This window comes from Zingiber officinale, chromosome 10A (genome assembly GCF_018446385.1).
Source record: "Zingiber officinale cultivar Zhangliang chromosome 10A, Zo_v1.1, whole genome shotgun sequence".
Lineage (NCBI taxonomy): Eukaryota > Viridiplantae > Streptophyta > Magnoliopsida > Zingiberales > Zingiberaceae > Zingiber > Zingiber officinale.
The window spans coordinates 80800768-80872856 of NC_056004.1; the positions used below are offsets into that span (position 1 = coordinate 80800768).

Genomic DNA, 72089 nt, shown 5'->3' on the forward strand with positions numbered 1-72089 from the left:
AGGAGATCAATATAAGTACATAGGAACTTGTTTCGTGTTATTCCAAGCTCTCTAGGGGCATCTGTCGTATTTAGAATGCATTTAATTTGATTTTTCTTAAAAAAAATTAGACTTTTGTTCATCCCAATTTAGCAATGAATTTCCATGTTCATTGCCAATTTGGGATGAACTTTCAAATTCGCGCCAAAATTTTAATTTTTAAAAATCAAAATAAATGTGTTCAAAAAATGGATGAAGATCCTAGAGAGTTTGGAATGATATAAAACAACTTTTTATGTGTTTGTATTGATCTCCTAATCACATTAATGACCTCAAATATCTTATATAATTTTTTTATAATTAAATAAATTAGATCAAATTTATAAATCCTATGACTTAGTGAAAAATAATTAGGGTTTGAAAATTTTAAAATTATTTTAATATCCAAAAATTGTTGAATTAAATGTATTTGGTGAAATTTATATTTGAGACCATCAATGTGATCAGGAGATCGATAAAATGACATAGAACTTGCTTTATATCATTTCGAATTCTTTGGGGACATCTATAGTATTTAGAACTTATTTAATTTGATTGTTTTAAAAATCATAATTTTGGGATGAATTTGGAAATTCATCCCAAATTGGTGACAAATTTCCAAGTTTATCGCCAATTTGGGACGAAATCCCAAATTCACCCCAAAATTATATTTTTAAAATTAAAATAAATACTTCCTAAAAATGGAAGATGACCCTAGAGAGCTCGGAATGACATGAAATAAATTTCTATGTGTTCGTATCGATCTCCTGATCACATTTATTACCTCAAATATCTTATATAATTTTTTTCATAGTTAAATTAATTAGATCAAATTTATAAATCCTATGACTTTATGAAAAAGAGTTCAGGTTTGACAATATTAAAGTCATTTTGATATCTAAAAATTAATGAATTAAATTTATTAGGTGAAATTTATATTTGAGGCCATCAATGTGATTCGGAGATCGAAACGAGCACATTTTAAGCTCTCTAAGGTCATCTTTCATTTTTAAAACATATTTGTTTTATTTTTTTTTTAAAAAAAAATGTGTTTCTATGTATTATTTGATGCACATTCACATGCATTTCCTATGTATGACTTACATTATTTCACCTCTTTCTATCATTTATCGATATAATTACTCTTGTTTGTTTGGAGATCTGCTCTTTCTTGGATTTTTACTTTCAGGGCACGACTAGGAGCTTAAACAGATAGAAAAATCCATTGAAGCGGCTTTGGATAAGAAGAAAGACAAGAATTCTGGTGCCCATTGTTTTGAGGCATGGCCTGTGTGTACCAAACACGATCGTGCCATGTATTCTACACTGAGAGAACACACGACCACTATTTTGAGGCATGACCCATGTGTAATAGACACGACCATTGTAAAATACCGGAAAAATAGGAAATATTAATAAGGGATTTTTCTGGAATTTTTGGAAATTTTTCGGGTATTTTTCGGAGCTCGTACGGACGAGTTAACGGGGACAAAAACGGGGCCCGGGAAAAGCCTGTTTAGGTTACCCCGTTTAAGCGAGGAAATATTTATATTTACATTTCCTTATTCTTTTATATTTCTTAATTTTCTTTTCTCTACCCCGCCGAAACCTCTCGAGCGGCGATTCCTTCCCACGCGCACCCGAGCCCGCCGGCCCCGGCGGTTTCTTCCTCGCCGGCGCTTGATCAAGAGCCAAACCCCTCTTCTCTCTGCGCCTTCTCCACCCGACAGCACCGCCGGGTGCTCTTCCTCCTCGCTGAGCCACGCGCCGCCGCCACCCCTGCCGACGCCGTGCCCTAGCCGAGCACTGCCGACGTCGTGTCCTAGCCGACCGCTTCATTGCCGGCGATCTTCCCTGAGCCGAGCATCACGCCGGCAGCCGACCTATTGCCTTTGCCCTAGCTTGGATCGCGAGCTTCTCCGCCGCTGAGATCAGGAACGCGCCGGCGACGCTTGAGCGACCACCGACGAGTCTCCTTTCTTTCTCCTTGCGCTCATGAGGTGCCGCCGGTCACTGGAAAACCAGCGCCGTCGCCGTGCCCTAGCAGTGGTCGTTGAGGTAGCTGTTCGACCCTAATATTTGCTTTGGATATCTGGTTTGTTTGTGGTGTTGACCTTTTGATTTCATTTCGATCCGATGATGGCAGTAGATAGCGCTGTTTAGGTGGATCTGGGAATTTGGGTGTGTGGGCTGCTCTTTGGTCCAGCATCCACTCCTTTTGGCAGTAGATCAGTGTTCACGACTGTGAATTGAGGTAAGTGTAGGGATTTGATACGTGTTGTAGATAATGGATTAATTTAGGTGTGATTTGATTACATGATCATATGTAGTAATTTTGCTACGTGATGTGATGAATTAGGTTTATGTATAGAATTGGATTGGTATTGAATTTAATCCATTGCTTGTTTTGTTACATGGGATCAATTCCATTTCTAAGGAAGGATAAGGTTATTAAATAGGTTTGGAGATTTTTATTTAGTTATATAGCTAAATACATTATCTGTTTGATAACACAGGACTTTGACGCGAGACGGTATCTCGACGTTGGATTGGACATTTCTTATTTGGAGGCGGGTACTTTTGACTTATGTCATTTGATATGCTTAGTAATTAAATTAACATGTTGCATTAATTGTGTTTCTTATCTGTTTTCGGTTAATCACTACCCAAATCTTACATGCTTGATTGATTGATTGGTTTTGCATCTCAGGTATATTTTACCTGTTTATATATGCTTATAGGGGTAGTGATATGCCATGCTTGACCATGTTCAGGACCTAGGTTTTTATACCTTCTGTGTACCTTGATTTGATATGATTCTTTGACCTAGGGTGCACATTTCTATATATATGGATTAGGTCAGGATGTTTATATGGTTATTGCCATGCATCATTTGCATGATTGCATGCTGTGCGATAGTCCGCTCCATTATTGCTGAGCACATCGCCAGTTACATGGATCTGCACACACCACCACTCATGGGTTAGTGGTCGATTCAGGCTGAGTGTGTTGCAGCAGGGACTCTGTTAGGCACCGTTGGTCCGCTCATGGGTAGTGTGACACAACGTGTTATCCGGCAGGGATTCCTCCCTGTCTTTGAGTACCGGGAGTTGAGAGCATTGCGCTCCCCCATCTATGATTTGGGGTAGGAGGATAGGTGTACTCCGACAGCATCCCGTCCACTCGGTCACTCATCAGGAGTAGTGACGACAGAGTGCACGGTTGTCACAGCCCTACCCACTCGGCCTCACGTTTGTATGAGATGATCGACTGGCGTCAGGGGTGACCAGGACGCATCATTGGCATCATATGCATGATGCATTTATTGTTTGTGTTTGTGGTTGCTGCATTTATATGCTGCATATTGTTTGGACACCTATGTTTGACATGCATACAGGATTCCTATACCACTCGGACTGTTTGACCTTATACTCAGGACCTGGTTAGTACAGCATTCTCCTGTTTACTTCAGATGCATTTTTATCTTTCTTATCAGGAGACTATACGCATGATTAGTGTTAGGTGTTATTTCTTTACTTTGCATATCAACTGTACCTGCTGAGTGTTGGACTCACCCCGCCTCCATTGTTGTTATTTTCAGGTTGATGTTGTCAGGAGGGAGTTCCAGTCGCTAGTCCCCACTGCACGTAGTGCTACTCCGCTGCTGGTTTTTGAGTTATTTCATTTTAGCTTTTCGCTATCAGACTTTATTTTAGTTTTGTTTTGGACTTACATATGGATGTTGTATGGAATCTTTCCGTTGGATGAACTTTTCGTATGATTTGGATTTACTCTACTACATGCCTGCCTGAACGGCAGAAGAGGTAAGAAAAAAATCGGATTTGGGCTTTACGAGTGTAGTTGAGTAGGGTTGATTTCGAGTCAGAGTATTATTACTGCGTGGTTGTGTCAGCCAGAGGCTGAATATATATATATAAACTGCGTGGTGATTGATTTTCATTACTGTTATTATTCCAGCCGCCTGTGGCTGAGTATTTAGTGCTTGTAGAAAATTTTGATTGTCCGCCGTACAGGGGAGATGCTGCCGAAATTTTCTCGGACAGGGACTCTTCTGGGGGCGTGACAACCATGCCATGTATCATGCACCGAGGGAACACATGGTTGTGTCTTGTTTAAGTAGCACGACCCGTGTTTCTTTCTAGAGATTTACATGACTGTGTCATGCCTGTATGACATGGCCCATGTGATGTACCGTGCCAGACCCTATAAAAGGGAGTCTTCTTCCCCAATTTAAGGGGGAAAGGGTCCTTCCTTTGGAAGAGACCCAAGAGGTCTAGATCTACTACTTTTCTAGCCATCCGTTAATAATCTGAAGTCGCACTCCACATCACCATCTCTCCAAAGCAAGGGATTGGATCTTAAAGACTCAAATTTCTCTCTATGGCTAAGTTTTCTTCTCCCTTCGTGTATTAGATTAGAAACTTGCCTACCTTTATGTCTCTTGGATCCATTCTCGTATTTATGGAGTAGTTCTTCTAACTCTAGGTCATAGAGAGTAATTGTGATCTGATTGTTGATGTAAAACATTATGTATTTGGTAATTTCCAATTCCATGACATGTGAGTAAGTGCCTTGTTCATGTTTGATTAAATGCTTGTGCGAACTTTAATTATATATATGTGTTGTTTGATGAATGTGTTGTATTGATTGGTCGCTACGTAGAGGGAACGTTCGAGATCGTATGACTGGAGGGCCCTTCGTGACAAAGGGTATCCCTTTAATCGGACTTCTCGAGCGTTACTTTGAAATGGAGGCCAATTCTCTACAAGGAATTTCCTATATGTTTAACGGGTTTCTCCCTATCTGTGTTATGAGGGATTTGTGTAATTTAGAGATGTATGACAATGGGACCCTCATGTGACTGGGGGTATCCCTTTAACCAGACTCTCTAAGTTACCTTTTCTACTTCGAACATTCAATACTCATGGGGAGAGGCACTCCAGAGTATTGAGCCTCTCACTTGGCTACCAGGATTCATAAACTCTAGTGCTTAACCTGGAGGTCTAGAGTTCAAATCCGGGGGAAGGCAAAAATCCACTAGCCAGGGGTGGGAAGACCTGGTGAGTAACGGCACAAGCCCGAGGGTAGTTGGTCGACGACATAAGGGGTCGCCAGTTGAGCCGCTATTGTGGCCGCCCAAGGGACCGCCAAGGGGCCGCCTAATGGGCCACCATTGGGGCCGCCCAAGGGGCCGAGGGGTCGGGTCATTACAGGATGGGGCTATAATTTCATTAGGAATAATCGATTTCCTGTCCTCTTACCTAATCTTGAGCATACCTCAGTTATAAATCTTGATAACTGAATCATCAAAGATCCCGTGATTGACCTTGCACCTACTCTAGAGGCCCATCCTGAGTCCTCCTCTCATGGACCCAAGAATTACCAAGTTCTAGACCCCCACCAAATTCCTAAGCTAGCCAAGCATTTATTAACCTATGGCAATATGCGGGGCTCTAGATTCAATTTTTCTAATTTTCATTCATCTCAAAATACTCATCATGATGAGCATGCAACCTTCCACCAAACATTAGAGGGCTATACTGCCTTGACTTAGGAGCAATTCCAGGAGATTTGTAATCATTTCTAGAATACATCAAATTTTTAGGGTCAAGTCTTGGAGCTTGTGAGTGATTGGTACTTTGAGATGGATGACCAGAGAAATTTAGGCAATCTGTGTAGATTACTAGATAGCAAATGGCTACTTTATCTGATTATCACAAGCATCTTGGCGATCTTCTAAGGGCGCCTAGATTTCATCCTCATGCACGAACTCCCAACCCTCAAGATCGGCCACCTCCCCAATTTTATCCTCTGCGTCATCCATCACCTAGATATCATCCTCCACCTCCTTACTGGTTTCATTGGGATAATGATATGTCCAAGTCTGGGGGGCATTATATAGTGTACAATCCTATTTGGCTTCTTGCAATTGCTTTCTTTTGTAGTTTTAATTTGAAGTCCTATTAGTTCTAGTTCAATTTTATTGTCTTCATGTTGAGACTAGTGTTACATCATTGGTCATGTTATTACTGACTTGTTCTTAAGTAAGAATTCTAGCACGTTGGTTCTTTATTCGTGTTATTTGACTTAAGTGCTAGTATGTTTGGTGATTGATTTTTCTCTATCATTAGTAGCATGAAATTAGCATAATTTTATTAAAAAATTTATATTATGGCCTAATTTTAGGATCTCTCTTTACTTTGCTTTGTTTGGATAGTTGATAACTTTATAAATAGTTATGATTCATTAAACTTATTAGTACTTGTGGTTGTATGGTGACTTCTTGAACTATATTTTGGTTACTGGATGAAACTCGGATCATGTCAGCTTACTAAGATAAAAAAATAATTTTACGAGTGGAATTTAGCAATTTACCCTTTTGAGACCGAGTTAGGTTACTAGAAAAATAAATGTAAAACTTCTCTTGATACTGAGTTCGCCTTTGAGACCATGGGTAGTTTAAGAGGGATGAACCAAACGTGTGGTAGGCAAGTGCCTATCATCGGAACCATAGGGAATTTAGTTGGATGATGACTTGACTAGGCATAGAGTTTGAAACTTGAGAAACTTAGGTCACTCATCGCACTGCACATGAAGAACTATTATTTAGGCCACTTTTGGATTACATTGATATCATGCTAATCAATGAAATTAATTGATAGAGTGAGATTAATTCACTAATAATTATGATGCACTTTATTGACACATGAGTTTAGATTGTAGGTTTTACTTGAGGACAAGAAAAAGTGTAAGTCTGGGGGTGTAATGCGCATAGGTTATGTGTTTCTAGATACTATTTGACGCACATTCACATGCATTTCCTGTATATGAGTTATGTTATTTCACCCCTTTCTATCATTTATCGGCATAATCACTCTTGTTTATTCAGAGATATGCTCTTTCTTGGTTTTCACTTTCAGGGCGCGACTGGGAGCTTAAACGGACAGAAAAATCCATCGAAGTGGCTTTGTACAAGAAGAAAGATAAGAATTCTATGCCCACTATTTTTAGGCACAACCTGTGTGTACCAAACACAATCATGCCATGTTTCCTGCACCGGGGGAAGACACGACCATTGTTTTGAGGCACATCCCATGTGTAACAAACATGACCATGCCATGTATCCTGCACTGAGGGAACACACGGTTGTTTCGTGCCCAAGTAGAATGACCTGTGCTTCCTTCTAGAGATTTATATGGTCGTGTTGTGCTTGTACGACACGACCTGTGTGACATATCGTGCCAGACCCTATGGTCTTCTTCCCTAATTCAAGGGGGAGAGGGTCCATCCTTTGGAAGAGACCCAAGAGGTCTAGATCTACCACTTTTCTGGCCATCCATCAATGATTCAAATCCACGCTCCACATCGCCATCTTGTCCAAAGCAAGGGATTCAATCTTAAAGACCTATATTTCTCTCTACAGCTAAGTTTTCTTCTCCCTTCTTGTATTGGATTAGAAACTTGCCTACCTTTATGTCTCTTGGATCCATTCTCATGTTTATGGAGTAGTTCTCTAAACTCTAGGTCATAGGGAGTAGATGTAAAGTGATTGTTGATATAAAACACTGTGTATTTGGTAATTTCCTATTCCATGACATGTGAGTGCATTATGCATGTTTGATTAAATATTTGTTCAAACTTTAATTATGTATATGTATTATTTGATGAACGTGTTGTATTAATTTAATGCCACGTAGAGGGAACGTTCGAGATCATATAGCCGGGGATCCCTTTGTGACAAAGGGTATCCCTTTAACTGGACATCTCGAGCATTGCTTTGAAATGGAGGGCAATTCTCTACAAGGAATTGTCTATATGCTTAATGGGCTTCTCCCAATATAGTGTTAGGAGGGATTTGTATAACCTAGATATGTATGATAGGGGGGGCCCTCATGTGATAGGAGATATCCTTTTATCCGGACTATCTATGTTACCTTCTCTACTTCAAGCATTCGATACTCATGGGGAGAAGCACTCTAGAGCAGTTACTCAAGAGGATTGTGCGGGTACAAAGTAGGAAATTCCTACAAGTCATACACATAGAGAGTAGGAGATTACCAATACCGGGGCACATCAACTAGCATTGCAATGAAACTGAAGTCCAAGAGTTGCCTTATCAAACCAACCACAATCACCTACACCTCTAGACTTCTATTTACATCTCTCTCTTTCTCTCTCTATTTTTCATTCGCTAGTACTTAAGGTTATAATAAACTTTCGTGAATCTTGATAACTTCCTTCACCTTCTTGATTAGTGCTTAACCACGGTCCCTATGGATCGATATTTTTATTACCGATGACGTAGCTATGCACTTGCAGTGATGTAACAACTCACTAGGGGCATCTTCCATTTTTAAAACATATTTATTTTGATTTTTTTAAAAATTAAATTTTGGGATGAATTTTAAAATTTGTCGCATATTGGTGGTGAATTTCATGTTTGTCGCTAATTTGGGATGAATTTCTAAATTTGTCCCAAAAATTATTTTTTAAAAAATTAAAATAGATACGTTTTAAAAATTGAAAGATGACTATAAGAGATCGGAATGACATAAAATAAGTTTCCATGTATTTATATTGATCTCCTAATCACATTAAGGACCTCAAATATCTTATATAATTTTTCATAGTTAATTAATTATATCAAAATTTTAAATTCTATGACTTAGTGAAAAAGAGTTTGGGCTTGAAACTATTAAAGTCATTTTGATATCCAAAATTACTAAATTAAATGTATTGGATGAAATTTATGTTTGAGGGCATCAATGTGATTAGGAGATCGATACGAATACATAGTGTCATGGCCCGAGGGAGTTCCTACTCGACAAATGGAAAGCATCTCCCCCCTTATGACAACATATAAAACCAGAATGCATAGCCACATGGCTGTACAAGTATAATAATCTGTAGTGTGCATGGCTAGAACAAAACAACAGCAGAAGATAATAAGATAAACAATGTAAAGTACAAAACGACTCTCTATGAGCCATCTCAACTTACACAATGACACCAAAACAATCACGAAGGGAGCCATAAGGCCAAATAACAAGTCAAAGTTGAATTATTACAAACATAAAGATTAAAGCATACAATATTAGTAAAGAAATAAGAACATGATTATATATGACATAATAAATACACATAATCATAACTCACATAATGGATGCACATACCCAATCTGGATCTAACACATAAGGTATAGTGATCAGTAAACACACTAGGGATCAACAATTGATCTGCTTGTAACACGTGAGTAATATCATCGACAACATATACATGTATGATAAATCAACATGTATTAAGCATGACAACCATATGCAATAATCATATCTCAAGCAAATGCAACAAACATAAGTAAATGCATATATATCACCAAAAGATGCATCACACATCATATGCATATGCACATGTATGTGTCACTCCTACACTCCACTCCAGCCGCCACTACATCTGAGTGATCAAGCGGGCAGGACTGTGATGACTACTCTATCTCCTGCTACCACTACATCTGAATGGACAAGATGTAGAGAAGCTACCTAGCCATATAACAAGCAGGGTCACAACTTGTACAACTCTAGCTACCACTACTCAGAATGGACAAGCAGGAATAATAGGACAAGCTGAAACCAACTCCAGCTGTCACTCACCTTGAGTGTTCAAATGGCAACTCACTCAACCATAAGGGAGACATTGGTTGTCAGTATGTAGTGCAATGATGTATATGATATAAATAATCATGATGTAGACTTAATCATCATCAATGCAACAACTCCATCATCATAGATACATTCAGTACATGATCTATCTATCACCTAAGTCTATAGGTATGAATAAATCAAACAGATGTCTACTAAATAATACATACAGTAAGTAACAACACCTATAGTACACAAAAGACACATGTGTATACTACAACATAGGTATAATCGATATGACACCTCCACTTTGTTGGTCCCATGTGGCCGACAAGAGGGGATGAATTGTCTGTAAAATACAAATAGTCCCTTTCTTGATCTTTCAACTTAGTTAGATAGCGTAATTAAAATAAAGCAAAAATAAAGAACCTAGATGGTTTAGGTTACATCTAAAGAAAGTAAGATGGTTGTTTACTTGGTTACAACCTAGATGGTTGTTAATCCAAGGCGTTGAAGAATGCCCCACTAGAAGTTACTCTTTTGCTGAAGATAGAGAAGCCTCTTACACACTTTCTAAGCTCAGAAATCACTAGGAAATTGAATACAATTGTTGTAGTTCAATTGTTGTTGAATTCCTAGGTCCAGGAGCCTTTTTATAGCTCTTAGAAAATGTTAACCATAGCTTGAAGGTGGCTTCAAGTGGGTCCAAGGAGCCTTCAATAGCCTAAGTTCTATCCGTCGAAGATAAAGTTTTATCTTCAGCTAACGACTATTGAAGGTGCCTCCAACAGGATAGAAAGTGCCTTCGACACTATCCATGGAAGGCGCCTTCAAGCCATTAAAGGCACCTTCCCTGAGACAGGTCAACTCCTTAGTTGATCTTGTTCGTGTGGGTGATGCTTCGATTAAACGGAATTAACCTCACCTGAACCCAACCCAGACATTATCCTTGAGCAGGCATCCTTCTTGGCTTCTCGTACCTCAAACGTCACACACATCCTTCTTATCTACCGGTGTACTCTTCTATAGCTCCTCGTCCCTTGGATGCACCGAGCTCTCCAGCTCCTTTCCTGTGTCTTCCTTCTCATCCTCTGCATCTTCCGCTTCACTTCTTGTACTCCTAAATTCCTGGACACTTAGATATAAGGTTTCAAATACAAACATAACCTAACTTAACTTGGTTGAGCACATCAAAACTATCATTTGGTACTTATAATCTCCCCCTTTTTAATGTGTATCAACCCGAGTTAAAGTTAAGGAAAAAAAATGTAATAGTCTAATTAAGTGAATGCAAATTGCAAATAAACATTAATTATGCAATGAACACTAAGTATCTAGCAAATACAGAAATAAATTTTTAATTATCCTAACTCCCCCTTAACTTATACCTATTTCTCCTCCTTTGATCACATAAAAAAAATTAAAAAAAATAAAATTAATAGTTAGAAAATTTTGAAATATTTTTCTAGGGGTACATAACAATAATTACAAGTAGGCTAATAATTTTCAAAGAGCAATAAATATGATAAAAAAAATTGAATTTTTTTTATTTTAACAAAAAGTATAATTTTCTATCAGTATAAAAGTTTTGAGAAGAAAAAAAATACAAATTGAAAAAATTAATCAAAATTATTTTTCTATTTAAGACAATAAATTAAAAATTAAGAAATTTTAATCTAAAAAGGATTTTGTAACCTAATATAGGGTTCATTTTACTGGATTCACTAAAAATTTTAGTGGTACATAATCCTTAGGGATTTTCCTGATCTATCCTTGGTGATTTCTAATGTACCAGTTGATTATATCATATTTTCTAAATCTTGACTTTTGAAAATTCTTTGAACATGCATGGTCATTTTCCATTTTCATAATTTTTATTTTTATATTTTCATTTTCTATTTTTTAAATTATCATACATAATTAAGGGGCATGAATTTGTTAAGTTTAATTTAGGCTTAGAATTTTCATTTTCTAATTTTAGCATATTTGTAGATAACATCTTAATAAATTCGAAGACTGCTTGGGAGATAGTGCACGCACCTCACTTACCTCGTAGTTTGTTTCTCCCCCTTCATCACTGCTTTCCTCCGAAGATCCTTTCCCTTCATCGATGCTCATCTCTGAGGAACTTTTGGTGTCTCTCTAGTGGTCTTCCATCAGGGCTAGTCTGGCGTAGGCCTCAATCATGGACTCGAAGGATGAGATTCATCTCACGCTGCCTTCAAATTCTTGTGCTTTGATCTTGTTGGTCTTTTACATTTGTCTTTCTCCTTCTTCTTTTACAAATTCTTGTGCTATAATCATCCTTGATGTGCTATTCTTCTTGATAGTTGTAGCATCGAACCTTCCCTTGCTCCAAAAATGGTTTTTCACCTACGACTTATTAAATTTATTAGATTTAATAAACTTACTAAATTTTCTTATCATTAGGGCCACTTCTTCTTCATCGATTAACGCATCAAAATCTTGTTTCTCCTTCTAGGCTTCCAGGGCAAGGTTGTCATTTGACTTCTAGATTTCTTTGGGATTTGTACATCGAGTTTCATGAAGTTTGAAAGTCAAAAACAAGTTTTCTATTGTACTTACTTTGAAGTTATTAGAGATGTAGTATGCATCTACTAAGGATGTCCATTCAAGAGTTCTCGAAAAAGTGTTGAGCGCGTGCCAAATAGAATCAAGGTTCGTTACCGATTCTCTGAGATTGTTGAGTTGAGTGATGAGTTCTTTGATCCTTACTTGGAGTTGAGCTACCTTCTCTCCCTTGTTCATCTAGAGGTTCGTTAGCTGGGTTCGGAGGATGTCCTGTTTTACTAACTTGGCTTCTAAAGTACCTTAATATAGTTTCAGGAATTTCTCCCAGAGTTCTTTGGCAGAGTCATAGCTACTAATACAATTGACATCTTGGGGTAGAAGACTGTTCAGTAGATGGAACTATGCTTTGTCATTCACCACAAAATTGTCTTGTTCTTTATTTGTCTATGAGTACTCTTATTTTTCAGCTCCTTGTTGGTTCTTAGGGGCTAAAATACCATAGTTCATGATTAAAAGAATTTTAAATTCTATTTTAAAAATACCTCAATCCAGCGCTTCCATTGCGTGAAGACTCCTTCAAACTTCGGTGGATAAATACTTGAACTGACCATTATCTTATTGTTGTAGAGGTGGTTAGTCCTTCTGAAGCTGTTTGGTTCTGATACCACTTGTTGGTCCCGTGCGACCGGTAAGAGGAGGGTGAATTACCTGTAAAATAGAAATAACTATTGGAAGCAATCTTGCCTCAATATGGTCTGGTGTGCCCATGGGTTTTGATAGTTTGGGCAAAGAGTTAAAGTTAGATTTACCCTTGTATTTGATACATGTATTTGAGTTGTGCAGGTTTGCAGGATACATATATGACTCAGCTTGATAACTTCAGCACCGGTGAAGAATTGAGCATCCAAGGGACTATGGACAAGACATCAAGGACAAGAGCTGCGGGAAGTACACTTCGAGGCATACTCAAAGAATGGCATTGGGAAAAGCCATGGGCTTCAATGCATCCAAGGGACGAGAGCCAAAAGAAGTAGGCTTGAAGGCAAAAGGTTAAGGCTGCGAGGTAGAGTCAAGTGAGTCGTGAGGGTTCGAGTGCTGAGAGATTGTACTCAAGGTAAAATCCTAAATTTAGGATTTAACAGTTGACTGGTACCTTTACCAGTTGATTGGTGCAGTCGACTACTCAGTCGACTAGGAACGAACAGAATATTTTTGTTCGCTCAACCAGTGTGGAGTAGTCGACTGGTAAAGTCACTAGTCAACTGGTATTGAGTCATTGAGTTGTAATAGCCAAATTTTCACAGAGGGCATTCGACTGTTATAGTTACCAGTCAACTTTAAGTGGAGTTTTCCAACCCATGACCTATATAATCAAGACTTTGGAGCTTGGTTAAGGTTGACGAAATAGAGGTGGTTAACCCCTATTAATTGTCTTCCAAGTGCATAACATCTCAAGTGTTCTTGTTAGAGTTGTGGTGAGGTTTCTCCACCCACAAGGAGCTACGTGATCAAACCGGAGATTTTTTGAGGAGTCATCCACCGACCAATCGAGATCGTCCACCTTACAAACAACCATGGAGTAGGAGCTTTTCTTTGAACCACATAAATCGACGTGTAGTGGTTTGCTTGTTTTCTTTCTTTTCTTTGTAGTTTAGCTTTCATATTCATATTTGTATTGTTTGTATTTCATCGTACTAACAAATATGTAGGAAAGCAATTTGGGGTAATGAGTTATTCAACCCCTCTTCTAGCCGGCCATCAATCTCCAATAAATAGTATTAGAGAGAGGACGCTCTCCGTCGGATTAACCACCGAGGAAGCTAAGGATGGATGGCTTGATTGTTCCGCCGAAGTATGAAGGGGGAAGTCTATGGGATTCACCTTTTGGGGTGTGAAGATGAATTCTTTCTTTGAGATAAATTGAAACATTATGATGGTGGTTGAAGTGCCATTTGAAGTCCTAAGAGATAAGAAAGGGAAGAGACTCTGACCACGTTATTGGACGGAAGAGCAAGCCTCACGATCAAAGGCAAATTCAAAGATAATATCAATTTTAATTGATATTTTTCCTAATGATGTGATGAGTCATGTAGGTAAATACAAAAATGCTCATTAGCTATGGAGAAAGGTAAAAATGGTTCTAGGTGAAGAACCTAAGCCTACACAAGAAGAAGAAAAATCCGAAGAAAGGGATGAAGTGGCTTAAGTGGAGGTGGAGCAATTGGAAGTTGACCCATATTCAACATCGAAGGAGGAGAAGATGAAGAAATGCCATCCACAAGCGTGGATGAGAAAACATCATCAAAGGTTGAAAAAGAATCTAAGATGGATGAAGAAGAGGTCTTGGAAGTAGTTAACCTACCAAGCACCTCCACCAAAGTGAAGTCAAAGGACCATGTTATTTGCTTTGGGTGCAATGAGAAGGGACACTACAAAAGTAGGTATCCTGTGGGTAAGAAGAAGATAACTACTAAAACCAATCAAGTTATTTTAAATGCTAACATGGGTTGTTGGAATGAAGTAGCTCAAATGAGGAGAATATGTATAGTATGCTTCACGTGTGGGGAGAAGGGCTACTACCATACCAAATGCCCTAAGAAGAGGGAGATCAAGAAGCTAAGGCATTTGAAGAAATGGGAGAAGAAGAGAAGCTCAAATTAAGGGGGAGCTTTAAGGGTAAGGGAGGTATACTCTAATTTGAATTATAATTCAAATTTTTATTTTCCCATGCCTGCTAGGAGAAATAATTTTATTAATCATAGAAAGCCTGTTGGTTTTAGATATCATGATATAAATAAGGTCAATGTAGATCATAACCCTAGGAGATCTTGTTAGCAATTTGAGCCGTAAAAACCGCTTTTTGCGTTGCGAAAACACAGAAGCTAGCCACAGATTCGTGCGAAAATATATAAAATAATCTTGTACATGTTTGTCTACACTAGATCTACATCAAAAGAGCATTACCCTTGTAGCGATGCCCTTCGCTTATCCCGCTCGTTCAAAGGTTGCCGGATCTCGTAGAGTGTCAAGTGAACACTCCTCTACACGTATCCACACGGACAAAAAGGTGGAGAGAACAACTTAGAGTGTGATAGCACCCTTTAGAAGTCTTGGCAATGGAGGATGAGAGGGAGAGAAAAACTAGAGAGGAAGAAGAAAAAGTGAAAAACCACACCATGCAATTCATTCACACACCTAAAGTGGCCGGCCACTTAATGGAGGTTTAATACCTCCATGGAACATCAAGAGTCATGGCTCTTGGTCTTCCTCATGAGGTGGCACACAATGATGTAGCCTTGATGATGTGGAACATCATCATTGGTCGGCCCCATGCCAAGTCACAATGAGGTGGCATTTGGTCAAATCAAACTTGACCCTTCATCTTCCCTCTCAAGTCAAGTCAAACTTGACCTTTTTATCTCCCATGGTTGATCAAACCTAACCTTTGATTCAAGTCAATTTAATTTAATGAATCTCTATTCATTGAATTAAATTGACTCAATGAATAGTCAAAATTAGACTTATTCAACACATGAATCAAATTGAGTTCAACTCAATTAGTCTAATTTGGATTACTCTTAACCCAATTTGGTCATCATATGAACCTAATTCTCTTGGTCCATCATATGAACCTAATCTCCATCTAATTGCCCTTTGTGTGTGACCCTATAGGTTCTTGTAATGTTAGCAATGCTCCTAACCCCATTTAGAAACTTAAGTAATCAGCGGTATCTAGTAACACATCATTATTACCCAAGTTACAAGAATGTTGAGATCCAACATCACCTTTGTGACTATTAATTGTGACTCTCACAATATGTGATAATGTCTTTCTATCTTTGACATCTAAATTGATCAATTGAGGCATAGACTGTGTCATCCTCTAATCAATTTATGTCTTGAACTCCAAGTAGACTCACTCTAATCAAATGAGTTCACTATCTCATATTGACTCATTTGGGCATGACCATGCACTTAGTGGTCTCACTCTATCAAGAATCATGATGTCACTCCCGTCATATAGGAGGGATAGATCTCATCTACATCACTCACATCCCTCCGCATAATTTATTACATACCCAGTAATCACCTTTATAGTCCACCCATTTACGGGTGACGTTTGACGAAGCCAAAGTATGCAACTCTTTATATAGGGAACCATGGTGACTTCAGGTCCAAGGACTGATAGTCATACTAATAGTCACATGAGAAAATATATGACACTCATATAACGATCCATGATAATTTCTCATAACGGGTCATTCAGTATACATTCTCCAATGCATACCCATGTGTCAACTTGATATCTAATATCCATGACTTGTAAGATCAAGTCATCCAGTTGACATACATGCCAGTCTCAACGCATTAACATTGTCCCTGAATGTTAATACTTGACTAGGAACAATTAAGTGTAGTGTTCTCTATATCATCTCATCATCAATTCAACCAATTGATTGATATAGATATAAACCTTCTACTCAAGGACGCTATTATACTTAGTTATTTGGCACCAATACAAGTAATTATATAATAACCATAAGAAATGCCTTTATAGATATATATAGGAATATGATACATCGAGTCAATACAATAATCATCATATGATTGGCTCTAGGGCTCTCGCTAACAGATCTATTCATGATAAATCTAATAATGGTAGACCTAAGGAGAACCTAGGCATTAATCCCAAGATGGATAGACATATGCCTAGAAAGATGGATAGGTCTAGGAATGTCTAATGTGCATAAGTCAATTCTAGGGTTAGGAATCTAGAAAATGAAAATCAAGATTTGAAGGTAAAGCTTGATAATTTGGAGAAAACCCTAGAGAGCTTTAATATTATGTCTAAGGGGTTTGGTATGATGTTGGGTAGCCAAAGACCCAACAATGATAGATCAGGTTTGGGATACCGATCTAGTTTCTTCAAGGCCAACGAGAAATCATATGCAAGGGTGGTAAATTATAATGTCAGGGGATAGTCATCCAAAGCCAATGAGAAGAAATATGCTAGGCTTGCATATAATTTTGGCAATGATGAAGTGTCCAAGGTGCACCATTGTTGTTTAGTCATAATGGAGAAAGCATCTAAGAAGATGGCTAAGGTTAAGAGCTCTAGAGGGAGCTCAAAGAGTCAATTTGAGATCCATGACGAATGAATCTCAAGTGGATATTACTTGGGAGTCTAGTTGGGTCATGGAATGTGCCAAAGTGGTTTGGAGATGGACTTAAGTCTCAAATCCAAAGAATTGACACAATTAAGTTATGTTTCATGCATGAAAATATGAAACTGGATTCATATTGCATGGAAATTAGTTTTAAATGTATAGATGTCATATAAACTAAATCTAGGGATGCATTGTGCTTTAGTATGGGCAGATACATCAAGAGGAAACCAAAATTAGGACTTTAGGTCAAGGCTCAATTGAACCATTTAGATAGTTTTAGGTTTTGTGTCAATCATGGGATCTGAGATATGTATATTTTTAAATGTATTTTTTCTAAGTAGACACAGGAAAAATAGACCTCTTCATAAAATTTGAGGATTTTTGGATGTCTGTAGAATTATTGGTGCATTTCTGAAGTTGGTTCAGAAATACTTTTTAGGCTAAAAACATGGTTTCAATCAATTGGTAACACTGTTTATCAAACACAGAATGGTTCTATAGGGTTGATTCAATGAGGCAATCGACTAGTGCCTATGGCAATCGACTAATATAGTCTGAAAACTATTTTTCTATATTGGATTTGACCGGGACAAATCGTATAGGGGTATGAGATCCTTGGAGGATAACTACACAAGTTTAGGGTTAGTTTGGATGATCAAGATTCAATAATTGGGATATTGTTGAAATCTTTTTGATATTAGGTAAAAGGGGAGAAGTAAGGTTTAAGTGTGGAAAACCTTAAATACCTTTGCGGAGAGAAATTCCTAGGTCAATGAAGAGCTTAGGTGTAGGGGGAGCCTTGTGATAGGTTTCAATTCATGCTGCATGTTTGATTAGCATTGTTATTTTCTATTATATTTATTCTAATTTACATGTATTACCAAATATCAAAAAGGAGGAGATTGTTGGAAGCAATCTTGCCTCAAGATGGATCGGTGTGACCCTGAGTTTTGATAGTTTGGGCAAAGGGTTTATGTTAGGTTTACTCTTGTATTTGATATATGTATTTTAGTTGTGTAGGTTTGCAGAATACACATATGACTCAACTTGATAGCTTCAGGTCTGGTGAAGGATGGAGTATTCGAGGGACTGTGGATAAGGTAGCAAGGATAAGAGCCGAGGGAAGCACACTTTGAGGCATATGCGAAGGATGACATTAGGACAAGCCGCAGGCTTGAATGCATCCGAGGGACAAGAGCCAAAGAAAGTAGGCTTGAAGGCAAGATGTCAAGGCTGTGAGATAGGGTCAAGTGAGTCATGAGGGTCCAAGTATTGAGAGATTATACTTGCGGTAATACCCTAGATTTAGGGTTTACAAGTTGATTGGTACCTTTACCAGTCGACTAGTGCAGTCGACAGGGAGTGAACGGAATTCTTCTATTCACTCAGCCAGTATGGAGCAGTTGACTGTTAAAGTCACCAATCGACTGATATCGAGCGGTTTGGTTGTAACAGTCGAATTTCCACAGAGAACAGTTGACTAGTATACTTACCAATTTACTGGTATACTTACCAGTCGACTGGTAGGCGAGGTTTTCCAACCCGTGGCCTATATAAACAAGGCTTTGGAGGTTGGTTAAGGTTGAAGAAATCGAGGTGGTTAACCCCCTATTAGTAGTCTTCCAAGTGCCTAGCATCTCAAGTGTTCTTGTGAGAGTTATGGTGAAGTTTCTCCACCTGCAAGGAGCTACGTGGCTAGCCAAATGTTTTCCAAGGAGTCATCCACAGACAGATCGGGATTGTCCACCTTATGGATAGCCGTGGAGTAGGAGCTTTATCTCTAAACTACGTAAATTGACGTGTAGTGGTTTGCTTGTTTTCTTTCTTGTCTTTGTAGCTTAGCTTTCGTATTCATATTTGTATTGTTTTTATTCTACTGTACTAACAAATACATAGGAAAGCGATTTGGGGTAACGAGCTTTTCCCCAATAATAACCCTTTTTTCAATCTTTTAATTCAGTTAGATAGCATAATTAAAATAAAGCAGAAATAAACTAAACAACTAAAGAAAGTAAGACGGTTGTTTACTTGGTTATAATCTAGGCGGTTGTTAATCCATGGCGTTGAAGAATGCTCCACTAGAAGTTATCCTTTGATGAAGATGGAAAAGCCTCTTACACACTTTCTAAGCTCAAAAATCACTAGGAAATAGTATACAATTGTTGTAGTTTAGTTGTTGTAGAATTCCTAGCTCCAGGGGACCTTTTATAGTTCTTGAAAAATGTTATCCGTAACTTGAAGACACATTCAAGTTGGTCCAAGGCGCCTTCAATAGGCTAAGTTCTATCCATCGAAAATAAAGTTTTATCTTCGGCTAATTGTTATTGAAGGCGCCCTTTAGCCTGTTAGAGGAGTCTTCGACACTGTTCATGGAAGGCACCTTTTAATCCATTGAAAGTGCCTTCCCTGAGGCAGATCAGCTCCTTAGCTGATCTTTTTCACATGGGTGATGCTCTGGTTAATCGGAGCTGAGCTCACCCGAACCCTACTCCGATATCTTTTCCTTGAGCAAGCTTCCTTCTCGGCTTCTCATCCCTTGAATGTCATACACATCTTTGTCGTCCACTAGTGTACTTTTCCACAGCTCATTATCTCTCGGATGCATTGAGCTCGTCGACTCCTTTCTGTTGCCATCCTTCTTGTCCGCTGCATCTTTCGCTCGACTTCTTATGCTTTTAAGTTCCTACACACTTAGAAACAAGGCATCAAACACAAACATGACCTAACTTAATTTGGTTGATCACATAAAAATTATTATAGAGTACTTACCCACTTAAGATTCTAGAACTCCTAACAATGAGCTATACCAAAGGAGGTAGAGAAATCCTTACTCTGAACAAAACCTCAAACTAATCACTAAGTGATCCATTGTTCTCAAAACGCATCTTCTGTATCTTCCTTCATGTGGCTCTTGGTCATGTAAAGGTTAAGAAGATAACTCTACACTTGTCCACCTCACTGTAGATCATTTATCTGAATGTATCTTTTGGGTTATACAACTAGGTACACGTGATCCATAGTCAAAATCCCCATGAAAGAATACATCGATCCTATATTGGTCGAGCCAACACTAATATATAGATAATTCAGTTCTTTCTACGTTTGTACAAGTCATGTACTCAAATATGTCTTTTAGATTATCTAACCAAGCACGAGGAATCCAGGGATCATAATCTCAATGAAATACAGTAAGTCAATCTTCTATTGATTGAACCAAGTGTAAATTGGTCCTCTACTAACCGAACCAACAAGAGTAAATTAGTCCTCTACTAACCTAACCAACAAGAGTAAATCGGTCTTCCATTGACCAAGCCACCTAGGATAAATTGATCCTCTACTACCCAAGTCAACAATGATATATAACTCTATCTTTCACTTAGTTGGTAGTAGCCGGGGTTGGTATGGTTGGTAGTATTTCCTGAGACTGCAATCCCTGATCTCTAGTAGGGCTTGATGGGCCTGACCTCCACTATTTGACTCAGCATCAATCGAATCTCTAGAAAAAATCACTTTTCTGGAAATAGACTTAGGTACCATCAACTCAACTAGTCTTTTCTGTGGTCAACTCGAACCATGACCGTAAATAGTGCCTGACTCAACACATGTCATACATGCTAGAAACAACTAGACAAGTAATAACAGAAGTGTATGATAACAGTTATACAAACTTACCTCCTATAGCTTATGTAGGTCCCGATAGGCTAGGTAGAGGAGGAGGAGGAGGGGGGGGGGGGGGTGAATAGGCCTGCAAGTAAGTTAGAAAAATCTCTTGTTTTTGCTTAACAAGGATACACAATTAGATTAAGTAATAATAAGCAAATAACATTAAAGAAAACAACTTAAAAAGAATAGGTAAAATGCTAAAGTTTACTTGGTTACAACTTAGATGATTATTAATCCAAGGAGTTGAAAAGCTCACTATAAACTCTTTTGTTGAAGGTGAAGAAGCCTTTGCCACTCGTTGATTGTTTAGAAAAGACTAGGAAAGTTAATATAGAAGTTATTCTTCAAGTTCTGTTTAATTCCTAGCTCCAGAAGATTTTTTATATCCTCCTGGGATAATGTTACCATTGGGGTTCGTCGCTCGAAGATGCCTCCAAGGAAGTTCAAGGCACCTCCAAGAAGTTAAGCTTTATCCATTGAAGATAAAGCTTTATCTTCAGTGAATAGCTATTGAAGGCACCTCCAATAGGCTTGAGAGGACTTTCCATGACGACTCAAGGGCACCTTCTATATCGTTGAAGATGCCTTCCATGATCAGGCATTGATGGAGCCTTCCATCTCCTTGACGGAGCCTCCAGCAGCTTTTGGTAGACTCTAAAGTCAATCTCAGAGTTCACTTTTCTTTGCATGGGTGATACTTCGGTCGGCCAGAGTTGAGCTCACCTGAACCTAACTCAGACCTTCTCCTCGTGCAGGCTTCCTCCCCAGTTTCTCATCCCTCGAATGTCGCACATGTCATTCTCATCCACTGGTGTTCTCTTCTACAGCACTTCATCCCTCGGATGCACCTTGTCCCCATGCTATCATTCTCACTAGCTACGTCTTCCACTCAACTTCTTGTGCTCCTAAGTTCCTGCACACTTAGACATAAGGAATGAAACACAACATGACCTAACTTGATTTGGTTGACCATATCAAAACCAACCCGGAGTACTTACAATCCCCTCCTTTTTGATGTGCATCAACTCAAGTTAAGTTAGGGTTAAACAAACAAGTAATAATTAATTTTGACAACTTAAAATTGCACAAAATAGATATGTCATTCATTTGCAAATAAAAACAAATTCGAAATAAATGCACTTACCTCTCCCTTAACTTATCTCTTCTTCTCCTTTGATCACATAAAACAAATCTGGGGTAATTATTGAAAGAATTAAAAAACATATCATAAGGTTGAATGAATCAGTAAACAAGGTAGAATATTTTCAGAGAATTATTTTTGGGATTAAAAAACCTGCTTTGACTAAAATAATTTGAAAAATTATTTTTAAGTTTTCAAAAAATACAAAAAGTTTTTTCAGGGTCAAATAGAAATTGATTGATATGTGGAAAAACTTTCACAACAAAAAAGTAAATTTTAACTAGAATAATATTTTTAAGTAGAAATATTCATTAAAATAATTAAATGCTTAAAATAGAATCTAAGTTTGAAAAATCATGATAATTTATCTAAACATATAAAATTGAATTTATCCATACAAAAAATTAAAGTTTTTAAAAATAATGTTCGATAACTTTTAATAATAAAATATTTATTTTTCGTAAAAAATTTGTAATAATTTAGATAATATTCAAAATCTATCAAAAACATTTCTAGTGATAGAGAATATCATATTTTATGAAGAGGAGGAATATAAGAGGTTGTGTCACCCATGAAGGCACCCTCTCCCCCTCTTTTATAATCCTTGGTGAATCCAAAAAAGGAGAGTTTTATAACAAAAATAAACATTCCTTTTATTTCTCCATCATGGCTAAAAAAGAAAAATTAATACTACTTTTAGACCATGACATGGCCGACCCTCTATTATGCACAAATAAGGAAAAAGATTTCAATCAAAAATTAAAATCTTCTTTTTTAAAATCCCTTTTATGGAAAGCTATAAAAGATATGTTTTATAAATTAAAATCTTTCTCTTTTAAATCCTTTTATGGATATCTATAAAAGAAAATATTTTAATAAATAAAACTTCTCTTTTAAATCATGGTTTCAAAAAAAGAAAAGTTTTATCTAAAAATTAAAATCTTTCTTTCACAATATAGATAACTACAAATAATGAAAGATTTCAAATCTTTCTTTTAATCCTTTGTAGAAAATCTATATAAGGAAAGATTTTAAATTTTAAAACTCTCTTTTAAAACCATGTGGAAGTTATAAAAGAAAAGTTTTCACAAATTGAAAACTCCTTTTATTTCCTTTTGTGACCGTCAAAAAAGGAAAGTTTTATAATTTAAAATCTCTTTTTTAAATCATTTTGTGGATGTCTATAAAAGGAAAGATTTTTTTAAAAAATAAAACTTCCTTTCATACCTTTGTGTGGTTGGCCCCATCTTGGACACCAAGATGTGCTTGAACTAGCCCTAACTTGGACTCCAAGCAACTCATGTGCCCGGCCACATCTTGGACACCAAGATGGGCTAGGCCGGCCCCTTTACTTGGGTAAGAAGCTGGGTTTAGGTGGATACTAGGCTTTATTTAAGAAGCTACAATAAGGACCTAGAGGAGGAATTGGTTTTGGTCTCCCGAAGAGCTTGAGCTTCCCGTGTTCGCCCCGAACACCCAACTCAAGTTCATCAATAATAACTCATACCACTAAAGAGTCATTATTGAACTACCGCACCAATCCCAAATTACATTTTGGACTCCTTATCATGAGTGTGTTAATCTCCCTGTGTTTAAGATATAGAATGTCCACTAATTAAATGAGTTACTGACAACTCACTTAATTAATATCTATCTCCAAAAGTAGTACCACTCAACCTTATTGTCATGTTGGACTAAGTCCACCTGCAGGGTTTACATGACAATCCTTATGAGCTCCTATTGGGGACATCATCAACCTAGATTCCTAGGACACAGTTTCCTTCTATAATCAATAACACACACTATAAATAATATCATTTCCCAACTTATCGGGCCTTTTGATTTATCGAGCTAAATCTCACCCTTTGATAAGTCAAAGAAATAAATACTAGATATATGCGCTTGTTATTATATCAAGATTAAGAGCACACACTTTCATAATAACAAAGGTCTTGTTCTTTTATTTAGTCAGTATAAAAAGAACTTACCTTAAATGGTCCAGCTCAATACACTCTGAGTGTACTAGTGTGATTTTATAGTCAAGATAAACTATTACCAAATTACACTACGACTATTCCAATGGTTTGTTCTATCCATCTTGGTCATGAGCTACTGTTTATAATTTATAAAGAACTGATAACATAATCTTCTCTGTATGACACCATACACATGTTATTTACAATATAAATTAATTGAACAACTACACTTAGCATATAAATGTAGACATTTGACCAATGTGAATCTTATTTCTAAATAAATGTTTATACAAAAGCTAGACTTTTAGTATACATTCCAACAATCTCCCACTTATACTAAAAGACTATGCTGCCATCTACCCTGCTATACATCTGATTCTCAACCCTTCAACATGCCCATCAAAAGCTCTTGCCTTAAGGGCCTTAGTGAAAGGATCTCCCAGGTTATCATCTGATGCAATCTAGGCGACAACAACTTCTCCTCGTTATACGATGACTCGTATTGGATGGTACTTGCGCTCTATGTGTTTACTTGCCTTATGGGCTCATGGTTCCTTCAAGTTTGCTACTGCACCACTTATTATCACAATACATTGTAATAATTTTTGGGCAAACCAGAAATCACATCTAAGTCCATCATGAAGTTTCTGAGCCATACAACTTCTATGGCTGCCTCAGAGGCTGCCACATACTCGGCTTCCATGGTGGAGTTTGAAAGCATCTATGCCTCAGAATTCACCGCTCTTTATAAGTGTCCGAATTATGCAAGATATGCTTAGATGGTTAGTGGACATGCTTAGAGCACTAGTTGTTTGCTATTAGAATGTTTTCCAGTTATTTTATAACTTATGTATGTGACCTTGGCACGAAACAGTGCTGAAATCAGAGCTTAGCTGCGAAATCAGAAACCCCAATCGATCCACCGATCGATTGGAGGCCCTCAATCGATCAGCTGATCGATTGGAGAGTTTCCTCGTGAACAGTAAGCTCCTGGATCGATCAGCTGATCGATCCGGTCGCGTTCTGTCGCGAACAGAGAGCTCTGGAATTGATCCTTGGATCGGTTGACAAGTTTGGATCGATCAGCCGATCGATCCAGAATATTACCCCGCGCACAGTAGCGCGCTGAATCGATCAATGGATCGATTAGTTAGGACGGATCGATCAGCCGATCGATCCAGAATCTTGTCTGTGCACAGTAGCACGCTGAATCGATTAGCGGATCGATCAGATGACTCCAATCGATCAGCTGATCGATTGGAGTGTCTGATTTCAGCTAGAAGGGTCTCAATTCAGTCTTCTGAGCAAATAGAAAGTATGGGTTCCTTCCCTAGTGTATGTATGTCAATGGAAAGGTCTTCGAACCTAATCTTACAGGCTGTAATAGTCACTAGCAGAGTAAAATTTTGAATTAGTTTAGTTTTCCGCACCTTAAAATAGTTTAGCACAGCATAATGTGACGGTCCGGCCTCGCAGCTTAGTATCAGTAGGAGGTGGGTCGTTACACTCATCGCTCTCGATTTGCGATCCATCCAGGCGGGACCCATATGTATCAAGACTTGAGGCATTCCTATTGGTGGAACGGTATGAAGAAAGACATCATAGATTTTGTAGCTAGATGTCTTGTCTGTCAGCAGGTGAAGGCTGAGCATCAGAGACCTGCAGGATTACTTCAGCGGATTCCTATTCCTGAGTGGAAGTGGGATCACATTACCATGGATTTTGTGGTGGGTTTGTTGAGGACACGACGAGGCCATGACGCAATTTGGGTAATCGTTGATCGATTAACCAAATCCGCGCACTTCTTAGCGATCCGGAGGACTGATTCCTTGGATCGATTAGCAGATCTGTATTGTCGGGAGATCATCAGACTACATGGTGTTCCGCTGAGTATCATTTCGGATAGAGATCCACGGTTCACGTCTCATTTCTGGCAGAGTCTGCAGCAGGCCTTGGGTACACAGCTCCGTTTCAGTACAGCCTTCCATCCACAGACAGATGGGCAGTCAGAGCGGACTATTCAGACTTTAGAGGACCTGCTGAGGTCATGTGTTATGGATTTCGGAGGCAGTTGGGAGGACCATCTGCCGTAAGTAGAGTTTGCTTACAACAACAGCTTTCATTCGGCTATCCAGATGGCACCGTTTGAGGCGTTGTATGGTAGACCTTGTCGGACACCCGTCCTCTGGGATGAGGTTGGAGAGGCCCAGTTGTTGGGACCTCATAGAGTTCAACAGGATGCAGAGTTGGTCCGTACTATCAGACGGAGGATGTCAGAGGCGCAGGACCGCCAGAAGAGTTACGCTGATCGGAGACGCAGACCACTAGAGTTCTCTGTTGGCGACCATGTATTTCTGCGAGTTTCACCCACGAAAGTGGTGAAGAGATTTGGCCTCAGAGGTAAGCTAGCTCCGCGGTACATTGGCCCTTTTGAGATCTTGGAGAGGATCGGAGCGGTAGCTTACCGGCTGGCACTACCACCGTCCCTGGCAGATGTCCATGATGTATTCCACGTATCTATGTTGCGGAGATACTGTTAGTTAGAGCCCTAGAGCCAATCATTTGATGATTATATGGACTCATGTATATCATATTCTTGTATATATATATTAAGGCATTTGGTTTTTTGGTTATTATGCTTATTTGTATTAGTGCCAGATAAAATAAGTATAGTAATGTCCTTGAGTACAAGGTTCTTACCTATATCAATCGATTGGTTGAATCGATAGTAAGATGATAGAGGGAACACTACTCTAAATCATTCCTAGTCGAGTATTAACATTCAGGGACAATGTTAATACAATAAGACTAACATGTAGGTTAGCTCGATGACTTGATCTCACAAGTCATGGATATAGAGATATCAAGCTGACACATGGGTATGCATTAGAGAATGTATACTGAATGACCCGCCATGAGAAAGTATCATGGATCGTTATATGAGTGTCATATACTTTCTCATGTGGCTATTAGTATGACTATTAGTCCTTTGACCTGAAGTCACCAAGGATCCCTACATAAGGAGTTATGTACTTTGGTTTCGTCAAACGTCACCCGTAACAGGGTGGACTATAAAGGCGATTACTGGGTATGCAACAAATTATGCAGAGGGATGTGAGCGATGTAGATGGGATCTATCCCTCTCATATGACGGGAGCGACATCAATATTCTTGATAGAGTTAGACCACGAAGTGCATTGCCATGCCCAAATGAGTCAACATTAGATGTTGAGCTCATTTGATCGAGTGAGTCTACTTGGAGTTCAAGATTTAGATTGATTAGAGGATGACACGGTCTATGCCTCACATTGATCAATCTAGATGTCTAGGATAGAAGGACAATGTCACATATTGTGAGGAGTCACAATTAGTAGACACAAGGTGATGTTGGATCTCGATATTTCTTGTAACTTGGGTAGTAATGATGTGTTGCTAGATACCGCTCATTACTTATGCTCCTAAATGGGTTTAGGGCATTGCCAACGTTACAAGAACCTATAGGGTCACACACTTAGGACATTTAGATGGAGATTTGGTTCATATGATGAACCAAGAGGATTAGATTCATTTGATGAATCAAATTGGATTAAGAGTAATCCAAATTGGGCTAATTGAGTTAGACTCAAGTTGATTCATATATTTAATGAGTCTAATTTAGATTATGACTCATTAGATCAATTTAATTTAATGAATTAGATTCATTATATTAAGTTGGCTTGAATCAAATGGTTAGATTAGATCAACCATGAGAGAGATTGAGTCAAGTTTGACTTGACTAGAGAGGAAGAGGAAGAGTCAAGTTTGACTTGACTCTTTGCCACATCATGAGTGAGGTGGCAAGATGTGGACCAATAGTGTTGTTCCACATCATCTTGTTTTGCCACCTCATGGAGGTTACAAGCCTCCATTGCATTTAATGTGGGTTGGCCACATTAAATGAGTGGAGGTTACTCATTTGCCACATCATTGTGAGGTGGCAAGATGTGGACCAATGGTAATGGTCCACATCTTCATGATGTGCCACATCATAGGAGTTACAAAACACCTCTTAATGGCTTCACATTAATTGTGATTAATGTGGAATGAGAGTTACACTCCATGGAGTGGCCGGCCACACAAAAGTGGTGAATGAAATTTGATTTTCATTCAAGGCATTACTTCTTCTTCTTCTTCCTCAAGAGAGCTCTCTCCCTTTCCTCCTCTTGCCGTGACCACACAAGGTGCTAGCACACCTTTTGTGTGTTTTCTCCACCTACGTGTTCATGTGGATACTTCTAGAGGAGTATCTATTTTGATACTCTAGAGATCCGACAATTCCTTGGACGAGCGGGAACGCGAAAGGGCACGCTTCGAAGGTATAACTCTCATCTAGTGTAGATCTAGAGTCTTTGAAACTCGTACTTGTATTTTCCTTCAGTTTTTCCTTGCACGGATCCGTTGGCCTTGGGTGATTCGGGGTTTCCGCGACGCGAAAAGTGATTTTCGCGGCCCGAAGAACCCAACAGTGGTATCAGAGTCACGTGCAAGGCTTGTACGAGTTTAATTTTTGGTTTTATGAAAACTAAAGTTTCTGTAATTTTCTGTAAAATTGTGATTTTTGGGTTTTAATGAGTATTTATCTCGAGTAATCGAAGCACAAGTGTTTAGTCGCTTGTAGGCTTCGGCTACCGGAAAGATTTTTCCAAAACGGCTTCGTTTCGCCCCAAAATTTTTTGGGACAGCGGGCTTGGGTGCCATTAGATCGCAAAGGAGCAACTCACGATGGTTAGATCGTGGGTAGGGGTACTGCCCCTAACCCCGCAAGGGGATTTGCTCCGCGGTTGCACCCGAAATCGCTAAAAACGAACCCGCCGGGAAGATTTTTCCGAAACGGCAATGTCTCGGCCCAAATCGTTTTGGGACAGCGGGTTTAGGTGCTGTTGGATCGCAAAGGAACCCTCGCGATGGTTAGATCGCGGGTAGGGGCGCTGCCCCTGGCCCCGCAAGGGGATCCGTTCCGAAACCGCTAAACGGGTCCGCCGGGAAATTTTACTCATAAAAATTGTAAAAATTATTTTTAAAATTACAGAAAAATTATGAAAAATATATAATTTTGAATTATATATTAATTTGTGATAGTCATGGCCCAAAATACCTAATAAGATTGGATTTGTGTTGTAATTCATAATACGGCCTGCGTGCCGTCATATGATTGTGTGTGCTGTATTTTTATTTTTTTTCCACGGCCTGCGCGTCGTGCCTTTCTCTTATTCTGGTTGTAAATTATATTTAGACTCGAATGTAACTCGAGTTTCAAATTGTAATGTACAAATTGGAGCGGTGGAGGGTCCACACGAGACGGAGTTCCGAGGCGGGCACGAGCAACACAAGGTGGTCAAAGGGAGGAGCTTGGAGAAGCTGTTGACCCTAGGTTGACCATTCGATCTTCTCATTGGCTTGAGAAGATCGTAGTAGGGCCATGACTGAATCACAAATAGATTAATTAATTAATTGTTATGTATCTGATGCATGTTTAATAATTAATTAATTAATTAGTGCCTTAACGATTAGATTAGATCTAAGTCGTGCACATGATGCACCCTTGCGATTAGATTAGATCTAAGTCGTGCACAAGATGCATCCTTCTCGATTAGATTAGATCTAGATCGAACCAACTCTAAATGCCTAACCGTGCCGTGATACCTATCACTACCTCGATCACATGTATTGTTGAATCTGCCAAAGCAGAGCAATACATATTATCTTGGTAGGGTACGGAGGGACAATCTTGGTCCCGCCTATCAACGCATGGGTGAATACAAACTCAATTAGATTGAGTATTCCTAGTTACTCGGTTGGATCGAGTCAACTATAGGCATTCTTCCAAGAGTTGGAAAGGTAGGACAAAATCACGTTTATATTAACTCTCGGGCGTATTAGCCAAAGCTAACTCGAGTTTTAATATAAATGTGGATATTGATTCTATAAACAAGAGTTGCATAGAGATGTAATTGGTAATTGTTACCTACCGATCATACTAAGCCTTGGGCGTATTAGCCAAAGCTAACTCAAGGGTTAGTATGATGTGGATCTTGTCCCACAAGAATTATAGAATTCAGTGGGAGCATCATTTAATTAAAGGCCTAATTAAATGATTTTTAAAGAATATGATATTTATTTCTGCAAATTTTCTGTTGTAGATAACCATGACGTCGAATACGAACACTTTCTCTCTGCGATCTGTCCTTAAGAAGGACAAGCTCAACGGAGCAAATTTCCTGGACTGGTACAGGAACCTGAGAATAGTTCTCACTCAGGAACGTAAACTGTACGTTCTGGAGCAGCCCATTCCGGAGGCTCCTCCTGCCACTGCCATGCGAGCTGACCGGGATGCTTACAAGAAGCATCAAGATGACGCATTAGATGTGTCCTGTCTAATGCTCGCAACCATGAACTCTGAGCTTCAAAAGCAACATGAGTTGATGGGTGCTTACGATATGGTTGCACATCTTCGTCAACTATATCAAGGACAAGCAGGGCACTGGAAGAGGAACTTCACAAGACACCTGGAAGATCTTAACAAGAAGAGAAATAAGATTTCTACTTCAGGTATAAATGTTATAGAGGTCAACCTCTCTATTTCTTCGTCGTGGGTATTAGATACCGGATGTGCTTCGCACATTTGTACTAATGTACAAGCACTGAGAAATAGCAGAGCATTGACAAAGGGTGAGATAGACCTACGAGTAGGCAATGGAGCACAGGTTGCTACTGTTGCTGTAGGGACTTATTTTCTATCTCTGCCCTCTGGGCTTATACTAGAGTTAGACGATTGTTGTTATGTGCCTGCATTGACTAAGAACATTATATCAGTTTCTTGTTTGGACAAGAAAGGATTCTCGTTTATAATAAAGAACAAATGTTGTTCTGTCTATTTAAACGATATGTTCTATTGTAGTGCACCTCTGATGAACGGACTCTATATTCTAGACCTTGAGAGCTCTATCTATAACGTTAGTACTAAGAGGTTCAAATCGAACGATATGAACCACACCTATCTCTGGCACTGTCGCTTAGGTCATATAAATGACAAGCGCTTATCCCAGCTCCATAAGGATGGTTTGCTGGACTCATTTGATTTAGAATCATATGAGATATGCGAGTCATGCCTACGAGGCAAGATGACCAAGACTCCCTTTAGTGGGCACAGCGAGAGAGCGACTGATTTGTTAGGACTCATACATAGTGATGTATGTGGCCCTTTCAATGTCGCTGCTAGAGGCGGTTATAGGTACTTCATCACATTTACTGATGACTTCAGTAGATATGGTTATGTGTACTTGATGACACATAAGTCTGAATCCTTTGAAAAGTTCAAAGAATTCAAGAATGAAGTACAGAACCAACGAGTATTAAGATACTTCGATCAGATCGAGGTGGAGAATACCTTAGCCATGAGTTTCGTGACTACCTAGCTGAGTGTGGGATTCTATCCCAACTCACTCCTCCTGGAACACCACAGTGGAATGGTGTATCCGAAAGGAGGAATCGTACCCTATTAGATATGGTACGATCTATGATGAGTCACACAGATCTTCCGACATATCTATGGGGATATGCTCTAGACACGACAACTTTCATACTCAACCGAGTTCCATCAAAGGCCGTGATAAAGACACCATATAGGATATGGACTGGGAGAGATGCCCAGGTGTCTTTCATGAGGATTTGGGGCTGTGAGGCTTACGTACGATGTCAAGTCTCAGACAAATTATGATCCAAATCCGACAAGTGCTATTTCATCGGATATCCCAAGGAAACTAAGGGATATTACTTCTACATTCCCAGTCAGCACAAGGTAGTTGTGGCAAAGACTGGGGTCTTTTTATAAAGGGACTTTGTTTCTAGAAACACTAGTGGGAGCGCGTTCGATCTTGAAGAAGTTCAAGATACGAACAATAGCACTAATGCCTCGATGGAAATTGAACTGGAACCACAAAGTGTTGTGGATGATGTTGTTCCACAAGGAGTTGAGGAACAACAACCGGTTCAAGTAGACATACCTCTTCGCAGGTCTGATAGGGTACATCATCAGCCTGAGAGATACTCTTTTCTCTTGTTTGACCATGATGATATTGTGCTCATAGAGGATGAGCCTACCACCTATCAAGAAGCTGTGATGAGACCAGATTCTGAGAAATGGCTAGAAGCCATGAGATCCGAGATGGAATCCATGTACACCAACCAAGTATGGACTTTGGTTGATCCACCTGAAGGGGTAAAACCCATTGTGTGCAAGTGGGTCTTTAAGAGAAAGACTGACATGGATGGACTTATCTATAAGGGTCGCTTGGTAGCTAAAGGTTTCAAGTAGATTCATGGCATTGACTATGATGAAACCTTTTCTCCAGTGGCGATGTTTAAGTCCATTCGGATCATGCTTGCTATTGCAGCCTACCATGACTATGAGATATGGCAGATGGATGTCAAAACCGCGTTTCTGAATGGAAACCTACTCGAGGATGTGTACATGACACAACCTGAGGGTTTTGTAGATTCACAGCATACTAGTAGAGTATGCAAGCTGCATAGGTCCATTTATGGACTAAAGCAAGCTTCTCGGAGCTGGAATCTTCGATTCGATGATGCGATCAAACAGTTTGGTTTCATCAAGAATGAAGATGAGCCTTGTGTCTACAAGAAGGTTGTAGGGGACATAGTTGTCTTCCTCATATTGTATGTGGATGACATACTACTCATTGGGAAGGACATCCCTATGCTTCAGTCTGTCAAGACCTGGCTAGGGAGTTGCTTCTCAATGAAGGACTTAGGTGAGGCATCCCGCATTCTAGGGATACAGATCTATAGAGATAGATCTAAGAGATTGCTTGGCCTAAGTCAGAGTACATACATTGACAAGGTACTCCTTCGGTTTGCCATGCAGAATTCCAAGAAGGGATTTCTGCCAATGTCACATGGCGTGAGTCTTTCGAAGACTCAAGGTCCCTCTTCTAGAGAGGAGAGAGACCGCATGGATCAGATCCCTTATGCCTCAGCCATAGGGTCTATCATGTACGCCATGCTATGTACTCGACCTGATGTCTCGTATGCTTTGAGCAGATACCAGTCAGATCCAGGTGAAAGTCATTGGATAGCGGTCAAGAATATTCTTAAGTACTTAAGAAGGACTAAAGAATATTTCTTGATATATGGAGGCAATGATGAGCTAACTGTAAAGGGTTACAGTGATGCCAGCTTCCAGACCGATCAGGATAATTAAAGATCACAGTCGAGGTTCGTGTTTTGCTTAAAAGGTAGTGCAATGAGCTGGCAGAGTTCACAGCAGTTCTACAACATTTCCATCTCATTCGAGAGATTATCGATAGAGGAGATGTGGAGATTTGCAGAGTACCTACAGAGGCTAACATCGCAGATCCCTTGACCAAGGCTTTGGCACAGAGAAAGCATGATGGTCACACTAGGTCATTAGGCTTTAGAGCCTATACTGATTGGCACTAGTGCTAGTGGGAGATTGTTAGTTAGAGCCCTACAGCCAATCATTTGATGATTATATGGACTCATGTATATCATATTCTTGTATATATATATTAAGGCATTTGGTTTTTTGGTTATTATGCTTATTTGTATTAGTGCCAGATAAAATAAGTATAGTAACGTCCTTGAGTACAAGGTTCTTACCTATATCAATCGATTGGTTGAATCGATAGTGAGATGATATAGGGAACACTACTCTAAATCATTCATAGTCGAGTATTAACATTCAGGGATAATGTTAATACAATAAGACTAACATGTAGGTCAGCTCGATGACTTGATCTCACAAGTCATGGATATAGAGATATCAAGCTGACACATGGGTATGCATTAGAGAATGTATACTGAATGACCCGCCATGAGAAAGTATCATGGATCGTTATATGAGTGTCATATACTTTCTCATGTGGCTATTAGTATGACTATTAGTCCTTTGACCTGAAGTCACCATGGATCCCTACATAAGGAGTTATGTACTTTGGTTTCGTCAAACGTCACCCGTAACAGGGTGGACTATAAAGGCGATTATTGGGTATGTAACAAATTATGCAGAGGGATGTGAGTGATGTAGATGGGATCTATCCCTCTCATATGACGGGAGCGACATCAATATTCTTGATAGAGTTAGACCACGAAGTGCATGGTCATGCCCAAATGAGTCAACATTAGATGTTGAGCTCATTTGATCGAGTGAGTCTACTTGGAGTTCAAGATTTAGATTGATTAGAGGATGACACGGTCTATGCCTCACATTGATCAATCTAGATGTCTAGGATAGAAGGACAATGTCACATATTGTAAGGAGTCACAATTAGTAGACACAAGGTGATGTTGGATCTCGACATTTCTTGTAACTTGGGTAGTAATGATGTGTTGCTAGATATCGCTCATTACTTATGCTCCTAAATGGGTATAGGGCATTGCCAACGTTACAAGAACCTATAGGGTCACACACTTAGGACATTTAGATGGAGATTTGGTTCATATGATGAACCAAGAGGATTAGATTCATTTGATGAATCAAATTGGATTAAGAGTAATCCAAATTGGGCTAATTGAGTTAGACTCAAGTTGATTCATATATTTAATGAGTCTAATTTAGATTATGACTCATTAAATCAATTTAATTTAATAAATTAGATTCATTATATTAAGTTGGCTTGAATCAAATGGTTAGATTAGATCAACCATGAGAGAGATTGAGTCAAGTTTGACTTGACTAGAGAGGAAGAGGAAGAGTCAAGTTTGACTTGACTCTTTGCCACATCATGAGTGAGGTGGCAAGATGTGGACCAATAGTGTTGTTCCACATCATCTTGTTTTGCCACCTCATGGAGGTTACAAGCCTCCATTGCATTTAATGTAGGTTGGCCACATTAAATGAGTGGAGGTTACTCATTTGCCACATCATTGTGAGGTGGCAAGATGTGGACCAATGGTAATGGTCCACATCTTCATGATGTGCCACATCATAGGAGTTACAAAACACCTCTTAATGGCTTCACATTAATTGTGATTAATGTGGAATGAGAGTTACACTCCATGGAGTGGCCGGCCACACAAAAGTGGTGAATGAAATTTGATTTTCATTCAAGGCATTACTTCTTCTTCTTCTTCCTCAAGAGAGCTCTCTCCCTTTCCTCCTCTTGCCGTGACCACACAAGGTGCTAGCACACCTTTTGTGTGTTTTCTCTACCTACGTGTTTGTGTGGATACTTCTAGAGGAGTATCTATTTTGATACTCTAGAGATCCGGCAATTCCTTGGACGAGCGGGAACGCGAAAGGGCACGCTTCGAAGGTATAACTCTCATCTAGTGTAGATCTAGGGTCTTTGAAACTCGTACTCGTATTTTCCTTCGGTTTTTCCTTGCACGGATCCGTTGGCCTTGGGTGATTCGGGGTTTCCGCGACGCGAAAAGCGGTTTTCGCATCAAAGCCACGTGCAAGGCTTGTACGAGTTTAATTTTTGGTTTTATGAAAACTAAAGTTTCTGTAATTTTCTGTAAAATTATGATTTTTGGGTTTTTATGAGTATTTTTCTCGAGTAATCGAAGCACAAGTGTTTAGTCGCTTGTAGGCTTCGGCTACCGGAAATATTTTTCCAAAACGGCTTCGTTTCGCCCCAAAATTTTTTGGGACAGCGGGCTTGGGTGCCATTAGATCGAAAAGGAGCAACTCACAATGGTTATATCGTGGGTAGGGGTACTGCCCCTAACCCCGCAAGGGGATTTGCTCTGCGGTTGCACCCGAAATCGCTAAAAACGAACCCGCCGGGAAGATTTTTCCGAAACGGCAATGTCTCGGCCCAAATCGTTTTGGGACAGCGGGTTTAGGCGCTGTTGGATCGCAAAGGAACCCTCGCGATGGTTAGATCGCGGGTAGGGGCGCTGCCCTTGGCCCCGCAAGGGGATCCGTTCCGCGATTGCGCCCGAAACCGCTAAACGGGTCCGCCGGGAAATTTTACTCATAAAAATTGTAAAAATTATTTTTAAAATTACAGAAAAATTATGAAAAATATATCATTTTGAATTATATATTAATTTGTGATAGTCATGGCCCAAAATACCCAATAAGATTGGATTTGTGTTGTAATTCATAATACGGCCTGCGTGCCGTCATATGATTGTGTGTGCTGTATTTTTATTTTTTTTCCACGGCCTGACCCGATGCATGTGCTGGCTGATATTCCAGTTCCTGTTCAGCCTGACATTACTTATGAGGAGGTTCCGGTACGGATTCTCGACAAAAAAGAGCGTCAGTTGCGGAACAACACTATCCGGCTGGTTAAAGTCAGATGGCAGCATCATTCAGATGAGGAGACTACTTGGGAGCTCGAGGATACTATCCGAGCTCGATATCCCCATCTTTTCACTTGAGGTATATGATTTAATTTTCCGTTCAGCATTTATACTTTATATCTGTTGTTAGTACTTGCTGATGGTAGATAACGAAATTTGGGGACCAAATTTTTATTAGTGGGGGAGAATGTAAAATACCGGAAATAGGCGACTATTAATAAGGGAATTTTCCAGAATTTTTTGGAATTTTTTGGGAATTTTTCGGAGACTGTATGGACGAGTTCACGGGGACAAAAACGGGGCCCCTGGAAAGCCTGTTTAGACTACCCTGTTTGAATGAGGAAAAGTTTTATTTCCTTTTACTTTTCTTTTTATTTTCTTTTTTTTTTCTTATTCTCACTTGCGCACCCAAGCCGCACCCTTTCTCCTCGCGCCGACGCCTCTCCCTCGTGCCCGACTGCTTGCCCTAACCGGCGCCACACGCGGCGGTTATCTCCTCGTCCGAACAACAGCCGTGCCCCATCTCTTCTCTGATCCTTCTCCTCGCCACTGCCCGAAGCCCTCCTCTGCCGCAACCACAGCGACGCCGGCCTTCTCTACGCCGGTCGAGCCTTTCCTTCGATCGCCGAGCAGAGCTCTACTCTTTGTTCTAGCGCTGTCCTCCTTCCTTCTCGTCTCTGCCCGACAACGCCACCCGAGCCCTCACGATAAATTTTGCCCTAGCCGACGATGTGCCCTAGTTTGTGTTCACCACCGACTCTCCTTCCCTCTGCCCTAGCGACGGCAAACGACCACCCGTTTGCTGACCTCATGCCTCGGCACTGGTTGCTGACCACCAGGTTCTGCCAAGCCGTAGTCTTGATCTTCTTCTTGATTCCTTTGATTCCAGCACTAAGGGTTTGTTCTACCAGGATTTTGTGTTGTGGTATGCTACTGTAAGGATTTCCAATTTGTTAGATTTAGAATTTGTCTTCCAATTTGGCAGTAGACAGTTGGTCTGAAGATTGCTGGGTTCCGGCATTTTCGTTGTGGATCAGGTCTATTGCCTTCATAGACGGCTGAAAGAAAGTTAGAGGTAAGGTGTATAAATTTATTCTGGTACTAGATTCAAATTTCGAAGAGTTCAAATTGGTTTAGTTCTAGACCTAAATCAAGTTGTATAGTGGGGTGAATTAGGATTCTAGTAAATAAGAAATTATTTTTAGCTATGTGATATGTATGTAGCTAAATTAAATGTGGTTATTACAGGACTTTGATTCGAGACGGTGTCTCGACGAGGATTTATTCGGATACGATCCTCTCATTGGAGGCGGGTACTTTGACTTATGTCATTTGATATGCATAATAATGTGTTTAACATATAGCATGACTGTGTTTTCCATCTGTTTTCGGTTGGTCACTACATGACTTATTACATGTTTGCTTGTTTACTCGTTATGCACTGCATGTTACCATTTACCTTATCATACATGCTTTAGGTAGTGACCCAACCATAAGATACATTATGTTCAGGACCTAGAGTTTATTTGATACCCTATCTGTTTGTGTACTTTCCATCTGATACATTGACTTGTGGTACACCTTTTATTTATGTATGGATCTTGCTATACTATTCATGATGTTGCCATGTTTAGTGTCATGCATCATCTTGCATGATTGCATGCTGTGCGGTTGTCCGCTCCATTATTGTGAGCGCATCGCCAGTTACATGTATCTATACACACTACCACTCATGGGTTAGTGGTATATCAGACAGGTGTGTGGCAGTTCTACTGTTTGACTCCGTTGGTCTGGTGACTCAGCGTGGTAGCCGGCAGACAGTTCCGCTCTGTTTGGCTCCGTTGGTTTAGTGTAGCAGTGTTGTAGCCGGCAGGCAGTTGGACTTTGTTTGGCTCCGTTGGCCCGCTCATAGGTAGTGTGACTCAGCGTAGTAGCCGGCAGAGAGTCCTCCCCGTCATCGTGTACCGGGAGATGAGAGCATTGCGCTCCCCCATTTATTATTCCGGGGTAGGAGTATGTGTGTACTCCGACAGCATCCCGTCCACTCGGTCACTCATCAGGGGCAGTGATGTCAGAGTGCACGGTTGTCACAACTCTACCCACTCAGACTCACCATTGTGTGTGAGATGGCTGACTGGCGTCAGGGGTGACCATGTCATTGGCATCATATGCATGATGCATTTATTGTTTGTGTTTGCTGCATTTACTTGCTGCATTTATTTGGATGCATATGATTGACATGCATACAGGATTATGACACTCTCGGTCTGATGACCCAGTTACCTTTATACCTTGATCCTGGTTAGTACAGTTTCTCGTGTTTTTGTTTCAGTTGCATTTATCCTTCTCGTTTTCAGGAGACTGTACGCATGATTAGTGTTGTCTGTTATTTACTTTATCTTGCATATCATTTGTACCTGCTGAGTGTTGGACTCACCCCGCCTCCATTGTTGTTATATTTTCAGGTTGAGGCTGTCCGGAGCAGTTCCAGTCGCTAGTCCCCATCTGCACGTAGTGCTAGTCCTTTGCTGGTCTTGAGTTGTTATTTTATCTTAGTTTCTCTATCAGACTTTGTTTTTAGTCTTGTATTGTTTTACTTATGGATATTGTATGGATTCTTATCGTTTGATGGATTTTTGGTATGATTTGGATTTATTCTACTACATGACTGCCTGGACGGCAGAAGAGGTGAGTTCTTCGGATTAGAGCTTTACGAGTGCTTGAGTAGGGTTGATTTCGAGTCATCTTATTACTGCGTGGTTGTGTCAGCCAGAGCTTGAGAATTATATTAACTGCGTGGTGATTGTCTATTTATTATTGTTGTTTATTCCAGCCGCATGTGACTGAGGTATATACTGTTGTAGAAAAGTTTCAGATTGTCCGCCGTACAGGGGAGATGCTGCCGAAATTTTCTCGGACAGGGACTCCTCCGGGGCGTGACAATTAATCAGCTTAAATACAGAAATAATAAAATTCTGAATAGTATTTATTACGTTTTGCGATACATTTTGTGTCGAAAATATTTTCGTTACAAATCTATCATGATATATCGAAAAAACAATGCTAGATTTTGTAACAAATTTTCATATTCATCGCAGAATCTGTAACAAATCTGCAAATTTGTTGTAGATTTACGATAAATTTTGTGACAAAATATTTTCATCGCAAAACTATCGTAATTTACCGGATAAATACTAGAAGATTCTGCAACGAGTATGAAAATTTGTCACAGAATTTGCGACAAATTATTAGATGTGTCGTAGATTTTTGCAACAAATTTCCAGATTCATCACAGATTCTGCGATGAATCTGAAAAGTTGTCGCAGAATTTGAAACAAACTTTTATGTTTATCGCAGATTTTGCGACGAATTCTATGACGACTTTGAAAATCATTGCAAAAATCAAAAGTTGTTTCAAATCTAAGTATTTAAGTTTTGTGGTCTTTAGCTAACTCTGCGACAAAAATAAGAATTCGTCGCAAAATTTGCGACGAATTCTTATTTTCCTCACAAAAATCAACAACAAATATAATAATTCGTTGCAAAATCTGCAACGAATCATATTTTTGTCACAAATATGCACTTCAAAAGTTTACAATATTTGCAACAAATTTTACAACGAATTTTATTTTCATCACAAAATTGGCAACAAATTATATTTTTTCATCGCAAATATTTTGGGACGAGTTTTCTGCGACGAAAAATATTTGTCGTCAATTTCGTCCCAAATAATTTTTGCAACAAATTTATTTTAAAAATTCGTCGCCAAATTTGTCAAAAAAAAATAGTTTTTTTTTGTAGTGGTAATATGTTAAACTTAATTTACATATGCATATTCAGATTCCTGAAGATATATGTTATGCTAACAAAATGAAGACGAATTCGATAGAGAGGGCTTCAGCGATAGATTCGTGGAGAGGAGTTCGACGAAGAGGGGTTGGGTGGAGATGTTCAGTAGAGAGGGTTTCACCGGAGAGGTTGGGTGGAGATGTTCGACAGAGAAGGAGTTTAGGGTTTGTCGCTGAAAGATTTTGGGGGAGAGGTTAGCGGAGGGTTTTGGTATTCAACAAGATAGTTTTGGCAGAAAGTATTCAACGAAAGGTGTGTAGAAGGTTTAGAGATTTAAAAATTCTTAAATTTTTAAACATTATTAACGCCATCTATTTTTTGCATGTCGTAAATAATATTTATTGATGGCGCATATTTTTTAAATGCTGGCATTTATATAAGTACAATAATACCAACAACACGCTATGTAAGTTGTTAATATTATATTTTAATAATAATATTTGTAGCACACTTGATTGAATGTGTCATAAAAATTATCAGTAACTGTATGCCCTAACTGTACATCGTTTATGATATACTATGGAAAGTCAAATTTATTATAAAAAGAGAAGATTTTTTACCTTCAGGATTAACTGACCTAAGCACGAACACCGATTATAAAAAAAATTCTTATTAACCCACGAGGACTTAACTTGATCATACATAAAAATGTGAAGAAATAGTCATTGGAATGAAAAGATCAAACAGACAATAACAGTCTTTTCTCCACACTCCACTTAAACTCACAACAACTTTACAGAAAAGCAACTACAAGAAACTGCACCTTGCTTTGCTTCACTTACCTCGTCATTAGTTCTCTTTCCATCAGTAGTGTTCTTATCATGGCTGAGGGATTCAGCAGCCGGGGAAATTACTGTAGATTGCTCAGGATCTCTGACTTCTCTTCCCTCGCATATGATCTTCACCTCGCAGTACTGAGCTGCACTTTTCTGTATCTGTACTGCTTTACAGCTTGCTTTCTTCATCTTCCTGAACGTACATAGATAATGCATGCAACAAAAGTGAGAGATTTTCTTTTGACTTAGGCATATACATGCACAGTTATGTACTTCACCGTAAGTTGGATTTGTTGACCCCAACAATCAACCTTTTGATGTGGAGAACCTCAATGAGTTCAGCAACGGCCTTCACAATTTGGTCACTCTCAATGAGATGAGTGTCAAAGTTCATCTGATCATAATGTACATCGAAATAAGACAGGAATTTGCTATTAATCTTTTCCCTAACTTTGAACAACTACACTCAAAATAATTTAATTACCCTGGACTTTTGGCATTCAGCTAGAAACTTTTGCAGCATGTCTCGTCGTTTGACTCTTTCTTGATCCAAGTAACTGTTCACTTGTGCTTGGCTCACTTGATCTCTTGGTAGCATTCCTACTAAAAAGTATAATGGAGTCTTTAATTAATGAGATTACTCTTCTATTAACTAACTCATTGAGTTTGTTTAATTGGAAGATATTGTAATATAAAATGCTAATAAGATCACTGCTTTAGTGACAAATTAAGAGAAATGTGAAACAACCCTAAAGTATACAACAATATTGTGAAAAGGTCACCAGTAATGATAATGTTAAGAATAAGATATAGACTATACAATAGTATTAATATGTAGATGAGTATAATTACTATCCATTTTATAAGAGAACTATACATACTTTATACTTTGATACTTATTGTTTAGTCCCTTAAAAGGTTGCTATTAGATATGTGGTTAGTCATTTAAGCCAGATAGTATAGCGATTATCCTACAAGATCTATTGATTCCGTTGATTCGAGCATGAATACTGGAAACAATCTTTTAAAACTTGTTGATTCGAAAGATACCAAAAATAGGAGTTACTAGAGTCTTCAAGTAACCTATGTTTTGGGTTTTGAGAAATTCTAATTTAGGTGAGAATTCAACCATAGTTTAATTATAGTTAATGATCAAGTAGACTACAATTTGATATCAGTACTCGACTGATATGATGAGCTAAATAGAGAGTCAACTAAAGAAGTTTTGCTCATAAAGAGAAGGGTTGTGTTTGAAGTGAAATCAACTAAATGTAACAGTAATCAACTAAGGAAGCTAAGTCAATTGAAGGCCTTCCTTGTGCAAATCTATTACTCTCTATTATATTTGGGAGTCAATTACAGCAGTTGACCAAAGTGAGTTTAATGAATTGGGTAGTCAATTGAACTCACTACATAAGTCATAAGAAGAGTATTAACTCGTCCCCTCGGATGGGTCTAGTGGCTAGCGCATGAGGTATTGTTACAATGAGGTCTAGGGTTCAAATCTCGACAAAGCCGAAGTAATACCTCTCTTATGTGTACTAGTTAGTATTCCAAAGGCTAGTAGCCGCCCGTGATTTACCTCCTCCGTGTTGGTCCTGGGACGAGTTGGCGAGGGCACTGGGGGCGAGCATATTCACCTTTTTAACTACAAGAAGACTATTAACTCGATTGAGAAAGGTCGTAGTTGTTATTTGGCTTACATGATCAAATAGTTCAGTAAACTAGAATTAAGTTCAATCGATTAAAGTATTTGTTATTAGGCAAAAGTTTATGCAATCAGAAAACTAGTCAACTAGAAAAGGATAAGTCTACTAGAATTATGCAAAATAATAAATTGAAGCTTGTTTGAAACAAACTTGAAGGTTATAAAGGGGCAAGAGGATGGCAGAAAGGTTTGAGAAATATATTAGAAAAAGGGTTCCACATTCAAATTGCTCTCATTGTTTGTGTAATTGTTGTTTTATTTACACAAGCTTGATTTGTTTGTTTTTGTTGTAAGAAGTTCCGTGAGAGGTTTCTCCGCCTTTGAGAATGAGAAAAGATGTGTAATTCGAAGGGTGATTCGACTTACAGGTCTAAACCATGTAAAACAGTTGTGTTAGCATTTTTTGTTTCTATTATTGCATATTACATTTATGATGCGTAACCAACATTGAACTAATCTTTCTCTTGAGTTTAAGATTGTTTAATTCTAGATTATGACTATTAACTCCCCTTTTAGTCGCCACACCAATTCTATAAATTGAATAAAAAAAATGATTTGAGTCAATCAGAGTTATGTTAGTTGACTAAAATACCAATAAGATCTTATCAATACCATTAAGATCGTATAAAAGAGGGCCTCTTTATATAACCATTGGGCATGTTTTTTCTCAGCAACTTTGCATGAAAATCACACTGATATGCCTGCTTTGTGTGGCCTAGATAAAAATAACTAGGTGTATCAAAAGGCACCTTCCATAAGCACGATAACATCTTTTTTATTCTTAAAGTACTATCTTACAAAGAATATAAATTCTCAATACGAGATTCCTCCATCTTATTCAAGGAGATTTTTCATAGCGAGTAATATGAGTTATGATGAATGGACCCTTTGTAGGAGAGAAAAAGGGGGCAATAAAGACAAGGAAGGCGGAAAAGAGTAAAATAAGGATATATATAGTAGGCTACCCAGAAAAGGGTTTGACTAGGTAAGAATATTGTTACACATTTGGTAGGCAAAGTCTGGTCGAGTATAATGGGTCGGGCGAGCATATGAGTTTGGTAGGCAAAGACTGGTCGAATATAATGGGCCGACCAAGCATATGAGTTCGATAGGTAAAGACTGGTCGAACATAAGAGACCGGTCGAGCATATGAGTTCGGCAAGCAAAGACTGGTCAAACATAAGGGACCGTCCGAGCATATGATTTTGGCAGGCAAAGACTGACCGAGTATAAATAGCCAACTGAGTATGGAAGTACTTAACTTCATGCAAAATGAAGACATAGCACGTGCGGCAGACAAAGACCGATCGAACGTAATAAGCCGTCTGAGCATATGAGTTCGGTAGACAAATATCGGTCAAATGTAAGAGATCGATCGAACGTATAAGCACTTAACCTTAAGCTGTCCATAATGCTTATATATATGTCCGACTGGTTAATCTCGGTCGATAAGGTATGATAGGCCGGGTTCAATAGACCGGTCGAGCATGGAAAGTCGATCGAGCATAAAGGTCTTCAACCTTACACGGTTTCTGGCATATTTATAATAGTAGAGTCCTTGTCGGGTATAAATAGTAGATCGAGTATAAAATACCGGCCGAGACTAGTACAACAGAAGATATTCCTCATATATATAGTATGGGCTTATGTGACTAACCATTGGGAAAAAAAAGGAAATAACGCTCGCCCCCAGCGCCCCCATTGTACCTTGCCCAAGGCCATCACGAGGGAGGTTAATCACTGTAATCGGAGAAGCTAGTACGTAGTGGGAAGAGAGACACGAGGACCAAGGATTTACGCCCTGACAACCCCGCGATTCGAACCCACGATCTCATTGGGCAATCTTCTATGCACTAACCACTCCGAATAACCCCATGGGACATGTGCATAACAACTTAATTAATTTGGTGGCAAATAGCTTCTAGAAGTCTCCACAGGTATGCTAAACGACTAAAAAGGTACATCTAGGATAAGAAAAAGATTCCTTAAACTATTATTGCAGTTTCGGCTTACGTCATCTCCTAACAAACTCTAACAAATCGGGGTCCACCTCATGACGGCGGAGGTTAGATGAGGTGGAATAAAAAGGGGAATCCTCTCCACTGGCTAAGTACGCAAACATACGCATTGCATCAGAATCAAACCCTAATTCCATTTTTCCGTACTTCTTCTTCTTCGAGAAACTAACTTGAGCGTCGGAGGGCCTAGCCAGGGATTCTCACCTCGGTCTTAGGTCGCTAATGCTTTGCTGGTTGGTCTCATAGTGCGTAGAAAGTGGAGATCATCCATCAGATCACGGAGCCTTCGCCGACTTATTGTGTTCCTCATCGAAGTTTGCCTTTCCACGAGGGTACCTCGCCGGAGTTCATTTTTGCTAGGTACTGTTCACATATCCGTTTTGGTTTTCTCGGATCTATTATTTTGCATTTAGGCTCTCGTGAGGTCCATTGTGGTTTTCTCAAATCCTCCTCTATTCGTCGGCATCAGAATTATAGTTCATCATCGCCTCTCATTGCCCAGCGCTTCATCTCGCAAACTCTCAGACAGGATCAAATTTGGCGTCGTTTGTGGAAATTCTCACCTGAATCTGAGACTACGTGATGGAGGACACTGGAAAACGCAATACTATCACTCTGACTCAAGAGGATCTAGAATTACTCATCAATTCCATGGTTCAAAAGGCATTACAACAATAACAGTAACAGCAAGCGAATACTGGAGGCACTTTACCGGTCGCAATAAATCCAGTAGTTTCAACTACGGATCGCCGGAGAAACAGAGGTATGGAAAAAGATGACGTCGCTTACATCCCTCCTGTTCCTGTTTCTCCCACTATACATCCCCGTGCATGCTTTCATACTCCTTTGGAACAAGGAGGACGAAAAGTGGCGCTTCAAGAATCCTCTGATGAAGCACCTGTGAAAGAAAAGTGCAGAGGGAAAGCAGTAACCAGTGATAGCTCCTCGGAGAGAATTGTTACTCCGTTCTCTCAAAGAGTTTTTAACGATCCGCTACCCAAACTCTATCAGAGCTTAAATATTGGAGAATATTCTGGGACCACTGATCCAGAAGATCACCTGTCTAAATTTGAGAGTACGGCTCTGCTACAGCAATTCACTGACGGGGTCAAATGTCGAATGTTTCTCACTACTCTGGGAGGAGCAGCTCAGAGATTTCCAGAAAATTCCATCAGACGCTTTAAAGATTTCCGTAAAGTATTTTTTCATCATTTCTCCAGCAACAGAAGGTATGATAAGACCCCTTGGAGCTTTTTTTTATTAAACAGGGGCCTAAGGAAAGCATCAGAGCATACATTAAAAGATTTAATCAAGTAGCTATTGATGTCTCCAATGCTACTACTGAAATTTTAGTGAGCGCTTTCTCTCAAGGGCTTAATGATAATGATTTCTTCAAGGATTTGGTACGTAATCCTCCAACCAACTTTAATTTATTAATTGAGAGAGCTATTGAGTTCATCAATGTGGAAGAAGCCCAAGTTGCGCGCCAAAAAGAAAATGTGGTACCTGCTTCAAGGCCAAATAATGACAAGTCTCTACACCTCCTGTTCATCCACCAAGAGGACCTCGTGTGGTTCCTCCGCCACATCGCCAGCCTGAGCATAGGCCCCAGCATATGGAAATGCCACAAGATGCCCCAAGAAGGTGGTGTACCTACCATATGTCAAGTACGCATTACACTGAAAATTATTTTGCCCTGAAGAACCAGCGGACAAATAACAATCGGTATCGCCGATGATCTCCCAACCGACAAACCTATCAAAGGCAAAATAGTCTGCTTAAGTTGGAATACCAGGCGACTGAGCCACAACAGCGGACGCTGCAACTACCAGGCGGGCCATCTAGAATGACCGAACTAACGCATCCCGAGATGACAACAGCTCGACAGGAAAAAAATCGAAGTAACGCCGCCCAAGGTAATATAAACATAATCACGGGTGGACCTAAGGATGGTGATTCAAACTGGGTGAGAAAATCGCACGCCCGACGGTTACAAATCCATGTTGTGGGATATAGCGCGGAAAAAACAGCGGGACCAGAGATTAGTTTTCGTCCTAAATATCTGGAGGGGGTAGAAGTACCCCATAATGATGCACTAATAATCAAGGCTGTCATAGCTAATTACAATATTTTTCGTACTTCCATTGATACTGGAAGTTCTGTCAATATTATCTTCAAGAAAGCCTTTGATCAACTGCAGATAGATCCTAGCGAGCTTTAGCCCATGGTGACTCCTCTTTATGGTTTCACTGGGAATGAAGTGCAGCCACTCAGCCAAATAAAATTGGCCATCTCTTTAGGAGAGGAGCCTCTAATGAGGACTAGAATATCTTATTTCATGGTAGTGGATGCACCCTCTGCATACAATGTCATATTGGGTCGACCGGCTTTGAACAAGTTTCGAGTGGTCATTTCTACTTTTTGCCAGAAGGTTAAGTTCCCTATTGATGATCAAGTTGGAGAAGTCCGCGGAGATCAACTATTAGCACAAAAATGTTATCTGGAGATCATTCGGACGGAGGCCAATACTGCCCGCAAAGCTCAAAGGATGGAGGTCAACGCTATCTAGGAGAAACCGCCCGACCTGATATATGAAGAGAAAGAAGAAGTGCAGATATAGGTCGGGCGAGCAGAAGCTATGACCTACATTGTCGCTGATCTGGATCTTCCACTCAAGACCGAGCTGATACAGTGCTTGGTTCAGAATAGTGATGTGTTTGCATGGACCCCCAAGGAGGTCACAGGAGTATCTCCACTCGTGATGGAACATGCATTACATGTTCATCCTGATGCTCGGCCTGTCAAACAAAAGAAGAGAGACTTTGGGGCTGACCAGAACCAAATCATCAAGGAGGAGGTAGATAAACTACTAGAAGCAGGTTATATTTGGGAAGTACAATTCCCTAGTTGGTTGACAAATGTAGTCCTGGTATCTAAACAGGGAAATAAGTGGAGAGTATGCATTAATTTTTGGGATCTCAACAAAGCTTGTCCGAAAGATTATTATCCTCTGCCTCGCATTGACTAAGTGGTGGATTCTACGGCCAGATGTGAGTATATCTGTATGCTGGACGCCTATCAGGGCTATCACCATGTCCCTCTCGCCAAGGATGATCAGGAAAATGTTAGTTTTATAATAGCTGAGGGTACTTATTGTTATAATATTATGCCTTTCGGACTAAAGAATGCAGGGGCAACTTATCAAAGGCTCATGAACAAGGTTTTCAAACAACAAATTGGAAGAAATATGGAAGTTTATCTAGATGACATATTGATTAAATCTCTTCAGGCTAGCGACCTATGCAAGAATATAGAAGAGACGTGCAGAACTCTGCGGCAGTACGAACTTAAAGTCAATCCCTACAAATGTTTATTTGGGGCTAGGAGTGGCAAGTTCCTGGGCTATATGGTGACTAAGTGAGGGATAGAAGCAAACCCTACCAAGGTTTGAGCAATCCAGTATACGGATCTTCCACGCAATATTAAAGAGGCTCAAAGGTTGACTGGATGAATCACTGCACTGTCTCATTTCATCTCTAGATTGGCTGATTGAAGTTTCCACTTCTTCAAGATACTCCAGAAGGCTACTAAATTCCAATGGGATGAGGAATGTGATAAAGCGTTTCAGGAGTTGAAGGACTATTTGTCAACCCTACCTGTATTAGCTAAGCCTATAGTAGGAGAAACTTTGTGGGTCTATCTTTCAGCAAATGAGCATGCTGTAGGCTCAGTACTGGTGAGACAAGAGGGTAAGGAACAACAACCAGTGTATTTTTCAAGTCATCTATTGAAAGGAGCCGAGTGTACGTATACTACACTCAAGAAATTTGCTTATGCATTGGTCCTGACATCTTGAAGATTGCGTCCTTAATTCTTATCGCACGCAATCATAGTACTAACTAATAGTACTCTCGGTCGAGTGCTTCTCAATCCGAAAGCATCCGGGCGATTATCAAATGGATGACTAAACTTAGTGAGTATGACATACAGTATCAACCTCGTTCAGCCATTAAAGCACAAGCCCTGGAAGATTTCATAATAGAAGTGCAAAGTCCAGAAGAGGAAGGGATTTGGAAAGTTTATGTGGACGGGTCTGCTACTAAGCAAGGCAGTGGAATTGATATTCTTCTCATATCTCCGAGGGAAGATCGGGTTCAACTTTCTGTCCGACTGAATTATAGGGCCACCAACAATGAGGCAGAATATGAAGTATTGATAGTCGGTTTACAAGTAGCTCGGCATGTGGGAGCTGCTCGAGTGTGGATTTATTCTGATTCGCAGTTGGCAGCACAACAGTTGATAGGTAACTTTGAAATCAGTAATGATCGACTAAAGTTATATGCAGAAGCATTTGATAAACTGAAAGCTACATTCCAAGAAGTAAATATACAGAAAATTCCTCGATCAGAGAATCAAGTGGCTGATGAATTGTCAAAGCTTATGTCAGCAATGGTGCCTTGGAATTTAGATCGACCAGTAGAACAGACAGTGTTGGTATCTTGTATTGAAAGGCAGGCTGACACGGAAATAGAGGGCGACTGGAGAGCACCAATCATATTATTTTTACAACAGGGAGTCTTACCAGCAAATGCCGAATAAGCTAGAGTTTTTAAAAAGAAAGCTGCTCGATATACCCTGATAGGAGATCACCTCTACAAGAGGGCTTTCTCTAGTCCCTTGCTCAAATGCATTGGACCAGAAGACATACAATATATTCTACAAGAAGTTCATCAAGGTTCATGTGGTAGCCATATTGGGGGATGATCTCTAGCCCGTAAAATATTACTGGCCGGGTATTTTTGGCCCACTTTACAAGAGGACGCAGTGCAACTCGTGAGAACGTGTATGTCCTATCAGAAGCACCAAAATATCCTACATCATCCTACTCAACTATTGAAAACCTCTATAGTCTCTTGCCCTTTTGATCAATGGGGTATGGATATAGTGGATTTATTCCCCTTGGCAACAGCTCAGAGAATGTTTCTATTGGTAGTTGTGGATTACTTTTCAAAATGGGTAGAAGCTGAACCCTTAGCAAGAATTACTGAAAATGCGATTATCAAATTCTTGTGGCAACACGTTATTTACAGATTTGGTATTCCCCCATAAATTAGTTTATGATAATGGAAGACAATTTCATGGATAGAGAATCGGAGATTAGTGTGCAGGATATGGCATTACACAGGCATTCACCTCCGTGGCATATCCACCGAGTAACGGGCAAGCAGAAGTAACAAACAGAGAAATCATCAGAGGACTTAAAACTAAATTAGATCATGTTGGTGGTAGTTGGGTAGATGAGTTACCTAGTGTGCTATGGGCTTACCGTACCACTTCTCGAGAGGCCACAGGGATAACTCCATTCCAGTTAGTGTACGGGGAGAAGCAGTTGTCCCAATTGAGGTTGGGGTGGAATCTGATCGAAGACAGTTATATGACGAAGATAATGCAGGTCGGCATCTTATGGAGTTAGATTTGATAGAAGAAGCCCATGACAAGGCAGCAACTCGCCTTACACCATACCATCAAAGAATGAGGTAAAATTATAACAAGAGAGTTATCCCCTGATTCTTTCAAGTAGGGGATTTAGTGTGGAATCAAATTAAACCTGTGGGAGATGTTACTAAACTAGCACCTCAATGGGGAGGACTATATAAAGTTGTACAAAAGCTGGCCTCAGGCTCTTACTATCTCCAAGACTCAGAAGGAAGGAATTTTAATAGGCCTTGGAGTGCAAATCACTTGCAATCATACAGAGCATAACAAGTACGCCTGTAATTTGTCTATATATTCCATTTGATTTTTGGATATAATGAAAAAATGCAGGCATATGCTCTTTAGTCAATACATACATTTACTGGAATAAATCAAGCGATTCTTTATTCGAGCGTGCTTCCTCTGCTCAGTAATAGTCGATCAGGGACCTTAAGGAGTGATCGACATGGCTTCCTTAAGGAGAACCGGAGACTTTAACCCCCCTAATGGTTGAGCGTGCTTCCTTTGCTCAGTGCTGTTCGAGCATGCTTCCTCCACATAGTAATAGTCGATCGGGGATCTTAAGGAGTGACTGACCTGGCTTCCTTACGAAAAACAGGAAACTTTAAACCCCTAATACTTGAGCATGCTTCCTCCGCTCAATGCTGTTCGAGCGTACTTCTTCCGCTCAGTAATAGTCGATCGGGGACCTTAAGGAGTGACCAACCTGGCTTCCTTGAGGAGAACTGGAGACTTTAAATTCCTAATAGTTGAGCGTGCTTCCTCCGCTCAGTGTTATTTGAGCGTGCTTCTTTCGCTCAGTAATAATCGATCGGGGACCTTAAGGAGTGACCGACTTGGCTTCCTTAAGGGAATCGGAGACTTTAAACCCCTAATAGTTGAGTGTGTTTCCTCCTCTTAGTACTATTCGAGCGTGCTTCCTCCGCTCAATAATAGTCAATCGGGGACCTTAAGGAGTGACCAGCCTGCCTTCCTTAAGGGGAACCGGAGACTTTAAATCCCTAATAGTTGAGCATGCTTCCCCCGCTCAATACTGTTCGAGCATGCTTCCTCCGCTCAGTAATAGTCGATCGGGGACCTTAAGCAGTGACCGACCTGACTTCCTTAAGGGGAATCGGAGACTTTAAACCCCTAATAGTTTAGCGTGCTTCCTCCACTCAGTGTTGTTCGAGCGTGCTTCCTCCGCTCAGTAATAGTCAATCGGGGACCTTAAGGAGTGACCAACCTAGCTTCCTTAAGGGGAACCGGAGACTTTAAATCCGTAATAGTTTGACCGTGCCTCCTCCACTCGGCAATGGTTAACTAGGATATCCCGAGAAGAGAATGGTTTGACTCTCATCAAATTAGCTGAAGACTTTAAACTCTAAGCAAAGGCAAGCTCGCTCGGGAATACGCTCCCGACCGAAATATATTAAGTTCAGATTCGCTTGGAAGCACATTCCCGATCGAAATATATCCACATATTGGCCTTCAAGTATCATTTCAAGTTCGCTCGGGAATACATTCCCGACCGAGATATATTAATTTCAAATTTGCTCGGAAATACACTCCCGACCGAAATATATTAATTTCAAATTAGCTCGGAAGCACATTCCCGACCGAAATATATCCACCTCTTGGCCTTCAAGTATTATTTCAGGTTCGCTTGGGAATACATTCCCAACCGAGATATATTAATTTCAGATTCACTCGAAAATACACTCCCGACCGAAATATATTAAGTTCAGATTCGCTCGGAAGCACATTCCCGATCGAAATATATCCACCTCTTAGCCTTCAAGTATTATTTCAGGTTCGCTCGGGAATACACTCCCGATCGAAATATATTAATTTCAGGTTCGCTCGGGAATACACTACCGACCGAAATATATTAATTTCAGATTCGTTCGGGAGTACATTCCCGATCGAGATATATTCACTTCCTGGCCTTCAAGTATTATTTCAGGTTCGCTCGAGAATACATTTCGGACCGAGATATATTAATTTCAGATTCTCTCGGAAATACACTCCCGACTGAAAGATATCAATTCAGATTCACTCGGGAATACATTCTCAGTCGAAATATATCAGCATTTCAACCTTCAAATGTCAATTCAAATCCGCTTGGGAATGGTTTCCTGACCGAGATATCATAGTACTTTGATCTTTACATGTGCAGCTTAAACTCACTCGGAGCAAAAAACTAAACAGGACAAAGTAGATAATTGTTCCGCCAGTGAGGTTGCATGGGTGTCCTTTAACAATTGTAGTTGGGAGGACAATTGAGCAAGCTCCGAGGTGTATTTCTCCAGCTTGGAAAAGAGCTCATCACCACGGGCATTGGCTGATAATAGCTGAGACTGAAGACCCTCCACATTAGCTTTATATTGGCGAGATTACTCAGTCTCAGTCTTGAGTGATTGGCGGGCCTCTTCTAATTGGGCAGACAGACCCTTTGGTTTCTCGTCCACCTGGTCAGGGGATAGCTCGGAGACCTGTTTCTTCAGCCCTACGTTTTCTTGGATCAAGGTGTGTAGCAAATGGGCTATGCTCATGTTGTATATCTAGCGTTGTAGAAAAATGGCCATTAAGAGGATACATAAGAAAATAGGATTGTAAAGGAGAATAAGGGTACCTTCATCTCCTCGAGAAAAAATTTATCAGACATTTCAGAGTAGTCGATTCCTTCAAATAATCGGCGTACCTCCTCCCCAGCAATGGTGAAAGACCCTCCCAAGAGTATAGGTAAAGTAGCAGTAAGGGAAGAAGTGGAAGACAAAGAAGTCTGAATCGAAGGAGGATAGTAAATAATGTATGGTGAGTCGGGGGGGGGGGGGGGGGGGGGAGGTCATTTGTTCAGGAAAATTCATAAAAAAAGGGAGGTAAAGAACTGCCACTGGGAATAGCTGGGGTGTTCGATGAAGAATGAACAAGAGTGGATAAAGGGCTGATAGAGGGAGATTAGGAGAAGGAGGAGTAGCATCAAAAGGGGGAAGGTCTTCAGAATGAGAAATAGATTTCTATTTCGGGGATGGAGCAAGGGTCAACTTACTTTTTTTATTGGTGGGAGCTTTTGAAGGAGATTTTTCGAAAGCCGAAGGGGAGACAAGCTCAACAATCGTGGGAAGTTCAGGAGGGTTCCCTTCTAGAACTGCATCTTGAGAAATAGAAGCTGTTGGACCCTGTGGTTATTTTGATATGATCAACCAAGTTAGGTTAGGTCCTGCTTGTTATTTGATCCTTGTGTCTAAGTGTGCAGGAGCTTAGGAGCATAGGAAGTCAAGCAGAAGATGCAGCTAGCGAGAAGGACAACACAAGAAGGGAGCCGACGGGCTCGGTACGTCCGAAGAATGAAAAAGTTGCGGAAGAGTACACCGGTGGATGAGAAGAACGTTCACGACGTTCGAGAGACAAGAAGCCTGCTCGAGGAGAAGGCCGGAAGTTGGGTTCGGGTGAGCCCTATTCCGGATGGCCGAGATCAACCAAGCGAGCGGAGCCGAAGCAGAAGATCAGGACCGAGGCAAGCTGAACCGGAGTAGAGGCCCCGGACGAAAACGTCAACCCTTCCGGGCGCTCGGAACCATTCCAGGTGCCCGAAACAATCTGGGGCGCCCGGAACCCTTCCGGGTACCCGGGCCCGAATTTAATCCAGATCGCGGTCAAACCGTAATCTGTGCATAGGGGATAAAGTTTTATCCCCCCAGGATGCCCGAAACCCTTCGGGGCGCCCTGACCAAGGCTATAAATATAGCCTTGGTCCAAAAGCTTGAATCATCTCTTGAATCAACTCTATATTCAACTTTTAAGCAACTGCCTGAACTTCAAGTGTGTAAAAGGTTTCTCCGCCTTCAGAGAAGGAGACTTTCTTATTGCGCTTTTTCAACCGCCTTGGATTAACAACCTTCTTGGTTGTAACCAAGTCAACTCGTTGAGTCTTCCTGCTTTTCTTTATTTTATTTTCTTATTATTATTGTTGTTATTATTTTAGAGTTGAAAAGTTTGAGGAGGGTATCTTTGATTTGCAGGCAATTCACCCCTCCCCTCTTGTCGGCCCCGCTGCGTCAACAGAAGCGTCCTTTGTGATAGCGAGGGCTTTTGACGAAGAGGGCTGACCAAGTGCAGCAAGGAGTTCCTGCTCCTTGGCTTTAACCACCTCTTCCGCCAAACACAACTGCCCATCGATTGTAGCTTCGAATAGAGCATCCACTACACAAAGTAAAAAAATACCTTAGTTAGTAAAAAAGGATTGTAATAGACAAAGGGTGACTTACCAAGGGAGCTACGAAGCCCTATTTGAACGGGGTTCAATCCAAAAATGTAAAGCAGGTCATCCCAGATCCATTTGTGAATGAATAAACGACAACCTGATAGCTTCTGTGAGTAAGTAGTGAAGGAAGCATGTCTATGCAATTCCTTCACGTCAGGAAGAGCAGGAAGAGAGGAATTCCAAGAAGCAGACCAAGGAATGGGTTCAGAGAATTTTACAAAGAAAAAGCGTGATTTCCATCTCTTGATGGAAGAGGATATTTCTTCAAAAAAATGTCATTTTAGGCCTGGATTGAAACAAAAAGACGCCAGGCTCTGACCTCTTAGGATAGGACATAAAGAAATTCTAAGGTGTTAGAAGAATATCAAAGAGGCGGAAGAGCATGAACAAACCACAGAGATAACGAAAGGAATTGGGGGTGAATTGTTGCAAGGGGATATAAAAAAACTAGCTTATTTCCACTAGAAAAGGGGGAATGGGAAAACACAAACCGGTTGCCATTTGTTCTTTGAAGAAGGTGACATGATTCTCAGAAGGGAGATGAGAGCGAGAATCATAATCAGGAATAGCAATACGATAGGCTTTAGGAATTCCATATATGGAACGGAGAGCAGACCTATCATCTTTGTGAAAGGTCGAGGAGGTTTGAGTATACCATGCGGAAAACGATTCTTCAACCATACAAAAATATAAGAATAGAAAATGACTTACTAAAACCTTAGGAAGAAGGATGACAAGGGGAGGCTGGAGAAGAAAGAAGGACAGCAAAAGCTAAGTTATAGCACCAACGGAGAGCATGAGGAAAAAGACGAAGGAGTAAGGATATGAAGGGTTTAGGGTTTTTCGAAAATATTGACTAATAAAAAACATCTTTGGATATGAACAAACTTCGCAATGGTAGTCGTTGATTTATCAAAGAAAGAATATGATAAGACGTTGCCAAAAAGCGTGCGAGCGATTACGTCAGGAGGAAGAAAGTGGTAACACGTGTCGAAAATCCATAAATAGTCATTTATGATGGACATAACAAGGCAAATCATGCCTAGATCTGCGCCGCAGCATTGTACATCGTCGATACTCCCATTCCGTTGAAGAACCAATCAACGAGAAGAAGATTTTGAAAAAGGTATTCGACTTCCTAGGTGTAATAAAGGAGGGAATGGAAAGAAAATATAAAATAACATTAGCAAATCATAACTTGTTAAAATTCAGAATATACCAACATACTATGATGCTGATTTTCCTTATAGACAAGCCAGAACTTAGAAATTTGACTAAATTCAAACCCACCCAAATTTATACACAAAATGTCTTATGTAGTTATTTCTTACACAATCAGCTACGTGCTTACACATGCTTTGGCTCTCAAGTATACACATGAAACTCTGATATCACTTCTAGTAACTTTGTAACCACAATAAGGAAGGGAGAATATTTTGCCCAGTACTGTGGTAGGTCGAAAAATAATTCTGCAATGATAGTAAACATGTGCCCCGGTACTATGGTAGGTAGAATATATTTTGCCCGGTAGGAGAATATTTTACCCGGTTCTGAAGCCATGACTCTCGATAAATCTTGGGAGGAAAATAAGACTACAAGGAGCAAATGTGAATGGGGGAGGAAGCAAGAGAACAACTCTATTTAACTTGCCAAAAGAAGTCACGTGATCACTATAGGAAGAGTCATGGGAGCATTGTAAAAGTTATCACGGGGTTGCCACAGAAGGTATCAAAAGGTTAGAAATAGACTTAGGTCTAGTCAGTCCGCTATACCTCCTTCGAGTAGACTTGAAGGAGAGGGTAGTGATATGGGTTATGATGAGTGGACCCTTTGCAAGAGAGAAAAAGGGGGTAATAAAGATAAGGAAGGTGGAAAAGAGTAAGATAAGGATATAGTAGGCTACCTAGAAAAGGGTTTGACTAGGTAAGAACGTTGTTACACGTTTGGCAGGCAAAGACTTGTCGAGTATAATGGGCCGATCGAGCATAGGAGTTTGGCAGGTAAAGACCGGTCGAATATAATGGGTCGACAGAGCATATGAGTTCGGCAGGCAAAGACTGGTCGAACGTAAGGGATCAGCCGAGCATATGAGTTCGGAAGGCAAAGACTGGTCAAACGTAAGGGACCGGTCGAGCATATGATTTTGACAGGCAAAGACTGGTCGAGTATAAATAGCCAACTGAGTATAGAAGTACTTAACTTCATGCAAAATGAAGACATAGCACGTGCGGTAGACAAAGACTGATCGAACGTAATATACCGTCCGAGCATATGAGTTCGGAAGACAAACATTGGTCAAATGTAAGAGACCGATCGAACGTATAAGTACTTAACCTTAAGTTGTCAAGAATGCTTATATATACGCCTGACTGGTTAATCTCGGTCGATAAGGTATAATGGGTCGGGCTCAATAGACCGGTCGAGCATGGAAAGTCGATCGAGCATAAAGGTCTTCAACCTTACACGGTTTCTGGCATATTTATAATAGTAGAGTCCTGGTCGGGTATAAATAGTAGATCGAGTATAAAATATCAGCCGAGACTAGTACAACAGAAGATATTCCTTATATATATAGAATGAGCTTATGTGACTAACCATGTGCATGTACCAGGTGAACCATAAAAATATGTGATCATATGACAACTTAATTAATTTGGTGGCAAATAGTTCTAGAAGTCTCCATAGGTATGTTAAACGACAAAGAAGGTACATCTGGGGTAAGAAAAAAATTCCTTAAACTATTATGCAGTTTCAGCTTACGTCATCTCGTAACAAACTCTAACAAACTGGGGTCCACCTCATGACTGTGGAAGTTAGATGAGGTGGAATAAAAAGGAGAATCCTCTCCACTGGCTAAGTACGCAAACATACGCATTGCATCATAATCAAACCCTAATTTCATTTTTCCGCACTTCTTCTTTTTCGAGAAACTGACTTGAGCGTCGGAGGACCTAGCCAGGGATTCCCACCCCGGTCTTAGGTCGCTAACGCTTTGCTGGTTGATCTCATAGTGCGTAGGAAGAGGAGATCATCCATCAGATTGCCGAGCCTTCACCGACTTATTGTGTTCCTCATCGGAGTTCGCCTTTCCACGAGGGTACCTTGCCGTAGTTCATTTTTGCAAGGTACTGTTCATAGATCCGCTTTGATTTTCTCGGATCTATTATTTTGCATTTAGTCTCTCGAGAGGTTCGCTGTGGTTTTCTCGGATCCTCCTCTGTTCGTCGGCATCAAAATTATAGTTCATCACCGCCTCTCATTGCCCAGCGCTTCATCTCGTAAGCTCTCAGACAGGATCAACGAGATTACAGACTTGATCACTTAATAGATAGTCAAGTTGTAGAGTAGAATCAGGGTTCAAACCATATAAAGATCCTTTGTTAGCATTGTTTATTTATTCTATTCCGTTGTGCCAATTTTAATACGAATAGGCACACAAGCACCACACTTTTTACTAACAAATTTATTGGTAAAGCAATGTTTGTATTTAGTCATCTAGTTCAAATTGCCCTCTTAGCACATTTGCCTCATAACTCATTAGGTTTTCAACTCATTCAACTCTCCTATTTTTTTTTTAATTTGCACATGTAGTTAACCTACTCCCCATATTTTGCTTGGCTCACACTTGGCGTTCAACTAATCCAATCCATTTAACTACTTTGAATTGTCCAACACCTTTGGCCTTTGAGCTCACCCCTCCAACTCATTAGCTCAACTCTACCTAGTTAATTCATTTTGCTTGTCTACTACATCTGTTCACTAATTTAACCTACAATTCCGACTCATTGGATTTATCCACCTCCTTTGATGCATAGTCCACTTTCCATGCCTAAAACTACGCAATGAATAGGATAGATTTGTCACGACCTTTTGTAACCACCATTAATTCGTCGACAAGAATGGTCAGACAAATCTCTGACGAAAGGCTTCACAAGAAATCTAGATGTGATTTGATCTTGTCGCACAAAGAATTGTCAAAATATTTTAAGGATACAGATTCATTCGCCCGTCCGATCACAAAAAGGATAGATGAACGAATGCTCTCTGTTTTCCTTATCGCCATTCAAGGCTCTCTGCGTGGTGCAGAGGTAGTATACAAATTACTGCAATCAATCAGCTCTCTACTATACAATCAATCTAAACAGTTTGGATTCAAGAAATAAAGTAAAAAATCCTAGAGAAATGGAGTCTCCACAATTGGGACGCAGATCGGTATAAGCATATCGATAGAATCAAGGAAACAGAGGTGTCTGAAGGGCTTACATGGAGTGGGAATGTGATGGACTGCCGGGAAGACATGCACGAGGTAGACGATGCCGGAAGGCCGGGCGACGTGCTTCAGCGCCCACGTAAGCGCGTCCATGCTCGAGCTCCCCTCCCCCACCGCCACGTACATGTCCTGCTCCTCCTCCTCCACGCTGTTGTTTCTGGAGGAAGGAGTCACAGGAAGAACGCCGACGCCGCCGCCTCCGTTGGCCTCCTCCACCACCTCGATCTCCCCCCATCCGCCTCCGTCGGGGCTCCGCGACCCCATAGCCGGCGTCGACGAATCCTCGACTCGACAGTTGACTTGTGATTCCTCTACCGTTGATTCTATATATGCATGTTTATTTTTCCTTCCACGTCCTTATTCGGCGAGGTCAAACTCGATCTTTCAAAGATATAAAGTTGCTGGCACTCCGCCCAATTGGCTAAATGATGGGCGTCGAGATTTACCAGCTGAACAAGCGATAAAAGAGAGCTAGGCAAGAAATCATGGCTCATTTACTGCGATGGATAGCTTTGTCTCCTGCCATATATGTCAAAGATGAGGATCTTATTTTCTCATACTTTATTCAGCAGATGCCGACGTATATTCCAAAGATACCATGAAGACCATATATAATATATGCATATATTAAGAAAAAACAATAGGCTTTGTTTGGACTGTACACATTATATAATGTATATAAATAATGTGTTGGCAATTTCAATAGTGCAATTAATGATTGGTTGACTGACGCTTTTAATTGTTTGACATTATCACAGATTAGAGCGATGAGATGAATAGATGATGACTAAAGTATTGGCCATGGTAATGGAAATGAAGGTCTTGTAGATGATCAGAATGTCTCACTTGAAATGAAGGAACTGCATAAGGAGTCCAAGGAAGAAGGTTATGGGGTAACCGACCTCGGACACTGCCGCGCACGGAGTGGCGCGCAGCAGAACAGCCCTCATTAACTACTAATTGCTTGGGAGATCTATAGATTGTTGAACTGTAACCTTGCAAAGAAGAAGATAGGTGCTCTTAATCAAATTGTTCATGTAAGTCGCAATGGAAAAAGTGGAATACGAAAAAAATTAGCAAAGAAAAAACCTCGAAATAGGCTTGGAAAATTCTACAAATGTTTTAGATAGATTTATGTTACTTGTCATAAGTGTTTTAGTTCTTTAGAGATTTCTATACAAATTTTCTACTTAGTTCACTTGAGTATTTACTTTGATGGACATAATTTTCTTCTTTAGTTTGTTTAATTTGTAATCCTAAAAAATAGTTTAACTCTCCAACTAAATTCATTTCAAATTCATTTTCTATTAAAGTTATAAATTCTTTTAAGAATTTTGAGTTTGTTGACCCAAACACCATATCATCTACGTAAACCTGAGTTATGAATATGTCCGAGTTAAGGATTTTATAAAAAGTGTAGGGTCAATTTGACTTTCTTTAAATCCTTTTGAATTTAAGAAGCTAGACAATCTTTCATACTATGTCATTGGTTCTTGTTTTAATCCGTATAGTGTCTTTTTTAGTTTAAAAATATGATTTGGATATTCTAGATTTTCAAAGCCTGGGGGTTGACTTACATAGACTTCCTCTTTAATTTTCCAATTTAGGAATGCATATTTAACATTTATTTGATATAACTCGTATCCTTTGTGTGTTTTATAGGCTAGCAACATCCTTATGAATTCAAGCCTAGCTATGGAGGCATAAGTCTCATCGTAGTCGAGTCCTTCGACTTGACTAAATCTTTTGGCAACTAGTCAGACTTTATTCCTAATGATTTCTCCTTTGTCGTCTAATTTATTACTAAAGACCCATTTATTGCCAATAACCAACTTAGATTTTGGTGGAGGTACTAGGTCCCAAACCTGATTCCTTTCAAATTAACTCAACTCTTCTTATATTGCAATTATCCAGTCAGGCTCAAACAATGCATCGTTTATGGTTTGAGGTTCAATTTTAGATATTAGGACTATTTGACTTAAGTTCCTAAAGGATGATTGCGTTTGAACTCCTAACTTCAGATTTCCTATTATTTGTTCAATTGGATGATCAGGATTTAAACGTATTGTTCTTGGGTTAGTTTTTACTATTTGTTCATTTTGTGTTAGTTGTTCTTCTTTTTCTTGATTGATTGAATTATTGGTTTACTCAAGATTAATTATTTCATTATTTAAATTGTTATTAATATTTTCATCAAAAATGATGTTTGTTGTTTCTTTAATTTTAAGAGTGGATTTGTTATAAACTCTATAGGCTCTACTTGTTGAAGAATATCCAAGCAAAATTCCTTGTTAGATTTTTGAGGTGAATTTTCCTAAAGAGTCTTTAAGATTTAAAATGTGTACATTACATCCAAATACTTTTAAGTATTTTATATTTGGGATTTTATTAAAATAAATTTCATATGATATTTTATTTAAAAAAAATCATGTATTAAAATTCTATTTTGGACATAACAAGTCATATTAATGGCTTTAGTCTAAAAAAATTTAGGTAAATTAAATTTATTTAATATTATTTTTACAGCTTCTTGTAAAGTTCTATTTTTACGTTCTACTAGTCCATTTTATTGTGAGATTTTGGGACAAGAATATTCATGATGGTAACCATTTTCTAGACATAAGTTTGTAAAATTTTAATTTTTAAACTCGTCTCCATTATCACTTTTAATTTTCTTAATCTTGATATCTTTTTCATTTTCAATTTGTTTGTAGAAATTACTAAATATTTCAAAAGTTTTATTTTTATGAGTTAAGAATTTTACCCAAGTATATTTGGAGTAATCATCTATTATAACTAGACAGTAAAGATTTTCATTTAATGATTTAACTCCATTAGAGTCGAATAAGTCTAAGTGTAATAATTCAAGTATTTTATTTATTCTATTTTGATTAGTTAATATATGTGTTGATTTAATTTATTTTCCTTGTTGACAAGGGTTACAGATTTTATTTCAGGAATTCATAATTTAGGTAGACCTCTAACTAAACTACTTTTGTTTAATTTTAGTACATTTCAAACATGGGTGTGAGCTAATCTCCTATGTCATAACCATGTTTCTTCTTGTTGTGTCAAAAGTCACTTGGGTGAGATTTTTGGTAGATTTATTGAATAAATATTGTTATCTCTAAATCCTTTCAATAATATGTTTATTGGTTTAGTGTAACTAATTATTAGACATTCATAAGATAGAAATTTTACTTTAAATCTAGAATCACATAATTGACTTATACTAAGTAAGTTATAATCAATAAATAATACCTTTCTAATTAATATATTTGATTGTAATTGAATTTTTTCTATATTAATTACCTTTAGTTTGTCATTATTTCCAAATGCAACTGATCCTAGGTTTTTAAATTTGATACATATGAATTTGTGTTGATCTCCAGTCATATGCTTGGAATAGTTGCTATCCAATATCTATTTGTCCAAGGCTTTAGATTCTTACACATAACGTAAGAGTTAGAAAAAGTTTGGTTAACAAAATTTTAAGTATTTAAAATCTTAAGTTTTAAAAATTTACTTGAGTTTAAGTTAAAGTTTTAAATTTTAATTAATTCTTTAGTTAAGTTTGAATATTAAATTAATTAAGTATAAATTTTGAGTTTTAATTAATTTAAGTTTTAATTAAGTTAGGTTTAAATGTTAATTAATCATAAATTAATATTTTAATTTGTATTTAAGTTTTAATTAATTTTGAATTTAAATTTTAATTATTTTGAATTAATTTTTGAATTAATTTTGAATTTAAAATTAATTAATTTTGAATTTAAATTTTAATTAATTTTAAATTAAGTTTTAATTAATTTTAAATTAAGTTTTAATTAATTTTGAATTTAAATTTTAATTAATTTTGAATTTAAATTTTAATTGATGTTGAATTAAGTTTTAATTAATTTTGAATTAAGTATTAATTACTTTTGAATTTAATTAAGAATTTTGAAAAAAGTTGTTCGACCCATGTTAGATTCAAACTTAGTTTTGGGTTAATCAAGCAAGCTTCCTAAGGATAAGTTTTCAGTCAGTGGCGAGACATATGACCTTCTTTTGTATCAATGGTGGACCACTTTCTAAATACTTTCCAAAATAGTCCTGTTCAAAAAACTTAATACTAGATTTTGATCTAACTAGCTCATGTTTGACTAGGGTAGCTTCGACCAGATCCACTAGGTGTAGTGCGCCAAGTAGAATACACAAGATTTAGCCTAGACATATCTTCTACAAAGTTTCCTTAGCATACTATCATCCCAATCCATTCTAATACTATGTTATTAGGGTTTAGTAAACCTTTTGAACTAACCATTCTAAGCTAAGCAGAAAAGTAAGCCTCATCCTAAGCATGTATAGTTGATTAATAAAGTAGGTTGAACAATTTTTCTATTTGCCCCATGAGTCATAGTTTAGATATAGTCTATCTAAGAAATGAATTTAACTCTTAGGAATCAAATATTAGTTTGGTTAAGCATTTTTTAGGAACCCATGCTTGGACTTGATTTCTAACATTATGACTAATTAATGACAAATATAATTTGTTGATTTTATTTGGGTTATAGCCAATTCTGGATTTGTTGTACACGGTTCGATGCGATCCAAGTACCATATTTAGACACTTGGATCCCAATTTAAACTTTTTCAACATTTTCTTGAGTCGCTCAACTTGACTTTTCAAGTTGAAATTTTCTTCCTCAAATTTTACAACTTGAGTTGAAGTTCCAACTTGAACTTGGTTAGTCGAGTGACTCAAGCTAACTTGCTCCTTAAGATGGTCAATTTCCTTAAGTAATATGTTATTTTGTTCCTCAGAATTTTGTCAATTTTTTAAATAAACATTTAACTACTTTAAGTAAATTTGACTTGGAATAAAAGGTTACCATATTGGGAATCTACTATTGATGCTCATAAAGTGTTCTAAGGAAAATCATTTAGAGCGTACCTTATTGTGACATGGTTCTCCAAGTGGTGCTTGATCAAGTGGAGACCGTTGAAGATGTCTTTGAGTCATGCGTTGTAACACCCATAAATTTCTTCTATTTAAATATAGCAAAAAGAAGTAGAAGAAGAGATAAAATACAAATAGATTAATAAATGACTTTGGGCTAGGATTGAACCCAAGACCTTTTATTTATGATTGGTTAAAGTTACCATTAGGGTGGTGGTAAAACATCAAATGAGCAATAGGAAACAATTCATTATATGTAGAATATATGTGAAGAGATGCTTTAACTTCCATTTGGTATAAAAGGGAAAGGATGAGATGAAAACCTAACTTTTCATCTCCCTCTTCCTTCTCTTCTCTCTAGCCGAAATCCTCTCCTTCACCTTTGTGGTTTTTGGCCAAGATCTAGGACTAGGGTTTCTAAAATTCTAAGTCTTCAAGGGGAGGATCTAAGAGGATAATTCCACAAGGTTCGTACACATGTGAAAGGTGTTTTGGAGATCAAGGCATACAAAAGAGAGGATTTTCTTCCCTACACCCTCCATAATAGTAAGATCTAGCGAAAGGAGGTAAGTACTACTCACCTGTAGTATAAGTTGCTTCGATTATACATGTATGAACCTTCTTATTGTGGGTTGTTATGGTTGTATGCATGATTAAGAGCTATGCATGTTAAAGAAGATATAAGACATGTTACGTAAGATGCCTCTACAATTTTTGGGATTAAGAGCATATTTAGGGGTCTTGGATTGCTTCCCATGTAGTTTGGGGCTAAGAAGTATATTCCAATGCCCTAAAGTGCTTCCCTATAAGTGTGAGGGATTAAGTGCACACAAGGTGTTTTTTGAAATGACAAACTAGTGCAAGTATAAGAAAGCGATATTTAAAGAAAGTATTTTACTTTGATGTGGCATTGTATTGGACACAAGGTCCATGGGTGGACTCCTAGATCGCCCCTAGACTCCTAGATCGCCTAGTAGTACCTTAATAGGTTCGGGATTAGCTACCTCGGATCTTATTAAGGATGCACGCAAAGTGGTGCAATGTCGGGCCCAAAGCAATTTGATTATTATTTTCACTAGTATGTAATATAATGTTTTCCCAAGTTCATTGTTTATTTAAGTGAAAGCATTCTTAAGTTTGGGAATTAGAGATTATAAGGTGCAGTTTTGATGAACTCTATTGTATAGCGAGGTCTATGGTTTTCATTACTTGTTTTCAATACAAGCATGATTTTATGTTGACGTCTCATGATAAACCTATTTAAAAATGATGATGTTTGCATGATGAGTCTATTTCAAAATACATGCCATGTACATATTTCCAAATTATGGGATTTAGCACGAGTAATTATTGAGTGCATGTTTTGCGTTCCTTCAAGCAGTTTTGCAAAACATGTTTTCCCTTTTTAATGCATTGTTTTGTGAGTAGATGGTACTTACTAAGCATTTGCTTATAGATTGCATTTCCTTATACTACAGATAAAGGTAAAGGAAAGCTCGAGTAGGAGGAGGCAGCAGGAGCAGTGCTTGGGGGGTGTGTGTGTGGCAGAACAATGGAAAGAGATCCGAGAATTGTTAATTTGGGGAACATGTAGAACTTTAGTTTGTTTCTTTGCTCCATATTATATAAAATACTGGCATAAGTTGGTTATGAAGGAATTGACGGCTTGGCAGAATGTTTGGATGGCAAGTGAAAATGAAAAAGCGGAGAACAAGCTCTTCTGGTAGCGAAGGGGGAGCCTTCACACGACCGTACAAATTCGCACGGCCTCAGGCTGTCTCCTCTAGGCCAAGGCTACATGGCCGTGTAGAAGCACACGGTCGTGCCCTTCCTCCTCTCGACGAAAGGTGACACGGCCGTGTGATTCCACACGGCCGTGCCTTTCTTCCTCTCGGCCGAGGTGACACAGCCGTGTGGGATCACACGACCGGACACCTCCTCCTCTCGGCCATTGCTACACGACCGTCTGATTTCCACACGGCCGTGTCTTTCCTTCTCTCTGCCGAAGTGACACGGCCATGTGAGGGTCACATGCCCGTGCCCCTTCCATCCTCTACCAAGGGTCATGACCGTGCAACCCTCACACGGCCGTGCCCTATGTCAGTTGAGAGTACAACACCTGTTAGGGCCACCCGACCCAGACCTCTCAACAAGTTCAGATTAGATTTCTGAATCGAGCGAAGTGTAAATAACAATGTCCTTAGAAGGTATAAAAAAAGAAGAGTAAAGTAATGCCTATACTAAAAAGGAGGGTCTTAGTCAGGCAGTCGTTACATGCGTGCAGTTGGGTGGTCATCTCTTCAGGAAACATTTTAATGTTAAATAAATTATTCAATAAAAGATCTCTCCTATTTACCTTTGCTTCATCAGTTCCCTCGTGTAGTTTTACCGGATGATCCCAAAGTTCGTTTGCGTTGTCGTATGGCCCAAGTCGGTTCAGTTCTTCTATAGTGAGCTCGCACTGGATGGTGTTAATCGCCTTGTAGCTCGTACCTGATTATTGGGGAAGTTTAGTCTTCTGGGTTTATTAGCTTTCCATCTATTATCGGAGGTGTGTATCCTTTAAGTATGGTGAACCAAAGCTCGATGTCGGACTTGAGATAGCACTCTATTGTATTTTTCTAGTAGCTAAAGTTTTCCCCTTCTAATAGTCGGGGGCGGACCGTGCTGTAACCTTCTTGGTAAAAGTTCGACATTCTTGCAATCACATAATTAACCAAAGGAATTTCCAAGACTCGTCTTGGGATTAGTAGTGCGAGATAAAAGAAATAAATATATAAGAAAAATATCTTTAAATAAAAAGATTTTTTTATTTTTTTCTTGAAAAATTGTTAAATAATTTCAGAGTGACCAGATCTGATACCAATTGATGGATCGAAAAGAAGCGATAGAGGGGGGAGTGAATATCGCTCGTTAAAAGCTTTTTTTCATATTGATTTGTAAAACAAATATCAAAGTAAGATAATGGAAAATAAGATAGCAAAAGAAAGAAGGTGACTCAGGTGATTACTTGGTTCGGCGCCTATGTCAACTTCTACTTCAAGACTTGAGATCCTTGATCATATCGTTGGGCAATTCATTATAACTCTATTTTTTGAAATCTTCAGAAATAAGAAATTCGTACAATACAACTAGAAGATATTAACACACTACTATCTTCTTGAAATTAAAACAATGCAAGCTAATAAAAATATACTGACAAAGAGTAAGAAGCGAAGCTTATCGGTAATCCTCAATATAGCAACTTATATGTGAAGATGATGCACAGAATATCAGAAGCACGAACATAGAGATAATTTAGAACAGATGAAAATGTTACTCTAGCTCGGATCTCGAGCACCCCTTATATAAATCTTGTTAGATTAAACAAACAGTTATTCGGTCGACTGATCCTTTCAGTCAACTGATTCTTTTATCGGTCGACTGAACCCCTTGCTTTCCTTCTTCACTGAGTTCCAATCTTCACACATTTATGAGCATTAATTGATCGATCAACATATTACTTTGTTTGGTCTATCGAACAATGTAGTTTCCCTGTTCGTTGAGATTTGGAATTAATTTGCCATTAATGCTTTTATTGTTTGGTCAACTGATCCCTAGGTTTAATCGATCGATCGGTCTGACTTCCATATTTGCTTCAGCTCAATTTGATCTCTATTTTGTATCAACCTGATTCAGTCGACCGATCCATGGGTTCGGTTGACTGATCAGACCGATTTCTACATAATGGAGTTAAACAACTATTCCTGCAAAACAAAATTAACACAGTGATAATATATGATGCATGAGTAGTAATTGATAGTAGAACTGTCTTGATCTCAACTTGGAAACCTTCTCAGTTTCTTTAGTTGGATTAGCGACCTAAGGTTGTTCCTTTTTGGAACACGACTTCACCTCCGCTCCTCTCTAGTTACTTACCTCAACCTACCTACCAAACATTGGTCATCCAGACCTATTTGGACTTTGCCGCTTAGCATCACATCGGCTCACTAGAACTTCCTCTTGATACCATATCTTCCAAACCTATCAAGCTTCCTTGCCAAGTGTCGGGTCCTTTGACCCACTTGGACTTCTTGCCTGGCTTTCATGATCTGCTAAGACTTTCCAGTTAAGTAAACATCCTGCACACTTAGTTAACTTGTTAGATCAAAACAAGACTTAACTTTAACCTTTGGCAATATCAAAATTCAGGTTTGATCTAGTGCACCCTGCACCAACATAATATTATTTCTGCAGGTCTATATTAGACATGTTTGAGAGACACTTGACGTCTTTGTCGACCTTTGCTTGGTATACCTACACCCTTGATTGTAATTAATAATGATAGCATTAGTATACTATTTTATGTTATTTATTTTTGTTTGTATGTGCACCTGATACATATTGATCATTAGTGTGTCTAGGTGTTTTATTAATGTAATTTATTAAAAACATACAAAATACATAATGAAAGAAGTTGGATGTATAATAAGAATTTGCTTGATTGTCGAGGTTTAACTTATGAGCTTATCATTAGCTTGAGGCAATTTTTGATTTTTGCATCTTCTCAAGTTGACTATATGGATGGTAATTAGATAAGGTGTCAATGTAGAAAGTGTTACAATGATAAATTTTTACCCTCCGATAAAGTTGAATGATACGGGTTATGATCACCGAGCCCTAGTAGTAAGGTAGGAAGTTATTAGGGTAAGGGGATGAGAAGGTGAGCACAATTAGTAAAATATGTTACCAGTATGACTGGCCGAACGAAGGACGGACGAGCATAAAGGTGCTCATATACGCTCGAGCGGCAAAGGCCGACCGAGCGAAAAGGCATTTAGCGTTATAATGCTTTTAGTATATGACTGGCCGAATGAAGGCCGAATGAGCACATAGGTGCTCATGCACGCTCGGGTGGCAAAGGCCGACCGAGCGTGAAGACATTTAGCCTTATAATGCTTTTAATATATGACCGACCGAATGAAGGTTGGATGACACAAATATACTATTATATTCTGCGATAAAGGCCAAGCACAGCCCAACCAAGTGTAAAGGTATTTTTCCTTATGGGAGTTTTTAGTATATTATCGGCCGAGTGAAGGTCGAGCAAGCACCCATGTGCTTACACGCGCTCGGTCAGGCAAAGCCTGACCGAGCGTATAGGCACTTAGCCTTATATATAGTTTTTAATATATTACCAACCGATAAAGGCAGAGAGAGTACTATTGTATGTATATGCGTTCGGCCGGGCAAAGCTCGATTGAGTGTAAAGATACTTAACTTTATATATAACTTTTAGTATATTACCGGTCGATTGAAGGCTGAGCGGATACCCGTATGCGTATATGCACCTAGCCGGATATAGCCCGATGGAGTGTAAAGACATTTAGCCTTATATATAGTTTTTAATATATTACCGGCCGGCTAATGGCTGAGAGAGTACTATTATACGTATATGCGCTCGGCCGATCAAAGCCCGATCGAGTGTAAAGGTACTTGACCTTAAATATAACTTTTAGTATATTACCGGCTGATTGAAGGCCGAGCAGACACCTGTATACATATATGCACTCGGCCGGGCATAGCCAGACCGAGCATAAAGGCACTTAACCTTATATATAGTTTTTACTATATCACCGGCCGAATGAGGGTCGAGTGAGCACTAGTGTATGTATAGGTGCTCGGGCGGGCAAAAATTGACCGAGCATAAGGGCGCTCAGCCTTATAAAACTCATAAACATTCTCGGTCAAAACATGCTCAATAGAAAGAATTCTCAAAGTATTCTCAATATATATATGACCGGCTTAAATGACCGGTCGAGACATGCCTAACAGAAGTATATAAGTAAGATAGCCTAGTAAATTTGGTGGGAAATATCTTCTAGAAACTTCTTCAGTTATAGTGACGTATTCCTATGCATATCTCATCATAAATATAAGTCACAAACAATAAAATAGGTACATCTAGGGTACAAAAAAGATTTCTTAAAGGATTATTGCATGAAGCTTAGAAGGTGACTTCATCTTCTAACAAACTCTAACAAACTGGGGACCATTTCATGACTACAGAGGTCACATGAGGTAGTATAAAATGGGGGATCCTCTTCGTTGATAAGATAAGCAAGTTTTAGCATCCAAACTCTATTTCAAAGTACTTCAGTTACTTTACTATTACCACTTCTTCTTCTTCTTCCAACTTTGAGAGAAGGACTAACTTGAGCATCGGAGAGCCTAGCCAAGGATCCCCACCCCGGTCTTAGATCACTAACGCTTTGTTGGCTCGTCTCATTGTGCGTAGGATCGTTAAGGAGCTCTTCCGGATCTTCATCAGAAACTTCCATTCGTCGGAGCCAACACAACACCTCGCAGATTTGAGACAGGATCAAATTTGACACCGTTTGTGGGAACTATTCACCTGAATCTGAAGCTATGAAGATAGAGGAAGCTGGATAACTCAACACTATTACTATATCATAAGAGGATCTAAATTTACTCATCCAGGCCAAAGCACAAAAGCTTCTTCAACAACATCAAGCCAATACTGGAGGTACGATGCTCGTAGCTCCAAATCCTGCTATATCAACAACCGCTTATCTAAGGGAAAGAGGAGTGGAAGAAGCTAATCTGGTTCATTTATTCCTTGTTCCTCTCTCCCAAACTCGACGCCCTAAAGCATTCTTCCATACCCCTTTGGAATAAGGATGTTGAAAGGAAATTCCCTAGGAATCCTCTGGAGAAACGCCAGTGCATGATAAGCGCATAGGGAAGACAGTGGCTAGTGACAGTTCTTTAGAATTGATCGTCATTCCATTCTCTCAGCAAGTGCTGCATGATCCGCTTCCAAAGAATTACCAAAGTCTAAATTTCAAAGAATATTCGGGAACAACTAATCCCAAGTGTTGGGTGCTACTTGGAATACCATTTTGTTTCTCCTGTACAAAAAAAAATTTGTATAACCTCAGAACTTTTTCTAGTAACCCATGTGCTCTTCAGAAGTTAAACTTGATTGGAAATGAAACTTAACATTTTTACTTCAAGTTCATTCTTCAAAGTTAAACCTGGATTGGAAATGAAACTTAATATTTTTACTCCAAGTTCAACCCTTGTGTTCTTCTGAAGTTAAACCATATTACAGAAGTTGATTAAATATTTATTTCAAGGATCGACTTCCAGGTCGTAGGCGAGGCACTAGGCCTTCTTGGTTATAGGATCATCCACCACTTCCTAGACAAAGCCTTACAAAGTAATTGAATATTTAAACTTCTCACAGTAACCTTAGGTTTAACTACAGAGACCTTAATCAAAGTACAAGATCGAAACACAAATTGAAGCACAAAAACAAAAACATGAAATCGCTAGCCTCTTGTGTTGGTATTTCAGGATCCATACAAAGAAAACAAAACAAGTTGTGATGCGGAATAAATAACTAGATGTACCTTTCTTTGTAGACAAAGACCTCTTGATCTTCTATCGTATTCCTCTCCTCTTCTTGGACGTCCTATGGGCGACGATCTACCAAGACAAAAAATTGTTGGACCCCGTGGTAGTTTTGATGTGATCAACCAAGTTGGTTAGGTCCTGCTGTGTTTGATCCCTGTGTCTGAGTGTGCAGGAGTTTAGAAGCACAGGAAGTCGAGCGGAAGACGCAGCTAGCGAGAAGGACGGCACGGGAAGGGAGTCGACGGGCTCGGTGCATCCGAAGGACGAGAGAGCTGCGGAAGAGTACTCCGGTGGGTGTGAAGAGCGTGCGCGGCGTTGGAGGGACGTTAAGCCGGGACGGAAGGCTGCTCGAGGAGAAGGCCGCGAATTGGGTTCGGGTGAGCCCTATTCCGGTTGGCCGCAATCACCCAAAAGAATGGAGCGTCGGAAGCTGAAGAAAGCAAGCTGGAATTGGAGCTGTCAGCTTGGAGGCGCCTCCATCAGGATTGGAGGCGCCTCCAGCTTGAAGGCGCCTTCAACAGGTCAAAGTGACCGTTTCAAGCTGCGAATAAAGTTTTATCCGCTCACCTCTTAGAGGCGCCTTAGACCCTCGAGATCAAATTTCCAAAGGCTATTTAAAGGCCCCTGGAGCTAGGAATTCATAACAACTTCTACATTCAACTCTGTAAGCATTTCCTAGCAGTAGTTCTGAGCCATTAGAGTGTAAAAGGCTTCTCCGCCTTCAGCAAAGGAGAATTTTCTTAGTGCGCTTTTTACTGCCCTGGATTAACAACCGTCTTGGTTATAACTAGGTTAAAAATTCTGTTTCTGCTTTTATTTTCTGCCTCGATTATTTTACTACTGCATTTGTTCTGAGTTGAAATCCGAGGAGGGTAGTT

The 72089-nt window shown here is 39.3% G+C and overlaps 1 protein-coding gene across 2 annotated transcripts; it reads right to left on the bottom strand.

The window, feature by feature from the left end:
• Nucleotides 1-40930: 40930 nt before the first annotated feature.
• Nucleotides 40931-59315, bottom strand: LOC122027573 (U-box domain-containing protein 35-like). 2 transcript variants are annotated; one of them, XM_042586559.1, is made up of 4 exons: nucleotides 58844-59315; nucleotides 41597-41715; nucleotides 41424-41506; nucleotides 40931-41305 (listed from the first exon to the last, which is right to left on the bottom strand). In XM_042586559.1, the coding sequence occupies exons 1-4, from the start codon at nucleotides 59112-59114 to the stop codon at nucleotides 41059-41061; spliced, it is 720 nt and encodes a 239-aa protein (XP_042442493.1). In that variant the 5' UTR covers nucleotides 59115-59315; the 3' UTR covers nucleotides 40931-41058. The 2 variants fall into 2 exon arrangements, with proteins under 2 accessions (XP_042442493.1, XP_042442491.1); XM_042586557.1 differs by having other exon boundaries at nucleotides 41391-41506; nucleotides 58844-59298.
• Nucleotides 59316-72089: the final 12774 nt, after the last annotated feature.

Bases quoted from the DNA above. Each gene is read 5' to 3' on its own strand.
- LOC122027573 (XM_042586557.1), bottom strand. From the start codon at position 59,114: ATGGGGTCGCGGAGCCCCGACGGAGGCGGATGGGGGGAGATCGAGGTG. The intron at 41,716-58,843 runs GTAAGCCCTTCA...TATACTTTTTAG, and splicing joins CCATCACATTCCCACTCCAT to TAGGAATGCTACCAAGAGAT. The intron at 41,306-41,390 runs GTGAAGTACATA...ATGTACGTTCAG, and splicing joins GTCAACAAATCCAACTTACG to GAAGATGAAGAAAGCAAGCT.